Source organism: Silene latifolia, chromosome 1, assembly GCF_048544455.1.
Source record: "Silene latifolia isolate original U9 population chromosome 1, ASM4854445v1, whole genome shotgun sequence".
In the NCBI taxonomy this organism is placed as follows: Eukaryota; Viridiplantae; Streptophyta; class Magnoliopsida; order Caryophyllales; family Caryophyllaceae; genus Silene; species Silene latifolia.
This window is the reverse complement of record NC_133526.1, coordinates 141402094-141474182: the sequence shown is the minus strand read 5'-3', so window position 1 is coordinate 141474182 and position 72089 is coordinate 141402094. Positions and strand designations below refer to the sequence as shown.

Sequence of the window (72089 nt, the reverse complement as noted above, 5' to 3'; positions counted from 1 at the left end):
GAGCGATCCGATCTATCTCCCAATAACCGATCTACCACGGATCTCCCCAAGGAGAGGAAACTTGTCCCCAATACCCTCCTACCTCATCCCAAGTCAAACAAGGCAAGCTCCACCACCCCGAAATCCACCACCGCAACAACAAGAACAACAAACCCAAAATGAGAAGATAAAAGTGCCTCCCTACCCCTTTCCCTACCAACCATATAACCATCCAAATCTCTTCATCCTCCCCCGTGACGACTTTGTCACGGGAATTTTGCAAGATCTACACTACCGTCAATACGAGACCTCCGTGGACACTTACTATGCTCTTTACCCCCAATACCATGAGATGGCTCAAAAAGGACGGATTAGTGAGGAAGGAGCTTTCCCCTCATGGGCTCAAATGGAATTGCTCTTTCCCAACTCGGAGAAGGCTAATGAAGGGGCGAACGGTCGCCAAGGGGAAGAGAGTGGCAATTCTTGTGGTGGTGACACGGTGAAGCTTGAGAGTGAGGAAGACGAATTCATGGATCCAAGTTTGAGTGATGCTTCAAGAGATATTTGGGATAGCGATATAGAGGGAGATGATGCCGATGTCTAGAAGACTACTTCATCACTAGGTGGAGCGGGCAAGAGGCACCCACCTAAGTTCAAGTGAAGTTTTCTCATCTCTCCTCTTTATCTTTATTTTTCATGAAAAGAAGTTTGTGTCTTGTTACCTTGTATTTTATATAATTTTGATCATTGTTGGAGTAGTCCTAGCCCCATTAGAGGACTCACACCTCGGTACCATTGAGGTGTTCTCATTCTATTGTTCCCATTTTCAAAATCAAAAATGACAAATTAGTTTCATGCATAGCATAGTGTGTGCATGAACTATACCCATCCTTGGACATTAGCAATAGTGTTTCACTCGGTTTGGGGAAGTTAATGCATACACAACGGGAGGTAATCTAAATTATCCTCTCCGTCATAACAAAAACCATGCATCATGTAGTATAGCTTAGTGTAGATTGCATTTAGTATAGAAATCATGCATCATCTTTGCATAATTTCCATCATTTTGGCCATTGAGGACAATGCCCATATTAGTGTGGGGATGGGAATTCTAACATTTAACTCTTATTCAAAAACCCAAAAAAATTGAAAAATCAAAAAAAAAAAAAAATCATAAAAATTTGAAAATTGAAAACCCAAAAACATGTTGAAGTCTTGTATATATTGTCTTGTATATATTGTGTTTGTTCTATCCTTGTTCACATTGATTGACTACGCCACATCCGAGACATGAGGATATTGAAGACCGCATGGTATGATCTTTCCAATTTCCTTTTTCCTCTTTATGTTAATGACTATGTGGCTTTATTTTGATTGATGCGGTATAACAATGTGAATTTAGGACTTGCATTTAGTTTATATGTCATATTAGTTGATAGAATCACTTGCATTAGGATGTTTATATTAGTTGCATCATGGCATGTAGCTGCATGTTAGAAATGTTTTGAAAAGTGCCTATTTAGGAACTTTGACAAGAGCAACTAAGCCATTATAAATACTTGTTCAACTTAAGACTTTGCCTACTAGAATGGTTGTAAAACACCCTAGATAGTATCATACTAGTGTCTTTTGACCCATGACCCAAGGCCTAGTCAAGGGTTTGCATGTGAGTTACCTATCCAACCCCGTGATGCGATGTAGACTTGGTTAACTTGTCTAGGTGACCTTGTTTGACCTTGTGGTAAGGCAACCCAAAAATATTTTCTATCAATAAGCTTGAAGTGCTCATTTCAAAGAAATTTTGTCATGTGGAAGTAATGTAATGCCAAGGAAACCTCAAATGTTATGAATTGTTGAAAGTTGAGAAATTTAAGTTGTTTTGATGGAGGCGTACCACTTCGATGTGCTTTGGTGTGGGATCCATTGAATTGGGCCCCCATACGGTTGTGAATTCGGCCGCCCAGAGACAGAGTGACTATCACCCCGAAAAGCTATTGTCTAGAGGTTAACCGGTTGCCTAATAAGCGATTGGCGAAAGCAAAGGACACTAGTCCGGAAGGGACAAACCCCATCTTAAATTTTTGAAATGTGAAAGTGAAAAGAGGACAATTTTGAATACTTGTCATATCCACCCGTTGTGAATAAAGATTTGAGCATTTCATTCCCAAAAAGCCTTTTGTCAAGCCACTTGGTCGAGTTTGGGACGATCCATGACCTTTACTTTCGTAGAGAATTCGAGACTTGTCATGTCATATGCTACTAGCATCATAGGGATCATCATTCCACCACCATCCGATCGCTCTTGACGAAAGCATTTGGAAATTGAGGACGAAAGTAGTCTAGTTTAACACCATTTGGAGGTGATTTAGTGCCATCCTCTTAGACTTAGTAATTTGTTGAACTAGTATTTGTGAAGGATTACATGCTCTTAAATTTGTTCCTCTTTAGTGCCTCCGCAACTTGATAAGGGAGTGGCTATTCTTTTTGTAGATGCATCCATTATGTGATTTTTGTGTGCTTAATGTTTGGATGTGTCGCCATTTTGGCAAGACCCACCTTGCCTTGCAAGAAGGCATCCTACCTCATGGTTGTCTTGTTGTGAGTTGAAGGGGCGGAGTGAGACCCGCTAATTGTCTCATATCGGCTATATTATTAGGATAGGTTAGTATTGGTCCTAGTCTTTGTCACCTCTTTACTCGGGACGAGCAAAGGTTCGGTTTGGGGATATTTGATGTGACCATAATTGGCGCATATTTAGCCCCCGAATTAGCCTTGTTCCCATGCTTTTTAGTGCTTATTTGGGTCATTTCTTATCTTTAGTTCTTTGTTTTGCATATTCTTTGAGATTTTGATCCCTTGGTAGGAAAGGAGTAAGAATCTTGCATTTTCATGGCAAAACAAGACTAAAATGATCGAATTCAATGACCAAGCATCAAGGAGAGACAAGATTAGAAGGCCTTTGTACATATTATAGTAGAAGAGCAAAGTTGAGAAAGGATCCTTGAGTCCCCAAGGAAATCTCCAAGGAATTTATGAAGAAAAGGGAAGAAAAGAAGAAGATTTGTTGCTGACTGACAATCCGAGCGGATTGTCACCAATCCGTCCGTCCCGCAGCAGCACAATCCGAGCGGCTTTGCCTTAATCCGCTCGGATTCCCCCTCCACAATCCGCCCGGATTCCCCTGAATCCGCTCGGATTCCAACGCCAGAATCCGCCCGTCCCGACCCTATTCCGCCCGGATTCTAGCACAGCACGGATTGTCTTCTCCAAGCTACGAAGAAAGAAGCCCTTCTCTCGAAAAATACCGGCTCTTCCTTGCTCAATCTAAAAAGTGTAATTACTAGTTTAGCCCTTAGTTAACCCTAATGCATCGTCCCTAATTTCCACTATAAATACCTCATTAGTCTAATTAGAGGAGCATGTTCTTCTTATCAATAATTAGTGTAGTTAATATCAATCAAATCTCTCTTTAATATTGTAATCAAGTATTAATCAAGTTTTAATCCAAGTTTTAGTTCTTTAATCTCTCTTTTGTTCATCCTTTATTTTGGGTAATTGAAGATTATTTGGGTTATTATTGGGAGATTGACAACCTCTCAATCAAGCATTCAAGTACTTCTTTTATCTTTGCTTTATTATTGGAATCATTAGTAGGTATAATCTCTTAATCCCTTTTTAATTATTGTTAATTACTTTCATTTATTCATCATGTTTCATATTGTTGGTATGATTGACAACCTTGCTAGCATGAACAACATGATAATGAGTGAGTAGTCTCTTAGCTAGGGTTAATGGGTGATTAGGGGAAACCAAAATAGGGAATGATTCATGCTTAAATTAATATGCTTTCATGTTTTATTTGCTTGCTTGTTTTGATCTCAACTCATGCACATGTTATATTTGATGAAATGCTAAGCCTATGAATCCTTGCGTTTACTATCATCTTCTATCTTTTCAATGAGACTTGTAAGACATAACCCAACTCGAGTCTCATTAGACCATGCATGTTGTTGAGTAGGGAAGATTAAGTCGACTTGTAGGTGTTGTACAATCTAATCGATTCGGCTCCGGGACCCAAACTTTCCTAGGATTGTAAGATATAACCCAACTCAATCCATCACAACAATAATTGCTTGCTTATAATTTGAGAACATGTTTGTATGATCATATCCCATGATTCCCCTATGATCCCATGACACCCTAGTGCCTTTAATCAATTGTTTACACCCCTTTAATTCATCTTGCTTGTTTATTTTCATTGCTATTTTAGTTTAGTAACCTTCTACATCAACCCAATTTGTGACACCCCTTAGACACCACTAGTTGCAATAGAATTCTCATTTCAACACCCGTCCCTTGGGATCCGACCTTTACTTGCCTCTTTACTAATTTTAGAGTTGTTTGTGGAGCTATAAATTGTGTTTTGATTCGACCGTGACCAACGACCACATCTTAAATTGTGAACACCTAGCGGGATCGCATCAGCAAGCAATAAAGTAAAACAAGCAATGAATTAAGAGATGTAAACAATTGATAACAAGTAATAAAGGATACTAGGATGTCATGGGTTCATAGGGGATTCATGGGAGTTTGATCATACAAACATGTTTTCAATTATATAGCAAGCACTTATTGTTGTGATGGGATCGAGTTGGTGTATAAGCTTACAATCCCTAAGAAAGTTTGGGTCCCGGAGCCGAATCGATTAGATTTTACAACACCTAAAAGTCGACTTAATCTTTCTTATTTAACTATATGCATGGTCTAATGAGGCTTGAGTTGGTGTATAAGCTTACAAGCCCCATTGAAAATATAGGTGATGGGTAAAAATGCAAGGATTCATAGGCTCCCATTTCATCAAACATAACATGTGCATAAGTTAAAATCAAAACAAGCAAACAAATTAATTATGAAGACATATTAGATTAAGCATGAATCAATCCCCATGTTGGTTTCCCTTAATTCCTCATTAATCCTAACTAAAGAACTACTCACTCATTATCATGGGGAACATGTCATTAATGGTGTCAATCATCACAACAAGTATAAACATGATAAGAGAATGAGGAAATAAATAATAAAGAGTAAAGAGTAAAGAGATTATAACAAACTTAAGATGAATAAATTAGAAAGGAAAGAATAGTAGAAGAGAACTTGATTGATTGATGAAGAGTTGTCAATTCTCCAATAATAACCCAATAATCTTCAATTACCCAATAATAATAAACTTGAACAATAATTAAGGAAACATTAATGTGGAATGATTGAGATTCATTTATTCTAATCTAATCCTAATCTAATCTAAGAGGATTTCTATTGTGGGAACCCCCCCTCTCTTTGATTATGATAAATGGAGTATATATATAGTAGTACATCATTAGGTTAAGCAAGGGTAGATTAGTAAATAACATTATTAAGTGTTGAATAGAGAATTGCAAGTCCCGAAGGAAATGCGCGGCTCAAGCATCAAGTCCTAAGGAGATCCGTGCATCTTGGGTTGAGGCACGGTTTCTTCTGTAAAGAATCCGCCTGGATCACTAGGGAGATGCTCGGATCATAGCTCCCTAATCCGCTCGTCCCGGGAGCAAGAGGCTCGGATCATGGTGTTCTGAGACGCCCGGATCGTGCTCGATCCGCTCGGATCCCTGGGCAAAGTGCTTCTCTTTTTTAATGTCTAACAATCCGCTTGTTCTATGTCTGGCACACTCGTCTTGAGTCTGGCACGCTCGGATATGAGCTCGGGACGCGCAGATTGGCGGCCAGTTTGTCTATTTGAGCTCGGATTGTAAAATGGACGTCATTTCGTCATCCGGACTCCTATTGGAGTGATTCAAAAGCCTGGACCACTTGATTTTTCAATGTCGTTTCATCTGTCATAGTTTCAGAGCCAAACAAGAAACCCTTATTTTGGTTCCGAGCAATTTCTTCTTGTAATGGCTCCCTCTCGTCATCCTTGCTTTTAAGCCTATGATCCTTCTATATACTCTTTATTCCTACATCCTTGGTCATCATTCTTACCTGCTCTTCATACTAGTCCATCCAAGATCATCAACAAGTTTCTAAATATGCACGGGAGACGGGAATTCCGCCTCATTATCTTTCTTCCTATAAGATATATACAATGCAATAGGAGAGCAAAATAGGAAGGAATTGACGGATAAAATGGCCATGAAATGCTATATTAGTATGCAAAATAGGTTCAATTAGGGGACTAAATGTGTGCAATTAAGAGTCACATCAGAACACTTCAATCAAAAACTTTGTGATGGGAGGCCTAATCACAATTTTGGCCAATGAACTTTGCCCCGGGTTCAACTTTGATAGAATCTATGAAAAGCTCAAGGGGAGCACTTTGATAGATGAAGATGCTATCTTCAACCACCACCGTTGGTGTAGATACAATGAGGCCGGAAGTGTAGAGTGGTTCACCAAGGGATGCACACTACTTATTCTCATGGGGTGGAACATACCACCTACCGAGCCCCGCTTGAGCCGGTATTCACCAAGGCCAAGCTACCTCCTCCCCATTGAGGTCCACCATGACAACTTACCACCAAGAGAAGACGCACCTCATCGACCTCGCGATTTGCCAGAATGGGGTGACGCACCACCATCTCATGTACCCATTCCACCTTACCCAATACAACATGTACCATTCACTCCTCAAGATCCGAGAGCTCTATCCATGAGTGAGTTAATGAAGCTCATGCAAAATGTTGATCTTCGAGTGCACGATGGGAGGGTTGACAACTACTTGGCCCAATACCCCTCCTACTATAACATGGCTCAACAAGGGTACATCAACCCTAGAGACCCTCATCCATCTTGGGCTCAACCACATCTCGTGTTCCCTAACTATGGCAACCAATGAGGGAATTTTGGCAACCAAAGTAGGGGATTATTTAGCCAAGGAGGAGGCTATGACCAAGGAGGATCTAGCGGACGTGGAAACCGCAATGATGACGATGATGATGAGTAAGATGGCTAGAGATGCTTCACCACACCACCTTCATTTATATGATACTGTTTCCCTATCTCTCATGTATAGTTGCATTGTAATATATCTCATATGATTAGATTAGTTTGCATTATAATATATCTCACATGATTCATATAGTTAGTTGCATATAGACTTGAATTCATGCATAGTCACTAATGACCAAACCTATTCTTTTCTACACTAGAAATAGTGCTTAAATCGGTTTGGGGAGGTTTAATCATAGGTGACCATTGCTCAATAGAAAACATGCATCATCTAGTGTAGTTTAGATTGTATTCATTTGTTATATATGTCAGATAGAATTGCATTTAGTTAGAGCATGCATGCATTCATTCATATCATATCATTGCATTTGTACTTCAATTTCCATAAAACTTTAAAAATCCAAAAACATGTATTTCTTTTTCATTCCTACTCCTACATGTACATTGAGGACAATGTCCAAAATAAAGTGGGGGATGAGAATTTATATTCCAAAATACATAAAAATTGAAAAATTTCGAAAAAACTCAAAAATATGTTCTTTACTTTCATAAAAACAAAATCCATAAAAATTTGAAAATTTAAAAATTCCAAAAACATGTTCTTTCCTTTGTAGTGTAGAATTGTATATATTGTATACTCCCTCCGATCCAGACCAAAGGTAACACTTACTATAAACGGACGATCCACACCAAAGGTAACATTCCTTATTTGGCCCACAACATTACCAAATTATCCTTATACCCATTTGATATTTACACAAAATGCCATTACATACCCCACCTACCAACATACAATTAAACACAAAATTACATGGCCCACCTATTTTTTCCCTCTTTACCCTTACTTTTTCCACTTTTTCTTAAATACTCCATTTTTTCCCATGTTACCTTTGGTCTGGATCGGAGGGAGTATATTTGTTTGTTTGTTTGTCACTCTTATCACATTGGGTCGACTACGCCACATTCGAGGCACGAAGGAAATAGAAGACCGCATGGTATGATCTTTCCAAATCTCCTTCTAACTTTTTATATGTTAATGACAATGTGGCTATCTTTTGATTGATGCGGTATGAACCAATGTGTTGTTAAGAGTTTCCATCTAGATTACATGGCCTAGTAGTTGATAGAAGCATATGCATTAGAGTTGTATATATTTTAGTTGCTTCATGGCTGTAGTTGCATGGGCAGAAAATTTTGTGAAAATGCCTATTTGGGAAGCTTGACAAGTGTATATAAAGCCCTTGTAGATCATTTTTCTCCTTGAGACTTTGTTTGCTAGAATACCCTCAATACACCCGAGGATTTATCATACTAGTATTTTTTGACCCATGGACTAAGGCCTAGTCAAGAATACCTTGTGGTGTGATAACTCCTTGGCTACCGTTTATTCCAAGGTGACCTTTGAAGCCATGCAACCGTTCTTACACTTCTATCAATCATATTTTGTCAACAAAAGGGGAATAGGCACAAAAATCTCCAAATTGAGTTCAAGTACCGAAATCAAAATCAAAAAGTTTGCAAAATGCATCAACGAAAAGAGGAGTACAAAAATGAGAACTCCTATGCTTCAATAAAAGCACCCTCGTTACAAATTAGGGTGACTTTGAAAATGTTCAAAAAATGCAAAAAAATTGAAAATTGTCAAGTATCAAAATGCCAAACATCAAAGAAATGGCAAGAAATTGTTCTCAAAAATGTCAAATGCCACAAGAAATTGGGGGGAATAACAAAATCAAAAGCAAACTCCCATTATAAAAATCAAAAGCATATTGATCCCTTTATCCATTGATTCCGCTTTTGTGCATGGTGGAGAGGGGACGACCCTTCTTCTTGTCTAGGCAAGAAGGAGAATTCCGCGATCCTACAGTGTTTCTAACACCATAGGGAGCCTACTCTTGACAAAAGCATTTAGCGATTGAGGATAAAATTACCCTAGTTTGACACAACTTAGAGGTGATTTGTTGGTATTCATTTTAGACTTAGTAGCTTGGATAAACAATATCTATGATGGAGTGTGTACCCTTAAATTGCTTCCCTTTTAGATGATTTCCGCCACTTAGATAAGGAAAGTGGCTATTCTTTTGTAGATGCATCCCTTACTTGTTTTGTGTGCATAATGCTTGGAAGTATCGTCATTTTGGCAAGCCCCACCTTGCCTTGCAAGAAGGCATCTTACCTTATAGATGTCTTGTTATGAGTTGAAGGGGCTGAGTGAGACCTGCTAATTTTCTCACATCGGTTATATTATTATTATTATTATTATTATTATTATTATTATTATTATTATTATTATTATTATTATTATTATTATTATTATTATCATTATTATTATTATTATTATTATTATTATTATTATTATTATTATTATTATTATTATTATAGTTTAAATAAAGGTCTAGTTCTAGTCAACTCTTTACTCGGGACGAGTAAAGGTTCGGTTTGGGGATGTTTGATGTGACTCTTAATTGCGCACATTTAGTCCCCTAATTGAACCTATTTTGTGTTAGGTTCATATACCTATTATTAAACTCTTCTAATAGTGAACTAATTAATAAATTAATTCTAGTTCATTAAGATCTAGTGCATGCATAACTAAATAAGAGATTAAATAAGAAAAACAATGTCCCTTACATTGTTGAGTGGCTCGAAATAATGGGCACAAATAAGGTCACCTTCCTTATTTGTACTTCAGCTTAAATGTAATGGATGTCCTCCAAAATCTCAATGTAGAGATCCTCCTTTGATTGCACCCAAAACAAATCCCTTAAAATAATATACTAATTAACTAGATTAGTGTATTATTATACCTTAAAATAGATTATAATATTATCACTATTACTACACTAGTAATCTAATATTTTGATAATATTAGATTAACAAATTTATATTTCTAAAACCTTGTTTTAGAGAGAGGTAGAGGAGAGAATATAAGATGAATGCATGTAGAATGAATAAATAATGGAGTAGTATAAAATGAGAACAAATTCTCATTATAAGAGGAGGAAGAGGCCGGGTAGAAGAGGCCAAAAATACCAATGCATGGCATCTCCTTTTACCTTTTGTTCTTCTCCATATAGTAGATATGTAAGGCTACTTAGTATAGGCATGATTATTTAATTTTATCACATAAAATAATATCATCCATAATCCACTACAACCCCCTCTATTTCGGTCCATATGTATAAAATGGACTAGCATTTTATTTTTTCAATTTGTCATTTGTCACACAATATGTCACATATAGTACGTCACATGTTATTAATTAATTTAATGCATATTTATCAAATAAATATCATTTTATATATTAATTAAATTACATACAACAAATTGACTAGTGATTCTTGATCACATAAATAAAATGGGTCATATAATTATAATTCACAACATATTGTAATTATAATTAACCACTCCTTCTTATCTCAATTGTTTCACAAACAATAATCAATTTTAGTCATAAAGTATTTTAATTATTAAAATAAATCTTATTTAATCCAATTACAATAAGCTATAAATATTCTCTCTCACAAATGAATTGTTCAATTTTAAGGAATTGATCAACTTGTATCGTCATACAATTAATCAATTTGTCTATTAAGGGAATTGTCCTATAGGTGTGACCTTAAGGGATCAACTGATCACCACCGTCAAACGACAGTAATGTCAAACTCTAGTTAGCTAATCATTACTGATTAATGTTTATCAGTTGACTATATATATGAATCATCCCTTACGTATTCTTAATTTAAGATTTAAACATGTGATCGCACTGTTGCTGAGGACACATACTCCAACAATCTCCCACTTGTCCGAGACAAGTGTGCGTCACCAATTCTCTTGTCCTATTAAAATCTCCCACTTAATGCAAAGTGTCTCGCTGGTCGTACTTGCATTTGATCATATCTTGAGTGGTTTCCTCGATCTGGAGAGTAACTGTCGGACTGGAATTATCTACCGTAGATACCTTCTGAGCATGGCCACGCATTTTCAGTTCACTGCTCCTCGAGTGGCCTTGAGATTTGAAATAACCCTGAAAAGGGGGTGGACAATTCCTATTGCACTATTCCCTTCGTATAGCCACAGTTCATCATAACCCAAAATGTACTCATTTGACTTCAATTACGACAGTCGTAGAGTATAAATCAAAGCTATTCAGAAATTTGTGCCAACTTGGGCGAATAGTCTTTTGTCAAAAGAATTGATTCATAAGAATACTATAGTAGCTCTCGCCACGACCAGGCTTTATGAATTTCCAAAACTTTATAAGCGGTCACTACCCGACAGAGTGTCACATACAGTCTGTCTGTGTGATCGACTAGTCATCCTATATGACCCTATCCCACTTGAACTTGCCATCGATCGCATCACACTCTAGTCACTTTGAGACGTCACCTCCTTTAAGTAACTAGGGGCGAATACTATGTTAATCCAGTTCACTTCAATGGGGTTCAACATTGTCTCAAAAACCCATTTGGATATAACAAAGTAATGGATGAGTTTAAAGAAACTCAAACGATAAATGCGATTATCATATATGAATAGTCAATATACAATTACTACTTCATATCTTATAATCTATAGTGTACCTTTTACACTAGTTAAAATGCAATAAAAGCTTGGTAAGTGGATATGTCATGTATCCATTCATTCCAACTTTATGAATTGTTATTTCCTTCTATTCAATGTTATTTCTAATAACATGAATTTATCTAAGTATATGTCTAGTCTTCTTACTAGACTTGGGATCTTGCACTTGGAAGATGCTCCCACTGTTATCACATAACTTGTGATAAAGTCTTTTGTAGAGGGATTTACTTACACTCCCTACGTTGACCATCCCATCACAATTTATGTAGATTCTTTTTGTAGAACTTGCAATGGTTGAAACTAAAACATTTCTCTAGTCTCTTACTCCTAAGTCAATAAAATCAGCCTAGGATTTTGACAAATCCTTATAGGTTTGGAAACTAGAGTTTGTGTAACCCTTCAACAAACAACTTATTATATCATCCAAACATAAGAATGAATCCTCAATTCTTCTCAAGAATCTCAAGGATGTTATTTAAGGCTTTCATAAGAACATCATTCGAATTAACTCGTTATTGACTTATTATGCACTAAGCATATGATTCATCCTAGCATGTGGATGTAATGACATACATGATCGTTCTAATGGCGGAAACATTAGCAAACGATTTAATGTGATCAACAACTTAATAGGTTCAGTGAACGACTATGATTCTATCATAACAATTCCACTTTCATCAACATGAATAACCTACTCAACTTTGTTGATGTTAAACAGATATGAAAGATCTTATCATCATAAGACTCTCAACTCTATGTCAATAATCTCTCAAATTTAACACATAGATTCAAAAATCTAAAATACATCTCACCTTTTCTTAGTCTCCCAATCACTCTTTCACAGAAGAGAGCATTGGTACATTATTCTCAATAAGTAATAAGTTATCAACATATAAGACATGGGAAAATAATTCTGGCTCCCACTTAACTTCATGTGTAAACATGATTCTTCAACAATGTGAATGAAACCATTCTCAATCAACCATGAACGAGAAGTATAATACTTTGATACTTAAAGACCATTCTAGGATAGCTGAAGTAAGCTTTGCATAATATGTTAGGATTCTTAGATTTTTATCTAAGGTTTTGTGTTCCATACACATCCTTTTCTAAATTCCATTTTAGAAAAACGAATTTTTTAATATCATTTGCCATTCTTCATCAAAATGAAATGTGGCAATTCCTAACATAATTTATCTTGATTAATATCTTCATGTCAATCTATGCTCCTAGGTACTCTAAAGCTCTATTCACTTTAAGGAGGCCATCGCCTTAAAGTAAATCTACTCTTGAGTAACAATCTTTGGATTGTAATGCAACAAGGTCGATTTGGGATAAGGTCATAATACCATTACTTTTGAAAAGCAACATTTTAACAATGAGACATGTGTGCTATACTCCCACTAAGCTATACTCCCACTCTATTTTATTAGATTATAGTTCCATTACTTTCAAAAAGTAACACATTAACTATAAGACATGTTTGTGACGATCTATTCCCACTCTATCTCTTATAAATACATCTATCTGTTAGGATTCAATAATCTCATTAGTTTACATATTCATATATGAATTAATTTATTTGGTCATAAAATAAATATAAGATCTTATGCATGCAAACAAAAACAAAGTAGAGAAGAAATCGTCACTTCTTACATTTGTGTTTCGGATTTTTGGGCACCAACAAGATCTCCTTCTAGTTAGTTCTTAAGCTTTCCAACAATGGATGAACAAAGGTCCAAATTAGAATCTCTCCCAAAAGTATATACCCAAGGAATACCCTTAATAACCAATATTATTATGAACTAGTAATAATATTAGTCTTACTTAAAATTTGACACAAAAATATTAATTTTGTTCTCTCTTATTTCGGTCAAGAGAGAAGAGTTTTGTGAGGTTTTTATTTCTCTAAGTTTTTCACAAATTGTAGAGAGAATAAAATTAATTTTCTTACACTAGAAAATATTAGGTAAAGTAGAATGAATGATAGAGGAAAAACCCTCTATCTATTCCTCTTAGAAAACCGGTGGGGAGGGGGGAAGGGTGGCCAATGCATGAGCTTGTTTTTCTACCCAAGACAAACTAGGTATACATGGATACAAGTAAGGTTTAATCATTGTGTTTTCTTATTTAAATAAACAACACAATATAAACACTAATACTCCCTCCAATTTTCGGCACATATATAAAATGGGAGGTCCATTTTATTTTTTCATTTGTCAATTGTGACATATGTGACATGTTACTTGACATGTGAAATTGTAATATATTTTTAACATATTAAAAATAAACATACTCATAAAATATGTCATATACAAAATTCACTAGTAATTCGTAATTACTTGTACCAAAACGGTTTATCAATTATAAATCATAACGTCTTGTATTTATAATAAAATTATTCATTCAATTTCAATTGTTTCGTAAACAATAATTTTATCTAAGTAATAGAACAATTCGATTATTTAGACCGTATCTAATTTAATCGAATTACAATAAGACACGTTAACTTTGCTCACAAAATCATCCGTCAATTTTAAGCAATTTAATTAACTCGTATCGGCATACGATTAATTAAATAATCAATTAAGAGTATTTCCCTATAGGTATGACCTAAGGGGATCAACTGATCACCACCGTCGCACGACAGTAATGTCAAACTCTAGTCAGCCAGTCATTACCGATATGTGTGGACCAGTTGACTGTAAAATATTACATCCCACATGTATTCTTAAAAATGAGATTTAAACATGTGATCATTATGATCGACAGTTGTGATTACATTATTGTCGGAGGACACATATTCCAACACTATCTTCTTAAGAGATAGCTTTGTGAGTTACAAACATAAATGGTGAGGTATTAGATGTTTGTCTAGACTGACGTGTTAGCACATAAAAAGACCAGTTCTATCATGGCAGCTTGATTCATGTAATATGCGAGCACGATCCATGTCATTTGTTAAATAGACTCTCTATTTTAGGTATCTCTTGGTTGACCATTCGTTTTAAATAACGTGTCCGTTTTGAATTGTAAATTCCCTAAATTTAGTTCGATAACTCAAACTTACTCATGTCCATGTTATGTACAAACTTGAAGTCTTAAGCCTTCCCATAACTCGTATGGAGTCTTATAAATGGTGTAGCCAATTGGTTTATTAAATTTCCCTTTTTAGAGTTCAATTAACTCTTTTGACTTTATAACCTACTCAACTTTGTTGATGTTAAACAGATATGAAATATCTTATCATCATAAGACTCTCAACTCTATGCCAATAATCTCTCAAATTTAACACATAGATTCGGAAATCTAAAATACATCTCACCTTTTCTTAGTCTCCCAATCACTCTTTCACAGAAGAGAGCATTGGTATATTATTCTCAATAAGTAATATCTTATCAACATATAAGACATGGGAAAATAATTCTGGCTCCCACTTAACTTCATGTGTAAACATGATTCTTCAACAATGTGAATGAAACCATTCTCAATCAACCATGAACGAGAAGTATAATACTTTGATACTTAAAGACCATTCTAGGATAGCTGAAGTAAGCTTTGCATAATATGTTAGGATTCTTAGATCTTTATCTAAGGTTTTGTGTTCCATACACATCCTTTTCTAAATTCCATTTTAGAAAAACGAATTTTTTAATATCATTTGCCATTCTTCATCAAAATGAAATGTGGCAATTCCTAACATAATTTATCTTGATTAATATCTTCATGTCAATCTATGCTCCTAGGTACTCTAAAGCTCTATTCACTTTAAGGAGGCCATCGCCTTAAAGTAAATCTACTCTTGAGTAACAATCTTTGGATTGTAATGCAACAAGGTCGATTTGGGATAAGGTCATAATACCATTACTTTCGAAAAGCAACATTTTAACAATGAGACATGTGTGCTATACTCCCACTAAGCTATACTCCCACTCTATTTTATTAGATTATAGTTCCATTACTTTCAAAAAGTAACACATTAACTATAAGACATGTTTGTGACGATCTATTCCCACTCTATCTCTTATAAATACATCTATCTGTTAGGATTCAATAATCTCATTAGTTTACATATTCATATATGAATTAATTTATTTGGTCATAAAATAAATATAAGATCTTATGCATGCAAACAAAAACAAAGTAGAGAAGAAATCGTCACTTCTTACATTTGTGTTTCGGATTTTTGGGCACCAACAAGATCTCCTTCTAGTTAGTTCTTAAGCTTTCCAACAATGGATGAACAAAGGTCCAAATTAGAATCTCTCCCAAAAGTATATACCCAAGGAATACCCTTAATAACCAATATTATTATGAACTAGTAATAATATTAGTCTTACTTAAAATTTGACACAAAAATATTAATTTTGTTCTCTCTTATTTCGGTCAAGAGAGAAGAGTTTTGTGAGGTTTTTATTTCTCTAAGTTTTTCACAAATTGTAGAGAGAATAAAATTAATTTTCTTACACTAGAAAATATTAGGTAAAGTAGAATGAATGATAGAGGAAAAACCCTCTATCTATTCCTCTTAGAAAACCGGTGGGGAGGGGGGAAGGGTGGCCAATGCATGAGCTTGTTTTTCTACCCAAGACAAACTAGGTATACATGGATACAAGTAAGGTTTAATCATTGTGTTTTCTTATTTAAATAAACAACACAATATAAACACTAATACTCCCTCCAATTTTCGGCACATATATAAAATGGGAGGTCCATTTTATTTTTTCATTTGTCAATTGTGACATATGTGACATGTTACTTGACATGTGAAATTGTAATATATTTTTAACATATTAAAAATAAACATACTCATAAAATATGTCATATACAAAATTCACTAGTAATTCGTAATTACTTGTACCAAAACGGTTTATCAATTATAAATCATAACGTCTTGTATTTATAATAAAATTATTCATTCAATTTCAATTGTTTCGTAAACAATAATTTTATCTAAGTAATAGAACAATTCGATTATTTAGACCGTATCTAATTTAATCGAATTACAATAAGACACGTTAACTTTGCTCACAAAATCATCCGTCAATTTTAAGCAATTTAATTAACTCGTATCGGCATACGATTAATTAAATAATCAATTAAGAGTATTTCCCTATAGGTATGACCTAAGGGGATCAACTGATCACCACCGTCGCACGACAGTAATGTCAAACTCTAGTCAGCCAGTCATTACCGATATGTGTGGACCAGTTGACTGTAAAATATTACATCCCACATGTATTCTTAAAAATGAGATTTAAACATGTGATCATTATGATCGACAGTTGTGATTACATTATTGTCGGAGGACACATATTCCAACACTATCTTCTTAAGAGATAGCTTTGTGAGTTACAAACATAAATGGTGAGGTATTAGATGTTTGTCTAGACTGACGTGTTAGCACATAAAAAGACCAGTTCTATCATGGCAGCTTGATTCATGTAATATGCGAGCCTGATCCATGTCATTTGTTAAATAGACTCTCTATTTTAGGTATCTCCTGGGTTGACCATTCGTTTTAAATAACGTGTCCGTTTTGAATTGTAAATTCCCTAAATTTAGTTCGATAACTCAAACTTACTCATGTCCATGTTATGTACAAACTTGAAGTCTTAAGCCTTCCCATAACTCGTATGGAGTCATATAAATGGTGTAGCCAATTGGTTTATTAAATTTCCCTTTTTAGAGTTCAATTAACTCTTTTGACTTTATAACCTACTCAACTTTGTTGATGTTAAACAGATATGAAATATCTTATCATCATAAGACTCTCAACTCTATGCCAATAATCTCTCAAATTTAACACATAGATTCGGAAATCTAAAATACATCTCACCTTTTCTTAGTCTCCCAATCACTCTTTCACAGAAGAGAGCATTGGTATATTATTCTCAATAAGTAATATCTTATCAACATATAAGACATGGGAAAATAATTCTGGCTCCCACTTAACTTCATGTGTAAACATGATTCTTCAACAATGTGAATGAAACCATTCTCAATCAACACATGAACGAAAAGTATAATCCTTTGATACTTGCTTAAGACCATTCTAGGATAGCTTAAGTAAGCTTTGCATAATATGTTAGGATTCTTAGATATTTATCTAAGGTTTTGTGTTCCATACACATCCTTTTCTAAATTCCATTTTAGAAAAATGAATTTTTTAATATCATTTGCCATTCTTCATCAAAATGAAATGTGGCAATTCCTAACATAATTTATCTTGATTAACATCTTCATGTCAATCTATGCTCTTAGGTACTCTAAAGCTCTATTCACTTTAAGGAGGCCATCGCCTTAAAGTAAATCTACTCTTGAGTAACAATCTTTGGATTGTAATGCAACAAGGTCGATTTGGGATAAGGTCATAATACCATTTCTTTCGAAAAACAACATTTTAACAATAAGACATGTGTGCTATACTCCCACTAAGCTATACTCCCACTCTATTTTAATAGATTATAGTTCCATTATTTTCAAAAAGTAACACATTAACTATAAGACATGTTTGTGACGATCTACTCCCACTCTATCTCTTAGAAATACATCTATCTGTTAGGATTCAATAATCTCATTAGTTTACATATTCATATATGAATTAATTTATTTGGTCAGAAAATAAATACAAGATCTTATGCATGCAAACAAAAACAAATTAGAGAAGAAATCGTCACTTCTTACATTTGTGTTTCGGATTTTTGGGCACCAACAAGATCTCCTTCTTGTTAGTTCTTGAGCTTTCCAACAATGGATGAACAAAGGTCCAAATTAGAACCTATCCCAAAAGTATATATCCAAGGAATACCCTTAATAACCAATATTATTATGAAACTAGTAATAATATTAGTCTTACTTAAAATTTGACATAAAAATAATAATTTTGTTCTCTCTTATTTCGGTCAAGAGAGAAGAGTTTTGTGAGGTTTTTATTTCTCTATGTTTTTCACAAATTGTAGAGAGAATAAAATTTATTTTCTTACACTAGAAAATATTAGGTAAAGTAGAATGAATGATAGAGGAAAAACCCTCTATCTTTTCCACTTAGAAAACCGGTGGGGAGGGGGCAAGGGTGGCCAATGCATGAGCTTGTTTTCCTACCCAAGACAAACTAGGTATACATGGCTACAAGTAAGGTTTAATCATTGTGTTTTCTTATTTAAAATAAACAACACAATATAAACACTAATACTCCCTCCAATTTTCGGCACATATATAAAACGGGAGGTCCATTTTATTTTGTCATTTGGCAATTGTGACATATGTGACATGTTACTTGACATGTGAAATTGTAATGTATTTTTAACATATTAAAAATCAACATACTCATAAAATATGTCATATTTAAAATTCACTAGTAATTCGTAATTACTTGTACCAAAACGGTTTATCAATTATAAATCACAACGTCTTGTATTTATAATAAAATTATTCATTCAATTTCAATTGTTTCGTAAACAATAATTTTATCTAAGTAATAGAACAATTCGATTACTTAGACCGTATCTAATTTAATCGAATTACAATAAGACACGTTAACTTTACTCACAAAATCAACCGTCAATTTTATGCAATTTAATTAACTCGTATCGGCATACGATTAATTAAATAATCAATTAAGAGTATTTCCCTATAGGTATGACCTAAGGGGATCAACTGATCACCACCGTCGCACGACAGTAATGTCAAACTCTAGTCAGCCAATCATTACCGATATGTGTGGACCGGTTGACTGTAAAATATTACATCCCACATGTATTCTTAAAAATGAGATTTAAACATATGATCATTATGATCGATAGTTGTGATCGCATTATTGTCGGTGGAGACATATTCCAACACTATCTTCTTAAGAGATAGCTTTGTGAGTTACAAACATAAATGGTGAGGTATTAGAAGTTTGTCTAGACTGATGTGTTAGCAAATAAAAAGACCAGCTCTATCATGGCAGCTTGATTCATGTAATATGCGAGCCTGATCCATGTCATTTGTTAAATAGACTCTCTATTTTAGGTATCTCCTGGGTTGACCATTCGTTTTTAATAACATGTCCGTTTTGGATTGTAAATTCCCTAAATTGAGTTCGATAACTCAAACTGACTCATGTCCATGTTATGTACAAACTTGAAGTCTTAAGCCTTCCCATAACTCGTATGGAGTCTTATAAATGGTATAGCCAATTGGTTTATTAGATTTCCCTTTTTAGAGTTCAATTAACTCTATTGACTTTATAATCATTTAATCTTATGTCAAATAAGATGTGACATTAAGTCACAAAAACTTCATGACTTTTGAACTTAATTACAATGATCTCATCGTTGTAATTCTTTTGTGATTAAATTAAGTCAACACAATTTATGTTATTATATGTAAGATGTATAATGACATGTTTTTATAACGAAGAAGAAAAATTCCATAACCGAATGACTTGGGTTGAAAGCCAAGCCGTTAAAATTCATACAACCATTGTTTACGAAATGGAAATGAAACAAACTTCCTTATCCAACATGGAAATTAAAATAAGTTCTAAAAACAACAAGTCAAAATCCAACAATACTAAAAGAGACAATAAAATAAAAAGCCAAGCTTCCATAGGCATTCTTCTATGGGCGGCTACACTAGCATCCCTTGTTGAAGATCATCCTCAAGCTTGCTTATCCTTTCCCTTGTCTTTACTCACATGCCCTATATCACATTTAAAGGGGGTGAGAATCACAACTTGTATCTAAATACCAAAGTTAAGATTTTTATCAATAACATAATAGATTAGAGATTTTATTACCTACTGGAGTCACACGTCCGACTTTAACATCTCCAATATACTTAGGGCAATTTCGTTTCCAATGTCCCATGCCACAACAATAGTGGCACTTATCTTCGGTGGATGCACCCTTTTTCGGATTGGAAGAGTTATTCCCAATAACTTTCCCTTTGCCCTTGTTAAGTTTCTTACCCTTACTAGTACTCCGCTTGAATTTCCCTTTGCTTTTGTTGTTAATAGAAAGCACATCCTTTGATGAACTAACATCAAGACCCATGTCCCTCTCGGCTTGCACAGGCAATTTGTGCAACTCATGGAGAGAAGTCTTCATGTTTTGCATATTGTAGTTTACCCTAAACTGCACATATGCCTTCACTTTGTTCAAAGAATGCAGAACTCGGTCTATGACGAGTTGCTCGGGAATATTGACCCCTTGGGTCTTTAGAGTCTCAACAAGCTCAATCAATTTGAGCACATGAGGGCTCACCTTTTGGCCCTCTTTTATGTTGATCTCGAAAAATGCAGAGGCCGCCTCATATTGGATTATTCTCGGAGCTTGCGAAAACATGGTCACAAGCTTGGTATAGATCTCATAGGCCGTGCTCATTTTGATAGCACTCCTTTGAAGATCGGGATCCATAAGGAAAATCAAGACATTCTTGATTGGGGCCGACTCTTTTAGGTAAGCCTCATAGGCTTCCCTAACGGCGGAGGTTGACCTAGTAGTAGGTGCGATGGGAATGGCTTCGGTAAGGTAACGAAGCTTGTTATCACCTTCCACGGCCAAACGGAGTTGCGCATCCCAATCAGCGAAATTTGAACCATTCTTTTCAAGTTTGCATCGATCTATAAAGGATCGTAGCCAAGAAGCATTAGGGAGTGGTGGAGCGTTTGTGCTAGTTGATGCGGAGTCGCCATTGTTTACTAATCAAATTGACTACAAAAAGGAAAATGAAGGAATTTTAAACATTTATCGTTTTAACAAAACTCGTAAATATTTTAAAACAAGTTTTAAGAATTTATATAGTGACCTCTACCCAACTATTATAAATGATTCCGAGATCCAAATTCATATCAATTCGGGCACGGTGAGCCGATTCATCCCTAATCAATATAACTTGGTGGATTAACTCTTTAATCGATTCTACTTCTAGAACTCTCGGTCGAAAAAATTACTTTAATATTTATCTTAAGCCCGGAACACATGCGGCTACGGTCGCGAATACTTTTGTTGAGCTCAATCCAAATTTCGATGTAATAACAATTTACTACCACTTACCCAACGTAACAAGTTTAGTACCTCGGTGATCTAAGCCTACTTATGAAATTGGGATTCATGGTTCTACTATTTGGTAAGGCTAATTCTCAATTATTATTATTTAGTGAGAAGTCTTGTCAATTTATTATCTATCACGTTTTATGTGAACTAAAGCGGTGAACTACGATAATTATAATTGACACGGTCGATGACTCGATATTATATGCTTGTATTGTTATGGCGATTTGGTAATGCATGCAACATATTAAAAGAAATGCAAAGAAATAATAAATTCCTAGTATGGCCTTCCTAAAATAGAAAATCAAATAATCTATTACATATTCGGAAACCAACTCCTTTGGTCCTTGAATCTTCAAGTGGCACGCTTTCCAAGAACACCGTCTTTGTCGGAACACCTTTCCGAATGGCGCCGTCTTGAAGAAAATCCGGAATTACAAATAATAATAAAAATACATAGCTAGTCCTATTATACATTTGTAAAATGATAAACTAGTAAAAATAAAAGTGATACGAGATCACATTAAAATACAACCGAATCAATATTCCCTTTCATTACGGGTAATATCGATAAAAACTAAGGCCATACTAAGATAAAATAACATAATTCAAAATTATATAAATAAAAAGACATTCAAAAATTGAAATATGCACCATTATAATATGTGTCTATCATGCCAAATTATGTGCCAAATCGCCCTACTTAACTTACGTCGTTTATATAACCCGATTTTATGGAAATGCGTGATAATAACTTATTAAAATCACAAATCAATACTTCAATCAAATTTAAGCTCAAGTTAATTATCCTAACATACTTAGGTCTCAAAAATTAGTCATCACTCAATTTTTGACAATAATTCAACTTGATATAATTTTATGCTCATTTTGACCTTAAAATCATAACTATTATGAAATAAATCCAAATTAAATTACAATAATTTCAAATTTTGATTTTTAAATTTTTGAACATTCTGGAATATTTCCATGACACTCATAATGTCAAAAATCATGGTTAAAATTTTCGAATTTTATTTCGAGAAAATATAGTTGCAATTTATCGGTTTTATCAAATAAAACATCTAAAGTATTCAAAAATTAATCTAATCAATTTTACAACTTTATATATGATAAGTGGGATATAAGCGCAACCTAAAATAATTTTTCGCATGCCATGTAATTCGTTTTAGCTATTTATGCGAAAATAGCCACTATTTATGTCATTTTTATACTAAAAATTCATAAATCATGCTAAATGAATCAAGTTTATCTCATATTTTACACACAGTGAGTAAAAAATGCATGTGATAACATATTAAAATTTCATGGCCTATTTCGAAGATTAACTATATTTAACCATTTTACCTCCATTTAATTCATTTTTATCTCATAAAAATCATAAATCATGAAATATTAATCACATTAATACAAAATTTTGCATAAAATAAATAAAATATTCATGTGAGGTCATACTAAAAAATCACGACCAGTAATGAATTTTAACTATTTTTAGTAAATAAAAGTTCATTTTACTCATAAAAATGTAATTATTTCACCAAAAATCATTAAAATGAGCAATAAAATACCATAAATCATAACAATGACCTAAAACCATTTTAGGACCAGAATATATAACATGCATCAGGATTTCGTGATTTAATCTAATTAAGCACAAATTTTTAGTTTTAATTAAGTTACTAATAACTCGAAAAAACTATAACTCGATTATGCATGCAACATCCTATGCTCTGATACCAATTGTTAGTTTCATATACCTATTATTAGACTCTTCTAATAGTGAATTAATTAACAAATTAACTCTAGTTTATTAAGATCTAGTGAATGCATAACTAAATAAGAGATTAAATAAGAAAAACAATGTCCCTTACATTGTTGAGTGGCTCGAAATAATGGGCACAAATAATGTCACCTTCCTTATTTGTTCTTGAACTTAAATGTAATGGATGATCCTCCAAAATCTCAATGTAGAGATCCTCCTTTGATTGCACCCAAAACAAATCCCTTAAAATAATATACTAATTAACTAGATTAGTGTATTATTATACCTTAAAATAGATTCTAATATTACCACTATTACTACACTAGTAATCTAATATTTTGATAATATTAGAATAAATTTCTATTTCTAAAAGCTTGTTTTAGAGAGAGGTAGAGGAGAGAATATAAGATGAATGCATGTAGAATGAATGAATAATGGAGTAGTATAAAATGAAAACAAATTCTCATTATAAGAGGAGGAAGGGGGCGGGTAGAAGAGGCCAAAAATACCAATGCATGGTATCTCCTTTTATCTTTTGTTCTTCTCCATATAGTAGGTATGTAAGGCTACTTAGTATAAGCATGATTATTTAATTTTATCACATTAAATTATATCATCCATAATCCACTACAACCCCCTCCATTTCGGTCCATATGTATAAAATGGACTACCATTTTATTTTGTCAATTTGTCATTTATCACACAATATGTCACATGTAGTATGTTACATGTTATTAATTAATTTAATGCATATTTATCAAATAAATATCATTTTATATATTAATTAAATTACTTACAACAAATTGACTAGTGATTCTTGATCACATAAATAAAATGGGTCATATAATTATAATTCACAACCTATTGTAATTATAATTAACCACTCATTATTATCTCAATTGTTTCACAAACAATAATCAATTTTAGTAATAAAGTATTTTAATTACTAAAATAAATCTTATTTAATCCAATTACAATAAGATATAAATATTCTCTCTCACAAATGAATTGTTCAATTTTAAGGAATGATCAACTTGTATCGTCATACAATTAATCAATTTGTCTATTAAGGGAATTGTCCTATAGGTGTGACCTTAAGGGATCAACTGATCACCACCGTCAAACGACGGTAATGTCAAACTCTAGTTAGCCAATCATTACTGATTAATGTTGATCAGTTGACTATATATATGAATCATCCCTTACGCATTCTTAATTTAAGATTTAAAAATGTGATCGCACTATTGTTGAGGACACATACTCCAACATTTTGCATACTAATATAGCATTTCATAGCCATTTTATCCGTCAATTACTTCCTATTTAGCTTTCCTATTGCATTTTATATGTCTTGTAGGAAAGAAGATAATGAGGCGGAATCCCCGTCTCTCGTGCATACTCGGAAGCTTGTTGACGATCTTGGATGGAGTAGTATGAAGAGGAGGCAAGAATGATGACCAAGGATGTAGGAATAAAGAGTATATAGAAGGATCATAGGCTTAAAAGCAAGAAAAAGGGAAACTGCAGCTCCACCCGCTCGGGTCAAGGACAACCCGCTTGAGTTGTTCCTCAACCCGCTCGGGTCAATCTCAACCCGCTCGAGTTGAAGCTCAGGACGCGCAGTTTTCACTTGGGTCGAGCGGATTGTTTTACAGGAAGTTTTTCTTCGCAAGCTAGGATGCGCATGTCCCTCGGGACTTGCAAAGCTCTATCCAACACTTAAAAATATTATTACTAATCTACCCTTACTTAATCTAATGATGTACCACTATATATACTCTGTTTGTAATAATCAAGAGATTAAGCCCTCTTAGTGGAGGCAAACCTTCCTTAGATTAGATTAGGAGTAGATTAGAATAGATTAATCTCAATCATTCCACAAAATTACACATTAATCTTTCTTTAATTATTGTTCAAGTTTATTATTGGGTAATTGAAGATTATTGGGGAATTGACAACTCTTCATCAATCAATCAAGTTTTCTTCTATTATTCTTTCCTTTCCATTTGTTCATCTTAAGTTTGGTATAATTCCTTTACTCTTTACTCTTTATTGTTTATTTCCTCACTCTTTAGTCATGTTTATATTTGTTGTGATGATTGACACCATTGATAACATGTCTTCCATGATAATGAGTGAGTAGTTACTTAACTAGGACTAGTGGGGGATTAGGAGAACTATAACAGGGTAGATCCATACTTAATCTAATATGTTATCTTATGATTGCTTGCTTGTTGTAATGTCAACCTATGCACATGTTATGTTTAATGAAATGCTAGACTATGAAACCTTGCATTTTTTAACCCATCTCTTATCTATTCAACAAGACTTGTAAGATAAAACCCAACTCGAGTCTTGTTAGACCATGCATAGACGTGAATAGGAAGAAAGTAAGTCGACTTGTACGTGTTGTACACTCTAGACGACTCGGTTCCTCTACAAAATAATTGCTTCCAACTATGGAAACATGTTTGTATGATCACCACCATGAATCCCCTATGAAACCATGACATCCTAGTGTTTTTAATCGTTTTGTTTTATTGCTTGTTTACCTTCCATTGCTTTTATTAGTTTAGAATCATCAACCCATTTCAATTGTGACAACCTTAAGTGCAACTACAATTAGATTGAACAATTTGAGTACCCCCGTCCTTTGGGTTCGACCCCGACTTGCTTGCTATGCTAGTACGTAGTTGGGTATAAATGTGTTTGAGAGAGTACAACGATACGCTCCGTCATTTACTCTTCAATATAATTAGTTGTATCTTCCTTTCGTATCCCTAAAAAACCCAAAAATTCACCTCATACCGTTAATTGCCTAAAGAACTACACATTAGGCTTACCTCTTGATAATTCCAAATTCCCAAACTCGACCACTACCTACACATCGCGGCATAACTCGATCTCACTATACACCATTCGTTTTCATCCCCCTATAACGACCTTCCATCACATATATCCTTAACAAACACAATCCTAACCGTCTCCCTTCCTAAATCCTTACACCTCCCAATTTGCCACTATTCGCATCCCTCATCTCAATCTTTGCACTCTCCCGTTTCTTTAGACTTACATCACCCTTGCCCATATCCACTTACTTTTATATTACTCAACTCGCGACTATATCACTCACCACATCTCATAAAACATGTTCCCTGCCTCGATAAGCCCATTAATCTTCCCTTTCCTTTTCCACTATCCCTCACAACCACATATAACTCATGTCCTCCCTACCCAACACAAATCCCTCATAAGCCGGCATTCTCCACATCATAGCATCTGGTAACTTACGGATCAAGACCGCCACATATGTAAAATATTGCTTTAAGACCCAAAACATACTTGTGCACATAACCTACGGCTCAAAAATATGTAAGAACGTAGCCGTCGACTCAAAACAACTGCCCAAAGAGATACGCGGTCGAGTGCAAGACTTACTCGGTCGAGTAATGAGACTACTCGGCCGAGTTCACGACTCCATAAGCTGAATAGAATTATCAAGGGAAGATTACTCGTCCGAATATGGGTTACGCGGTCGAGTATGAAAGATACTCAGCCGAGTAGGGCCTACTCGATCGAGTACTGGCACGGTTCTCAGCAACGTCCAATTTTTGTAAAACAGTCATATCTCACTCGTTACTTGGTCATTTTAGGCATGTTACCTATTGTTAGAATCTTAAGAAGACAAGCTATCACCTCAAATTGAAATTACAGCAATATCATTTTTAGAACTCGATTTATGACCAAATAAAGACAGCCTTACCGAAATCAAACTCCATACAATTCACTTTTTCTTGCCTAAACAACTTAAACAATAACAAAGCGAACACATACTACTCAATACTTTTAAAAAAAGTATACTAGATGAGCTTTTATCATACCAACATCTTATGCACATGATTCTACTACCAAACAAACAAAACATACATTTTCTACTAACATGCCATACTATCATCTCCACTTTTCGCAACATATAAAGCCACTTAACCATCTCATCTCGAACCACAACATGCATATCATACTATAAGACATAAACACAAACACAATCATACACCGATAACCACGACACACCCCGTAGTGACCGGCTTGAACTTGTATGGGCAACATTGCAGTTTTGAGACGTCTCTCAAACCTTTGCGGTAGCTCCAAACAATTCCTAACCGGGTTCATTTTAATTCGACACCCTAAGTTCATTTGTTCATTGGTTTTAGGTTCTAGAATCGTCGCTCTAATACCACTTTGTAACACCCTCACATACCAAGGTGCCTTACCAAGACCACCCTAGCATGGGAGACTACTACCATCTCGGTTTCCCGAGGCTAGTATATCAAAGTTACCATTCGAAAACATTTAATTAAGTATAAAGTTAAAGTTAACGATTACAAGTTCCAAAACCAATTCAAAACAAAGGTTCACTAGTGCTCAAACAATTGAAACTAAAACAGTAAATCTCATTACAGCGGAAGCTAGACTCGAAGTGATGACTCCCCATCTCGTCCCAAAGCCAAAGACCATCATCACCTGTCACAATCTGCTCACCATCCCCGAATGGATCACCACAGATTTACAAAACAACAACGGGGTCAGTTTACTGCATAATCAAAATAAGACCAAGTACGATATGATAAACAGCTGATCACAATCCACCTCCAACTCCCAATCTCATCACGTAACTGACTACACACTAAAGTGTATAGCCCTGCTAGTGGGGGAACACAGCCGTACCCACCTGAGCCCCGCTCATCAACGAACGATAACCTTATTCATTAATGTGCACATCTCCTCATGTGGCGGGTTCCACATAGGGCGAAACTAGGGCGTGAAGCCACTCCCGCAAGTGACTCCACTCAGCGAAGGACGCACCTCGTGAACATCATCAACACCAACACTATACTCCAATCCACCAACAACAATCAATCACGATATCAATCGTACAAACAGTTACAACACATATCTTAAATCAATTAAACAGTAAACAGAGTAGGGAAACCCTACCTTCTCGCAATCTGTTATGCCGCAGCCAATCATACAAATGCACAACAAGTAACACATCATCACCTACAACAACGATAATTAACAATCAACAAGACATACGATGACCAAAACCATAAACCTCCAAATTAATCCAAACTAGGGTTTGCTAACTTATAAGAACAATAATAGATCGACAAGGATAAGACACTTACTACGGCGATTGACATGGAATAAGATGCTAGAACTCACAATCGATGACCTTTGTCTTGGAATTGATGAAGATGCTTAGAGGAGAATGAAACGTAGTTTAGGTTTTGGAAGAAATGATTTTAGAAACTGACAAACGACTTATATATAATCTCTAATCATTTTAATCAAAATCGCATAAATAACCCGTAACAGACCAGGCACTCGGCCGAGTACCTGACGTACTCGACCAAGTACGACCTACTCGACCAAGTACCAACATGCTCGGTCAAGTGTTGAAACACCAGAACCCAAACTCACGACACCAGAACACATACTTGGCCGAGTAAGCCCTACATGACCGAGTCCCCTAAGATCCGAAACCTGGGGTATTACAATGTGCAATTAGTCTGAAGGTTTTGATGAAGGCTAGAGATCAATTTCTTAGGCAAAAAGTAAGAGTAGCTTGGATGCAGCATGGGGCTGATAATACAACTTTTTTCCATGGCAGCATTAAAAGTAGAAGGGCAAAGAATAGGGTTTTTCAGGTAAGAGACATGAATGATCAAATGTGTTCCACCCCCAAGAAGATGGTAATACTCCGTAAATTTACGTATATTTTATAAGGTGTGAATAAATATTAATTATCGTCTCAAAAGAAAAATAAATAAATAAAAATAAAAAATATGGTTAGTTTGTTTGTCGGTTTTGACCGAGTAGGAGGAGGGAGGTATACTTGGTTTGGGTGTTATCTATACTACCTAGATATTTTAGTTATTTAATTAATATATGCAAGTTCGTAGAACCTTCCTACCACCTACCTTGCTATTATATATACTAAACGCATGCCTCACCATCACTTTTTATTCCACATCAAAAACACAAACCTATAACTTAAGAGAAAGAGAGTAATCTTTGTGAGACAACTTTAAGACGGAGTTTCCACTTCGCATTAAATTTAATTATGGCAAGTTATCTAATCGCTTTACATCAATTATTTACGTTTGACCAAGGTCTTGACCGCTGCCGTTGACTCAAACGTGATTGGCGTGGCCTGTTTGACAAATAGGTTGACCACTGTCGGTTGGCCGTGTATGGGGGTGCCGTTTGGGGGGTGATTTTGGGTGTTTATATGAGTAGTTTAAATTTTCATTTAATTAATAAGAGTAGTTTATATTTGTATAGAATCTAATTGTTGTTTAGGTGGTGAATTTGGGGAAGAAACTTTCTAGTAGCTTAATTGATTGAATTTTGAAGATTTGTTAAGGTTAAGGTATCTAGTCAACTATACGTACTTGTTAAATTAATTACTTGATGAATTTCTTATAAGATGGATTATTATTACATTGTTGTCGTAAGACGGATTATTATTGCATTGTTGTTGTAAGATAGTTTTCCACCATGAGTTATTATTTTAATTGTTGTCCTATGAGCATATTATATTTATGTTAGTATCATTGCTGGGTTTGTTCTCTATTTCATTGGCATCTTTGGAAGAGGTTGGTATTGTGATTATGATTATTGGTCGGCCAGGCACGGGGATGTGGAAGTATCGTGGACCTACACGATTGTGGTCGGCCAGGCACGATGATGTTGGAGTGACTGTGGACCTAAACGATGTTTGAGATGATTGGGTGAGCCGTGTGTCACGGCTATGAGGCGTGCGTTTTATGTTATTATCTTTTCTGTTGCAGGTTTTATTATATCTACTTTATTGTTGTTTAGTTATCCTACTCTAATGGTTGACGTGTGTTTGTTGTTGTGTCAAAATAAAATGATGCCTGTTTTAATTGATGGCGTCCTGTGGTGAACCATTTAATATTTCCGGTTAAATGGGGAGCAGATTAAATTACAGGTTAGATTTAGTAGATTGCTGATGGCTGGATGCTTGGGTTGGGACGCAAGATGACTTGTCACTGATAAGTAGTAATTTAGTGCCGTCTTACCATGCTTTTATCTTATATTTGACTCGATTTTGTGTACTTATATGACTAAATAGCTCATTTATTAGTTTTATTAGTTAAATTAGTATTTAATAATTTGATTCTATTTATCGCGAATAAATATATTTATAACTCGTTTTATTTATTAATTAGTAATTATTAATTTTAATTATAAATAATAGGAATAATGTCATATTTCGAGAATTAGTTACTGCTTTTATTTATTAAATATTTGTAGGTACCGAGCAAGTGAAAGCGGTTCAAGGCGGAGTCAAATGGTAAATAAATGAAGACGGGTCAAGGAAAGTCAAAGGAAATAAGGCGTTATAAAACAAGAAGGGAAGTCATCCATTTGACTTGCATCTCTCTCATGAATCGCCAACAATGCAAGTATACCATCTATGCTTCCTCAATTGTAGGGAACTCGAGTTGAACTCGAAACAGAATCCCGACTCCTGAACTCACCACACCTGCTCCTTTCGCAATCAGTCATCATCGTCACTCCAATTCTAACCTCCATAACCACCGTGACCAACATCAGACTACCATTTTTTTTGTTCGCCGAAAACCCGTCATCAACCTCACATACACCACCAGACTCACCACCTACATCATCACTACAACAAGCCACGATGTAGCCACTTGCAGAAACAAATCACTCCCGCCTTCAATTGAACAAGTGATGTGACCATTATTTGCGCACATTTGGTCCCCTAATTGAGCGTATTTTGCATACTATTATAGCATTTCATAGCCATTTTATCCGTCAAAACCTTCCTATTTTCTTTTCTATCGCATTCTATATGTTTTGTAGGAAAGAAGATAATAAGGCGGAAATTCCCGTCTTTCGTGCGTATTCGGAAGCTATTTGACGATATTTGATGGACTAGTATGAGGAGAAAGCAAGAACTAAAGACCAAGCCTACAAGAATAAAAATGGAAGTGACGGAAAGAGAAGAATAGAAGAGAAAACGAGAACTGCAGTCCAACCCGTGCGGATTCTCTGGAATCCGGCCGTCCCCAATGTACAGAATCCGTGCGTCTTCACCCCAATCCGCCCGTTTTCCCCTTCACCAATCCGCCCGTCCCGACATCAATCCGCCCGGATTCCAGCCCAGCACATTTTCGTCTTCTTCAAGCTTCGAAGAGAGAAGCCCTTCCTTCAAGAAATACCGGCTTCTCTCTGCTCAATCTAAAAAGTGTAATTACTAGTTTAGCCTTTAGTTAACCCTAATGCATCCACCTAATTTCCACTATAAATACCCCACTTGTAAATAACAAAAGGGGGACCTTTAATCAAGTTTTTATTAGGGGATCCTTTTATCAAGCTCTCTTATTAGAAATTCCTCTTAGATTAGATTAGGAGTAGATTAGAATAGATTACTCTTTAATCTTTCCACAAATTACACATTAATCTTTCCATAATTATTGTTCAAGTTTATTGTTCAAGTTTGTTACTTTTGGGTAATTGAAGATTATTGGGTTGTTATTGGAGGATTGACAACCCTTCATCAATCAATCAAGTTTCTTCTATTATTCTTTGCTTTATTATTTGGATCATCTCAAGTTTGGTATAATTCCTTTACTCTTTAATCTTTATTGTTCATTTCTTCATTCCATTATCATGTTTATACTTGTTGTTATGTTTGACACCATTAATGACATGTTTTCCATGATAATGAGTGAGTAGTCTCTTAGCTAGGATTAGTGGGTAATTAGGAGAAACAAATATGGGATTGATTAATGCTTAATCTAATATGTTTTCATAATCAAATTGCTTGCTTGTTGTGATGTCAACTTTATGCACATGTTATGTTTGATGAAATGCTAAGCCTATGAATCCTTGCATTTACAACCATCTCTTATCTACTCAACTTGACTTGTAAGATATAAACCAACTCGAGTCTTGTTAGACCATGCATAGAAGTAGAATAGGAGGAAAGTAAGTCGACTTGTAGGTGTTGTACAATCTAATCGATTCGGCTCCGGGACCCAACTCTTCCTATGAACCGTAAGACATAAACCAACTCGGTTACTCCACAACATTAATCGCTTGCAACTTTGTAAACATGTTTGTATGATCAACACCATGAATCCCCTATGACCCCATGATATCCTAGCACTTTTAATCATTTATTTACATTTCTTAGTTCATTGTTTATTTTACTTTATTGCTTGCATTAGTCTAGACACAACTACAAACCCAACTAAATTGTGACACTAGCATAAATTAAGATAGATAGACTTAGAACCCAAATCACACCGTCCCATGGATCGACCTCGACTTACCGCTAACTAGTTGTTTGTTGAGTATTATAAATGTGTTTGATTGGATGAGTGACGACATCAACCGGATCAAAATGGCGCCGTTGCCAGGGACGGTGCTATGTGATTAAGTTCTTACTTGTTTGTCTATTTTGATTTTGCTTTCACCTTGAGGAACTTGTTCCTCAAGGATTGTTCTTACCGTTTTTGTGTAGTTTCCATGCTTGTAGTTGTTTCCTTGTCTTAGCTATGATGGCTCAAGACTTTACATATGGAGTATGTGGTGGATCTTTTGAGTGTGATTATGGGTATGGGGAGTTTGAGAAGAAAGTCAACATAAACCTACCTTACTATTTGTACAATGAAAATCCTAACTACTACCCCAATTTTTCCTACCAAAATCACCACATCCAATATCCACAACAATCACCCACTCAATACCCACTTCATAATGAGCTTCAATTGCCACAATACAACCACTTTCACACTTACGCACAACAAGAAGATGAACCCATTCAAAATGTGATTCTCCAAATGATAGGAGATCAACAAAGCTTCTTCAAACACATGCTAGAGGAGAGCCAAAAGAGGGATAATGTCCTTCAAAGCATTGTTGCCCAAGGTGAGGAATTGGAGATTCAAATCACATATTTGAAAGAATCCCAAGCAATCACTCCCCACCGTTCTTTGAACATTGAGCATAAGTGCGAATTTGAAGTAGTAACTTTTGATATGGAAAGTGAGAAATGGGAAGAGCCAATCCCCTTGAGCTCTTGTGACTATGAAAGTGTTGTGTTCGATGAGGAAGACATGAGGTTAAGTAAGCCAAGTACTCTTAACCTTTGTGAGTATGAGGGTGTGTCCTTTGAAGTGAATATTGGGTTGTTGGAGAAAGAGTTAAATGAAGCCCCCATTTATGATTCATATGAAGATAGCAACAATGATGATGAACCTAATGGATGGACTCGTAATATCACCTTGCTTGAGGAGCCTATCCTTGAGACATTTGAGATACCCTATCATGAATAAGAACGTTCTTCCTTTATTCCTCATGAAGACCACTTGACACCTATCATGGAGCCAATGATCATTGAAGAGGATATGGTAGACCTTCTTCAAAAGGCCAAAGTATCATACAAGAGCTACTTGGTGAAAAAGCTCAAAGAGAAAATTGCTCGTGAGGCCACTTGTGAAGATTTGGCACCCACAATCTCAACTCCTATGGTATCCGATCATCAATGCCATGAAAGTTCTCCTTCTACCTTGGAAGGATTGAAAAATCAAAATGCTATCATCATCACCGAAATTGAAGAAGATGTTGGTAAGTGGAAGTCTACGGATGAAAACGAACCACACTTCATGCCTAGTGTTGACAAGAATCATGGGCTTGTTTATTTGAAGAATCGGGAAAGCTCTAATGCTAAGGACAAAGCGAGAAAAAGAACATTTTACAAGCTTCCTTGGCCAAATTTCATATTCAAATTGAGCAACCCATATTTATGCTTATTTGGGGCTTGTTCACAACCTTTTGATCTCTTATTGAGAGCCTTGAGCTCTATGGACAAGAATTTCTACAATTTGAACTAGTTTGGTGGAGTCCTATCTCAAACCACCATTTGTAAGATATTTCTTGGACCCTTTACTTTGTATAATATTGTACAATATTGCATTTGCATTTAATTTCTTGCATGAGAGTGGAGAGAGAGAGAGTCATCTTACATGTTTAATGAGCAAATTTCAGAAAAAGATAAGGAAAAAAGAGAAAATCGGTGAAAGGGTATGTTGTTGCACGAAAAAGAAAGAAAAAAGAAGGAAAGCAGCAGAAGACGCCCAGATTTAGAGGAAGACGCCCGTTTAGGGCCCACGTCAGAAAAGTGGTTAGCGCTGTAGAAGAGGACGAGCGGATTCAAGCAAAAAGGCCCGTCCTGGGACAATACGTCTGTTTTCTTCACGGGACGCCCGTCCCGTTTGTCACCTAAGAATGAGATTTTGCGCTGTAGCAGAAGACGGGCGGATTTAGCCCAAGACGCCCGTCCCGACCAAGCCGCACGTCCCAGACCCAAGACGCCTGTCTTTTCCCACCTATCAACCAAGAAAAATCGCTATGTTAGAATCCGCCCGGATTCAGGCAAAGACGCCCGTCTTCTTTTCTCACAATACGCCCGTCCCGAAGGAAATCCGCTCGGATTGCCCTGTTCTTTCGGATAAAATGGATATTACCCACCCTTATCCGTTCGGATTCCCTCTTTCTTCTATATAATCACCCCCTTTCTCCCTCATTTCCTCACCTTATCAAACCCTAAAACACTCATCTCAATCCTCAAAATCACACCCCTTCTCAAAAACACTCCCATCACCCACATCAAAATGGCACCATTGATGAACACCAAGGGAAAGGCCAAGAAATTGGTTGAATCCACCGGAAAGAAGCGCAAGGGATCAACCTCTTCAATGCCACGGGAGGTAGTGCTACCAAGGAGCACCCAACCCCTAATGAGGGGAGGAATTGAACAACTCGACTACTTCCAAGAGGTGCTATTTGAATCCGATGACCACCGCACGAACTTTGTCAAATTACTAGGTAAGAACTACGAACCCAGTCAATTCGTAGATACTAGGGTGTTGGAAATCCTTAAGATAAGGTACCCTACCGAGATGTTCTTTAATGGCCTTGGCATTGGGAAACTTTTCCATGCCCATGAGGAGACGTACCTTAGTCTCACCCTTGAATTCTTGAGTAGCCTTCGCATTGTGACAAATACCCACACCGATGTGGGCATGGAGTTTAGGTTGTGCAACCTAGACCATCATCTTTCACTTGAGGAATTTGCCTATGTTTTCGGTCTTGTAGTGCCCACCAACTATACCGAAAAACCCGATAATTTCGGTGTGGACCTTCTTTGGAAGGCTATCTCCGGGAGGGATTTTATCCACCCAAAGCATTGCCACACCTTCGCCATACAACATCCGGTGATTCGATTCACCGAGCGCTTTGTGGCCGGTACCATCAATGGGAGGTACGAACAAGATAGGTGTACTCTCATCGACTTAACTTTTCCTGAGTCCTATTTGAATGTTCGAGCGGTGAGGAGTTATAACTTCAATACGCCACTTGAGATACTTACTAGGTTCAATGATTTTGCCCAAGGAACCACCCAACTCAAGACCTTCGTGATGGGAGGTCTAATTACTATTTTGGCCCACCACCTTTGTCCCGGGTTCAATGCCCGTGGAACCTATACTCCTCTTAAGAGGAGGACTTTGATTGATGAGCACACCATCTTCAACAATCACCGATGGTGTAACTACACTCGATAAGGGAGTGTAGAGTGGCACACCAAAGGATGCACTTCAATGATCCTTGAAGGTTGGAAGATACCGGGCATTGACCCAAGATTGAGCCCATACTCGCCTCCACCAAGCTACCTCCTTAATATCCAAATTCTTGACAATCCCCCTCAAAGGGAAGAGCCGCACCACCAAATACCTCGTGGAGCACCGGGAAGGCCTATTCGCCCACCCTCCTACGTGCCTATCCCACCATACCCTACTCCCTATACCGAATTTGAGCCGGAAATCCCCAATACCCCGGGTATTAATGATTTGATGGCACTCATGAATAGAGTGGACCTCGGGGTGCATAACGGGAGGGTCGACAACTACTTGGCCCTTTACCCCCAATACTATAACATGGCTCAACAAGGGTATATTGACCCCGATGGTCCTAAAACCTCTTGGGCACAACCGGAACTCTTGTTCCCTAATCAAGGGAACCAAGCTTGGGGTCGCGATGGCGGAGGGCATTCTAGCCAAGGTGGAGGGTATTCGGTCAAGGGGGAGAATTTGACCAAGGAGGGTATTGGGGTCAAGCAAGCGGGTATGACCAAGCCGGGAGCTCTCATCATTATGGCTATGATCAAGATGAAGATGACGAGTGAAAGAGGCCTACCTCACCACCTCCATTTGTATGATACCCATCTGTCCCTCTCTCTTTTGTATATACATTTAGTGTAGTTTTCGCATGCATTTGTATTATATTACATATTGCATTTGCATTAGTTAGTTCATATAATATAGTTGCATTGTAATATAATTCATGTAGTTAGTTGCATATAGATTAGAATTCATGCATAGTTACTAATGGCCAAACCTATTCTTTTCTACACTAGAAATAGTGTTTAAATCGGTTTAGGGAGGTTTGATCATAAGTAACCATAGCTTACCAGAAAACATGCATCATATAATATAATTTAGATTGCATTCATTTGTTATATATGGCATATAGAATTGCATTTAGTTAGAGCATGCATTCATTCATATCATATTGCATTTGTACTTTATTTCAAAAACTCAAAAAATTCCAAAAACATGTATTTCCTTTTTATTCCTACTCCTACATGTACATTGAGGACAATGTCCAAAATAAAGTGGGGGATGATAATTTATATTTCCAAAATGCATAAAAATTGAAAAATTTCGAAAAATCACAAAAATATGTCTTTTATTTCATAAAAACGAAAAACCATAAAAAATTAAAAAATTTGAAAAACCAAAAACAAGTTCTTTTCTTTTGTAGTATAGTCTTGTATATATTGTGTTTGTTCTATCCTTGTTCACATTGATCGACTACGTCACATCCGAGACATGAGGATATTGAAAACCGCATGGTATGATCTTTCCAATCTCCTTTTTCCTCTTTATGTTAATGACTATGTGGCTTTATTTTGATTGATGCGGTATAACAATGTGAACTTAGGACTTGCATTTAGTTTATATGTCATATTAGTTGGTAGAATCACTTGTATTAGGATGTATATAATAGTTGCATCGTAGCATGTAGTTGCATTTGGATAAAAAGTTTTGAAAAGTGCCTAATTAGGAACTTTGACAAGAGCAACTAAGCCATTACAAATACTTTTTCAACTTAAGACTTTGCCTACTAAAATGGTTGTAAAACACCCTAGATAGTGTCATACTAGTGTCTTTTGACCCATGACCCAAAGCCTAGTCAAGGGTTTGCATGTGAGTCACCTATCCAACCCCGTGATGCGATGTGGACTTGGTTAACTTGTCTAGATGACCTTGATTGACCTTGTGGTAAGGCAACCCAAAAATACTTTCTATCAATAAGTTTGAAGTGCTCATTTCGAAAGTTTTGTCATATGGAAGTAATTTAATGCTAAGGAAACCTCAAATGTTATGAATTGTTGAATGTTGAGAAATTAAATAGTTTTGATGGAGGCGTACCACTTCGATGTGCTTTGGAGCGGGATCCATTGAATTAGGCCCCCACACGGTTGTGAATTCGGCCGCCCAGAGACAGAGTGACTATCACCCCGAAAAGCTATTGTCTAGAGGTTAACCGGTTGCCTAATAATCGATTGGCGAAAGCAAAGGACACTAGCCCGGAAGGGACAAACCCCACCTTAAATTTTGAAATGTGAAAGTTAAATGAGGTCAATTTTTGAATACTAGTCATATCCACCCGTTGTGTATAAAGATTTGAGCATTTCATTCCCAAAAAGCCTTTTTGTCAAGCCACTTTGTCGAGCTTGGGACGATCCATGACCTTTACTTTTGTAGAGAATTCGAGACTTGTCATGTCATATGGTACTAGCATCATAGGGATCATCATTCCACCACCATCCGATTGCCCTTGACGAAAGCATTTCGAAATTGAGGACGAAAGTAGTCTAGTTTGACACCATTTGGAGGTGATTTAATGCCATCCTCTTAGCCTTAGTAATTTGTTGAACTAGTATTTGTGAAAGACTACATGCTCTTAAATTTGTTCTTCTTTAGTGCCTCCGCCACTTGATGAGGAAGTGGCTATTCTTTTGTAGATGCATCCATTATTTGATTTTGCGTGCTTAATGTTTGGATGTGTCGCCATTTTGGCAAGATCCACCTTGCCTTGTAAGAAGGCATCCTACCTCATGGTTGTCTTGTTGTGAGTTGAAGGGGCGGAGTGAGACCCGCTAATTATCTCATATCGGTTATATTAGTAGGATAGTTTAAATAAAGGTCTAGTTTTTGTCACCTCTTTACTCGGGACGAGTAAAGGTTCGGTTTGGGGATATTTGATGTGACCATTATTTGCGCACATTTGGTCCCCTAATTGAGCCTATTTTGCATACTATTATTGCATTTCATGGCCATTTTATCCGTCAAAACCTTCCTATTTGCTTTTCTATCGCATTCTATATGTTTTGTAGGAAAGAAGATAATAAGGCGGAAATTCCCGTCTTTCGTGCGTATTCGGAAGCTATTTGACGATATTTGATGGACTAGTATGAGGAGGAAGCAAGAACTAAAGACCAAGCCTACAAGAATAAAAATGGAAGTGAAGGAAAGGGAAGAATAGAAGAGAAAACGAGAACTGCAGTCCAACCCGTGCGGATTCTCTGGAATCCGGCCGTCCCCAGTGTACAGAATCCGTGCATCTTCACCCCAATCCGCCCGTTTTCCCATTCATCAATCCGCCCGTCCCGACATCAATCCGCCCGGTTTCCAGCCCAGCACATTTTCGTCTTCTTCAAGCTTCGAAGAGAGAAGCCCTTCCTTCAAGAAATACCGGCTTCTCCCTGCTCAATCTAAAAAGTGTAATTACTAGTTTAACCCTTAGTTAACCCTAATGCATCCACCTAATTTCCACTATAAATACCCCACTTGTAAATAACAAAAGGGGGACCTTTAATCAAGTTTTTATTAGGGGATCCTTTTATCAAGCTCTCTTATTAGAAATTCCTCTTAGATTAGATTAGGAGTAGATTAGAATAGATTACTCTTTAATCTTTCCACAAATTACACATTAATCTTTCCATAATTATTGTTCAAGTTTATTGTTCAAGTTTGTTACTTTTGGGTAATTGAAGATTATTGGGTTATTATTGGAGGATTGACAACCCTTCATTAATCAATCAAGTTTCTTCTATTATTCTTTGCTTTATTATTTGGATCATCTCAAGTTTGGTATAATTCCTTTACTCTTTAATCTTTATTGTTCATTTTTTCATTCCATTATCATGTTTATACTTGTTATGTTTGACACCATTAATGACATGTTCTTCATGATAAGGAGTGAGTAGTCTCTTAGCTAGGATTAGTGGGTAATTAAGAGAAACAAACATGGGATTGATTAATGCTTAATCTAATATGTTTTCATAATCAAATTGCTTGCTTATTGTGATGTCAACTTTATGCACATGTTATGTTTGATGAAATGCTAAGCCTATGAATCCTTGCATTTACAACCATCTCTTATCTACTCAACTTGACTTGTAAGATATAAACCAACTCGAGTCTTGTTAGACCATGCATAGAAGTTGAATAGGAGGAAAGTAAGTCAACTTGTAGGTGTTGTACAATCTAATCGATTCGGCTCCGGGACCCAACTCTTCCTATGTTTGTATGATCAACACCATGAATCCCCTATGATCCCATGATATCCTAGCACTTTTAATCATTTATTTACATTTCTTAGTTCATTGTTTGTTTTACTTTATTGCTTGCATTAGTCTAGACACAACTACAAACCCAACTAAATTGTGACACTAGCATAAATTAAGATAGATAGACTTAGAACCCAAAGCACACCGTCCCATGGATCGACCTCGACTTACCGCTAACTAGTTGTTTGTTGAGTATTATAAATGTGTTTGATTGGATGAGTGACGACATCAACCGGATCAACAAGCAACAACAATAACTCAATTCAGTCCATGCCAGTACCCTGGCAGCCGACCCCTATACCAGCCCAGAACACACCCCTTTTCTCCTCCTTTTTGTGAAGTTTTTGGTGCCGGCCTTATCACCGGCAGCAGGGCAACCGGCATACAACATCATTTTAACAATCTCGCATTAAATACTTGTTCTCTACGCCGGTGCCCCGGCAGCCGACAGGCCGGCTCCCACACACACCCCAGAAATTCATCCCCCTTTCTTGATCTGCTCGCTGCCAGTGCCAACGCCGGCAGCCGGTTGACCGACAAAGTCCCGTTTTGCTGCATTTTACCTCTTTCCCCTTTTTACTTTTCTTCTTTTTTTTGTTTTATCTTTGAGCTTGTGTCGATTAGTTTTAGTAGGTTTGTTAGTAATATTATTATTAATATTATTAGATTATTAATATTATTATTATTATTATTATTATTATTATTATTATTATTATTATTATTATTATTATTATTATTATTATTATTATTATTATTATTATTATTATTATTATTATTATTATTATTATTATTATTATTAATTAGACTAGTAGTATAAGAGGCACATTAGATTACACCACTTGCAAAAACCTTACATTACACTAGAGGTGATCAAATGGCCAAAGCCCATTGGCCCGATCCGGCACAGCCTGCTTTTTTGAAGGGCTTGGGCCTTTTATTTTGGCCCAAAAAAGCACATGGGCCGGCCCAAAAAAACCCAATGTACTTTTGGGACGGGTTTGGGCCAAGCGTGTGGCCCAAATTTTGGCCCGGCCCGGCCCATATTTATTAATTAAGGAATATTTTTCTTATAAAATATGTTTAAGTAGCGTAAATTTTATATATAATTCCTTATAAACTCATGTATATATTTATTGAGATTTAAAAGAGATGTTTACGTAACATAAATCATTCTACTTCTCATTTGGCCCGGTCCCGCCCAACCCGCACATGTAGGCCATTTTTATCATCCTGCACGGCCCAAGCCCGCATAGGCCCGGCCCATGATCAGCTCTACATTACACCTTCAATAAAATTATAAATTTAATTAGAATAGCTTAGATTTATTTTCCTTTCTCAATATTGTAGAACCCTAATATTTCCTCTCATTTCTATTGAATAAAAGTTGTAATCTCTCTTTAATTATTAGTTTAATTATTCCTTTGTTTATGCAAGTTCTTCACTTTCTCAATAGTTTACATTTAATATTTGGGTTGTATTTGGAAGACAAGAAGAAATTCATCTTCCATTATTATCCAAGCTTGTTCCTTTCCTCTTTGTTGGTACAATTCTCATCTTTTGTTTACATTTACTTCATTAGTTTACATCTTTTATGTTGGTTAATTGTTATTCACTCAAAGTTACAATCTTTATCATGTTTACCATGCTTGTTTGTGTTTTGTTACAATTTGTTGTTAATTTCTCACCCATGAACATGAGTGAGTAGTCTAATCTAGGGCTTACGGGGATCTCGGGTCTATAATGTGTATGATTTTGGGTTATAATTATAAGGATTTGGGTGTTTTAATGGTTGTCACTTTCAAGCACATGAAGTGTTTGTAGAATTGCTCCTATGAAAGTTTGAGTATTTTCTCACATGTTTGGCTATCTTGGTGTCTATACTAGTGGATGAATAATCTTGGTGTATAGACTATTAAATGATCCTTGTGTATGTGTGTGACGAGATTTAGTTAATCACATGAAAGTGGGTTAATGAATTCTAGGTGTCCTAAGACATTAGGTATAATTCCTTGACTATTTGAATCACCCATTTCCCATATTTACCTTGTTTCATGCCAATAACCCAAGTGAACCCGAAAGCTCTAGTCTTTCTTTTATTAATTAAAAACAATTCCATTTAGCTTAAATTTTATACCTTGTTGCATCTTAGTTTACAATTAATCAACCTCTTATTTTTATTTGACTAAAATAGGACTTGAAACGACTAAGTATACACCCCCGCCATCTTTGTGTTTGACACCCTAATTATACTACTTAATTTGGGTTCTTTATAAATTGTTTTTTTAATGGGGAATTGACGACTAATCCCTACTATCAAAATGGCGCCGTTGTCGAAGATGGCGTTAGGTTATGCTTAGTTAGTTGAATTTTCTAACTTTAGTCTTTAGTTGTTGTTTGTGTAGTTTGTGTAGTTTGTGTGCTTCTTGAAGAGTGTGTGTGATTCTTGCCTTACCATAGTGTGTAAAAGCACAGGAGTCTTACGGTTTGTCAAGTTGTATGCCTAGGAGGAACCACCAAGCTTTGCTCTTTGACTCCGGTCCCGAAAGGCTCTTTAGAGCCTTAAGAAATAGGACCATAACAAGGGTTAGAACCTCTTCTCAAGCAACCATAAACCAAGCAAATCCACCCATCCAACCTCTCATTGAAAACACAACTCGACAACAACCAAACAACACAATTGAGCCTCCAATAGAAAAACCATTTCACGACTTCCAACTTCCAAATAGTCCACCCCAAACACCACCCCCTCATATACCAAATCCACCACCACCAATGGCTTTACGAGACCACAATGATGCTTGTGACCCAATTAATTTCGGCACCTTGACTCCCAACAACTTTGAGATGCACCCCGCCATGCTAAAAAATGATGTTGTTCCCATTCTCTTTGACGGGTAAGGCGGACCGATAGTTGAATGTTCACCCTCCGGACACATTCACAACTTGGGACGCTTTAGCCAAGACATTCATGGCCAAGTACTATCCATCATTCAAGACCGCCATGCTTCGAAATGAAATCCACACTTTCCAACAAGAGGATGGAGAATCCTAGTGTTGGACCATATAGATATATGATTAAGTTTTGATAATGACAAGTTTGTGCTTCGTGTTATATATACTCTTGCCCGTAATCGTTTGTTTACTCTTAAATAGATTGACTTCAGTTTACAAGTTTAACAAGTAATGTTATAGCAACTTTGGCTTTAATATTGAAGATTTATGAAGCATCGTTCAAGTAATGTTATAGCAGCTTGAGTTATAACATTGAAGATTCTTAAAGCATCATAGTAACTGTAACAAGTTTCAAATATGATGATCACTCAAGCAAAAGGCTCGATCAAGTCTATAACAAGCTCAAGATGAAGAGCTTATGATCAAGATGAAGAGATGATCCTACATTGAAGATCTCCAGGAAGATTAGATAGCGTAGGTCATCGTCTTATAACGGTATAAAGAAATGATTTTGGTAAGTAAAGTTATAACTGTTATGGTTATAACATTACAGACCAGACTCAATGTTATAGGTGATTTAGCTATAACATTGAGTTGCAGTAATGAAAACGCACTACTTGAGTTTCAAATTGTTTTGAAAATAGTTTTTCAAATCTTATCTTTATATTCTTTAAATGAAAAACCTATTTTATAGCAGATTAAAGTTTGCAATTGAATTGGGTTATGAATAGATAATTACCCTTTAGTTAGGCCGACTTTGTGTGACAACTTATGGGTTGTTACTTGATGGCTAATTAGGGTATTGTACTTACTCATATCTAAACCCTAATTTGTTTAACCTAATATCTTACTAGGGTTTCACGTTTGATGTAGTAGGCTTATGGGTCGTCTCCTACTCGTGTAAACTCCTTGTGCAAGTAAAGATTAGGGTAAATCTAAATAAGATTATTATTAAAGATATTTTATATCTTTATGGTTATTTAGATTTATTCCATATCTTCTACTAAGATATTGCTACGTTAAATAATAAGATTGGATCTCCTTCTTACTATATACTTCACACGTGATCTATATAGTATCTAGGGTTTACAGTAAAAATATTAAATAAATATTTGTTAGATATATTTTATCTCTTTATATTTATTTTATAACTTTTACATAAAATATTGTTGGATTAAAATAGGAAAAAGATATATCTTATTCATTCCTTAACCTACACGTGATCCTCTCCATATCTAGGGTTTAGGTAAAGATCTTAGATAAAATATTTGTTAAAGATATTTTAACTCTTTATATTTATTCCATATCTTTTACTAAGATATTATTAGAATAAATAAATGGATTAAGATCTTTTTCTTGCTTTGATAAGAATCATGTTAAATCAAAATAATATTTGTTAGTGATTTCTTATCTCCATATATTATTTTTATTTTATTCTTTCCTATCTTACAAGATTTTATGAGTTGTAAATGATTAAATAAGATTTAACCTAATTTCTTCGTTGTGCAACAATCCACACGGCATCTAGGGTTTCTTAGAAGAAAACCTAGATCTCCTCTCTACTATAAATACTACACATGGTAATTCATTTAAAACTACTTTTCAATATTCAAACAAAACATCATTTGCAAACATTTTTAATTTTATTCTTTTTGCAAGTTAAAATTGTTTTTGAAAAGTCGTGTGCTATCTTATATTGCAATTATTTCTAAGTATCGTCATAAGATAATAGCACTTAAATATTGTTTCTTACTCGTTCATAATGTGAACACTAGAAGAACAATCAAGCAGTTTCTTAGTAACTTAAGATAGTCAAAACCGAATATCTAGTGATATTCAAATTGAGTTATAGCTAGAGTTAGCTATACGAGTGGGTTGATAATTTTGTAATCTGGAGAAAATTACTAAAATTATTAATCGAGAATAGTGGACGTAGGCTTCGACGTGTGAAGCTGAACCACTTTAAAATCATGTGTCTTTGCAGTTTTCCTTTTCGTTCATTTCATTAAGTTCATAATCACTTAGTTAATTAGTTAAAGTTTAAACAATAAACTTTAAGTAATTAATTGCATTGATATAAAATAAAAAGTGGGCATAAGTTTTTAAAACACAATTCCCCCCGAGTATTTCGACTGTGATAGACTCTTCAATTGGTATCAGAGCCTCGTGCTCTTGATTGCCTAACCGCAAAGCGGCTAGATCCGTCTATCTTTTTATTTTATTTTTATTCCGTTGCCTTACACGTGTGAAATGGATTCCAAGTATCTTAAGTGTTCTATCTTTGATGGGAAGAATTATGAACTTTGGAAAACATGATGACACACTACATAAAAGGACATGATTGGAAGTGCTGGACGATTATCAAGAATGGACCAAATAAAATTTTGGTCGCATCTTCGGAAGGTACTACCTATGAGAAAAAGGAAGAAGACTATATTGAGGCTGATTACAAGAAGGCAGAGAAAAATTCAAAAGCGATAAGCCTGTTACAAAATGACATGACATCGACCGAATTCGATCATTTTTCTTCGTGCACTTCGGCCAAGGAAATATGGGATGGTCTTGAGTTGGCCTATGAAGGAACGTCGGCTGTTAGAAAATATCGTATTGACTTGCTGATTCAAAAATATGAACTTTTTAAAATGGAAAAGAATGAATCACTCGATAGCATGTCAACACGATTTTCTACCATAGTCAATGAGCTCAAAAAACTTGGTAAAACTTTTAACTCCGAGGATATTTCTAGAAAAGTACTTAAGAGTCTAACAAAGAAATGGCATCCCAAGGTCACGGTTATGGAAGAAGTCAGAGATCTCATTTCTCTTCCTTATGCAGAACTTATTGGTGCTCTCATGGCTCATGAACTCGTCCTGGATGACGATGAGGCCGAGTCTAATAATAATAAGAGCATGGCTCTACAAGCTTCTGCTAAGGAAGAAGAAGATACAGAAATAGAGGACAAAACAGTTTTGTTTGCCAAACGATATAATAAACGAATTTTCAGAAATAAGTAAGAAAAATCATTCAACAACTACAATAAGTCCTATAATAAAAAAACTTCTGAGTCAAAGAATACGTTTGCTAATAGAGGATCCTTCAAGTGTGGAGAATCCAGTCATATGATTAAAGATTGTCCCACATGGGATAAAATTAAAGACAAGGCAAAACGTGAGAAGACTAAGAAGGAATTCAAGCAAGTGATGATAGCATCGTGCTGGGGAGATCTCGACACTGAGGACGACGAAGTTTCATAAGAAGAAGAAGTTGCTAACCTATGTCTAAGCAACGTAAGTCTTGACTCAGACAATGATAAAGATAGCGTGGACTCCTATTGCTGCTTTCTAGGAGATTCCGACTCAGAAGAAGAAGAAGAGGTAAGCTATCTTGAACTTAAAAAAGGTGTTAAGAAATTGCCTAGGAATGCGTTATTTGAATACTTTGAGAAATCTCTTGATAAGTGTCACGAACAAGAGATGGAATTGAAAGACTTGAAAGAACAAATCCTCGATATTACTGAAGAAAATCATCTCCTTAAAACAAAGGCCAAAAAGCTCAAATATAAAGTTACAGCTAATATAGCTACAACTTTAGATGTGACAAATGCTGAGAAAAAGGCTCTTGAGTCTAAAGTTATAGCTAATGAAGCTATAACCTCAGACCTAAAACTCAACATTAAGCATCTTCAAGCCAAAGTTATAGCTAGTGAAGCTATAACCTTGGAATTGAGGAAAGTCAAAGAGCTTCTTGAGTCAAAGGCTACGGCTAGAGAAGCCGTGATCCCAGATCAAAAGAAGGAGATTGAATCTCTAACTCAGCAATTAAAGGAATCTAAAACCGTTCTATCAAATACTAAAAGAACGCATGCCGAGACGGTACGAGTTCTTAATGATAGATTCCAGAACTTCCGTGACAATTATGAAGAGAATCATCCTCCCAAGATCATAGAGTCAGACCATTTCAAATGCAACGAAGAGATAAAATCTTTAAAAGATTTACTCTTGCATGCCAGAAAGGTTCACGATAAATGGGAAGGTAGCACACGTGTCCTAAATTTCTTAACTGAGCAATCGGATAACAACATGAAGATGGGATTCGGGCACGAGTGCTATGGTCGTAGAGATCACTTTAAATGCAAATCAACCCCTTCCGAACGAGATTTCAGAAGGAGAAAATATACAAATTTACCAGAATATTTGATTTGTAATTATTGTGGTCATACTGGTCATATTCAAGAAAACTGTGTCAAGTATGCTCAGGATTTAAGAAAAGGAATCAACTTTGTTAAAGCATCTGACACTATTTTCGAGGATAATGATTGTACCACATCAGAACCAAGTACAAGTAAAGAACGAAATAATGATTACCGTTGGTTCTATGATATGAGCATTGATTTTAAGAAGGCCACCAAATCAGAACAAACACCCAAATCTAAAGGGCCCTTCAAAACCAAAGCTCCCCCAAAACAACCTAAAAGACCACGATATAAGAAACCTAGAACTCAACCCAAGACAGTTCCTAGACAAACCTATTCACCTCCAAAACGTAAAGTTACTAAAATGGTTTGGGTTAGAAAGGATATGGTCTTTAGAGTAACTAACGTCAAAGGACCCAACTTAGCTTGGGTACCTAAAAACTGTCGCTAATCATTTTTCCAGATTGTAGTGAAAGAAAATAACTTATGGTACCTTGATAGTGGATGTTCAAGGCACATGATTGGAGATGTAAATTTATTTCTGTAACACCCCCATTTATTAAGGAGCCTTTAGCTAGACATTCCCAAATAAATAGGACTGTTACCATCTCGGTTTCCCGAGGTAGTGAATAACAAAGTCCAACTCACCAAAGTACTTTAATAAAAACTTTAATGATTACATATGTCTTACAATTTTTAATCAACTAGAACTTAATGTAAAAATAAATACAACTCGCAGCGGAAATTAAATAAGTGATATAACTACATTTTTTATCTAAACTCCTGCAGGTCCGAAAGCTCACACGCCCAAGCTCCCCATATCCAGCTAACTCAAAGCCTACTATTTAAATCTGCTCCCCATTTAACCGGAAATATTAAATGGTTCACCACAGGATGCCATCAATTAAAGCAGACATCAATTTTATTATGACACAGAAGCAAACACATCAACCAATGGTTGAGTAGGAATAACCAACAACAAGTCAAAGTAAAATGATATGATATATAATACAAATACGACTGAGCTCATCACCCGAAACACCCATTCATCCTGCCAATCCCTGGCCCGGGGTATCCATCATTTCAACCGAAGTTGAAGTATTCACCATCCCAACCGAAGTTGAGGTATCCACCATCCCAACCGAAGTTGAGGTATCCAACACAAAGATATATAGCAATAACAATACAATAACAATAACCCATCTCAACACGAGGTTGAGGTATCCACCCAAAGATATGTAATACTAACAATAACCATAACTCATCTCAGACCGAATCTGAGGTATCCAATAAACAATATAAATAAACCAATAACAAAAATATAATTCCATAACTTATAATTCACATTCGACAATTCATCCAAGGACAATTAACCATACAGTTCCCACAATTCCTCTTATAAATTAAATATCAAGACAAGTTGAGTAGTTATCCTACCTCGAAAGCATGCACTCCAATTACGCAATCCAATTAGTAGAAATCCAATATAAGCTTCTCAACAATACCGTCACCTAATCATAAATAATTATAATTCAATCCAATTACTTATTTATTTATTTATTTATTCTTCTTATTATATAAATTATTTAAAGGTCTATGATAACCAAAACCCGATTCAAATATAAACCCGAGTCACCCAATTAAAAACCCGACTTTTATAATTAAACCCAACACCCACTATAACCCACGTACTACACGTCACTCTACATCCACATATACTTACAAATACTTCTTGGCAGCCTACAACCTCGACTACCACCGAGAGACACCACCACAGCCGCCCCATCACTTACCTAGCCAGCCACCCCCAAACACCCAGTAGCAACACCCAACCGGCTCCCTTTCACGCCTAGCAACACTACAACAAACGCCACCAATAACCGAAAACCCGACTTTTACAAACTTCATGTTTAAAACTACTACTAACGACCACTACCACCACTACTACAGGCCACCACGACCTCCACCAACCAACACCACCAGAAACCCATCCACGCCCACCATTCCTCGCCCTAACTACCACCCACGACTCAATAGCTACAACAAACACCAACACCAACTCGCCCAAACCCATGTAAACAACCCTCCATACCACGACCACCACGCAGCAACCACGAGCCACCCAACCTACGTACCTCCTCCCTACACCACGGCCCATCCAACCATCCCCTAACCACCATCATAACCACCACCAGCAAACCTCAAAAATATGCCCTAAACAGTCCCACAAAACCCGACACAAACAACCTTATACAAACACTCTCCCCCATACACTAGCCCACGACCACCAGTGGCCACAACCATGGTCTCCCTTGACCCACGGTGGTCCCACCACTAGCCACGAACCATCACAGCAGACCACGACCCTCCAGAAACAACCCATGACTCATATAAAGGATAATTCGCTGCAACCACCACCATCCGGCATCCACCGTACCAACCACCGCCTTAGACCACCCCATTACCACCAGTAGGACCGCCCACCGCCGACCAAACCAACCACCCAAACCCCAGGTCACGTTGACAACCACACACGACCCCAACCCCGTCTTTCTCACCAACGACCTACCTTATTTAGACGGCCAAACCACCACCCACGGTGGTCAACAGTGGTCAAGGTTGGTCTTATTTGAATCATGACGGTCAAGGGCAACTACTAAGGTCCACGACACTGTTCACGGTGGTCCATATGGTGTATAAACGTTAACTTAAATTATTAAGACGATATAAACATGACTTGTGACGATCTTACCTTTTATCGCTTGCTTTATTTGCTCTTTCCGTCTCTTAAACTCCTTCTCTTATTTTTATGATTTATTTCTCAGATTTCAGGTGGTATTTATAGTGTAAGATTAGAGAGAAATCGAGGTCAATTAGGAAACTATTATAATTTACCTTATTCTAATCAGTATAGGAATTACCATTACTATTATATTATTATTATTATCATATATTATTAATCTTACCGTAACTAGGATTTCCTCGTATAATATTTACTAATTTATTATTGCCATAACTTTATTATTATTAATATAATTATTATTAGCTTTATATAATTTTATTTCCATATTATATTATTATTAATTTCCGATACAAATCCCGATCACACTCATACTAGATGAACCATAAAATTCGGCCCAAGTAACAATGGCACACGGCCCAATGCTAAATATTAGCTAAACCCAATTCTCGACTTGGATACTTAATTTATTATTTAATTAACGTCTTATTATAATTACTATTAGAAATGTCTTTAATCAATTATTAAATTCCATTAATTACTTTCATAAATTATTATCAAAATACGGAGTATTACAGTCTTCCCCCCTTAAAATGAACTTCGTCCAGAAGTTTGCCGACAACTACTACCACAGCATACATAGACATTCTCATAACTAAGCATCATCCAACACAATTATGCAATTTACGATTATCACTCATGCCAATCTTATAACAAGGTATCACAATAATAACTTAAAACACTCGTAGTATTACATTCCTTCCCCCTAAAAATAAACTTCGTCCCCGAAGTTCGAAATAACAAACAATCGGAACAACCAAATCCTTGCTGGAATGCCACAAAATCAAGAACACACACCGTAATACAAGTCAACTATTATTTCAAACACAATTCCAAGTAATGATTAAATGAATAACAAAATCATTAATTTTCTTTCAAATAGCAAACCACATCATATAGGATATTCGAAGTTATCTTTATTTAAACTCCAATTTATTACTTTAGCTATCAACAAATACATTACCAAGATAAATAATAATCTATAACAAAATACGCATAATTAATTAGTTAATCTTTTCTTAATAATGATATCTAACTTAAACATCGATGCAATTATAGCTAACAGATATATAGGCTTAGGCAAACATGTTCCGCATATCACTAGACATGTCAATCTACTTCACATAATTGACAACATCTTAGTATCAAACTGCAAAAGACAAGAAAAAGGACTTACATTTTTCTCAAGGCTAAGAAAACATGTTGTTACTTCTAAAAATCATAGATAAATAATAACGTAATTACATCTTGAGAACTTATACTTTTTAGAAAATATAGAGAGTTAATAAACCATGAGAAAAAAAATCAAGTCAAAAACTCATAAGGTCAATTTATAATGCATTTTACAAACTACTTGGTCGAAACAGAAATTTCACAGCAACTCGTCAGAAACTTAGGTCAACTTGTAAAAATCACTATTAATTGTCAAAAATTTACCTTACAACGTAACTTATCAATATAGAAACATATACGAATCTTTTAAACAATGGAGTTGGAATTAGACTAAATCGACATGCAGTGTTTAAATGGCAAATTTTACAAAAACATGTCGCGAAAACATCACTGCACAGGAAAATTCTGACCACTGTACACTAAAATATTTATTTCTCCTAAACCCTATATTATTTGAACATGAGACCAGTGTCATATAAAAGCTAACTCGCAAAGGTATTACACATAAAATTTCCGTACAAGGATTTAAAACAGGCAGTAAATGGCAGCCAAAACAATCAACAGTAAAATTTCGAGAAATCAACCAAAATCACATTCTTCACAATTTCATGCAATTCCTTCAACACTTCACATATTAATCATACTCACACCTCCCACATACATGTCAACATACGTTTCCCATATCAACATACTCATAACAATACTTAAAAGAAATCATGTCATATCTCCTCACTGTAAAAGCAAAGTTACGTCTACGTAATCGCAATCATTAATGAAACAACATTCAAACAAGGCAACAATAACTTCTAAGACAAACTAAACATTATTCATTTTAATTTACCCCACACTCTCAAGTATTCTCTGATGGTTCCCGGTTCAAAACTGAGAGGGCCATGGTTCGAATTAAGGCGCGCTTCTTAACCGCACTAAGAGGGGCACCTAACAGTTTCTACCCGGGGGTTCATTTTATTTAGACACATCCTAAGTTCATTATTATTCATTGGTTAGGCCTGAGCATCGTTTTGCTCTTATACCACTTTGTAACACCCCCATTTATTAAGGAGCCTTTAGCTAGACATTCCCAAATAAATAGGACTGTTACCATCTCGGTTTCCAGAGGTAGTGAATAACAAAGTCCAACTCACCAAAGTACTTTAATAAAAACTTTAATGTTTACATATGTCTTACAATTTTTAATCAACTAGAACTTAATGTAAAAATAAATACAACTCGCAGCGGAAATTAAATAAGTGATATAACTACATTTTTGATCTAGACTCCTGCAGGTCCGAAAGCTCACACGCCCAAGCTCCCCATATCCAGCTAACTCAAAACCTGCTATTTAAATCTGCTCTCCATTTAATCGGAAATGTTAAATGGTTCACCACAGGATGCCATCAATTAAAGCAGGCATCAATTTTATTTTGACACAGAAGCAAACACGTCAACCAATGGTTGAGTAGGAATAACCAACAACAAGTCAAAGTAAAATGATATGATATATAATACAAATACGACTGAGCTCATCACCCGAAACACCCATTCATCCCGCCAATCCCTGGCCCGGGGTATCCATCATTTCAACCGAAGTTGAAGTATTCACCGTCCCAACCGAAGTTGAGGTATCCACCATCCCAACCGAAGTTGAGGTATCCACCATCCCAACCGAAGTTGATGTATCCAACACAAAGATATATAGCAATAACAATTTAATAACAATAACCCATATCAACACGAGGCTGAGGTATCCACCCAATGATATGTAATACTAACAATAACCATAACTCGTCTCAGACCGAATCTGAGGTATCCAATAAACAATATAAATAAACCAATAACCAAAATATAATTCCATAACTTATAATTCACATTCGACAATTCATCCAAGGACAATTAACCACACAGTTCCCACAATTCCTCTTATAAATTAATCATCAAGACAAGTTGAGTAGTTATCCTACCTCGAAAGCAAGCACTCCAATTACGCAATCCAATTAGTAGAAATTCAATATAAGCTTCTCAACAATACTGTCACCTAATCATAAATAATTATAATTCAATCCAATTACTTATTTATTTATTTATTTATTTATTCTTCTTATTATATAAATTATTTAAAGGTCTATGATAACCAAAACCCGATTCAAATATAAACCCGAGTCACCCAATTAAAAACCCGACTTTTATAATTAAACCCAACACCCACTATAACCCACGTACTACACGTCACTCTACACCCACATATACTTACAAATACTTCTCGGCAACCTACAACCTCGACTACCACCGAGAGACACCACCACAGCCGCCCCATCACTTACCTAGCCAGCCACCCCCAAACACCCAGTAGCAACACCCAACCGGCTCCCTTTCACGCCTAGCAACACAACAACAAACGCCACCAATAACCGAAAACCCGACTTTTACAAACTTCATGTTTAAAACTACTACTAACGACCACTACCACCACTACTACAGGCCACCACGACCTCCACCAACCAGCACCACCAAAAACCCATCCACGCCCACCATTCCTCGCCCTAACTACCACCCACGACTCAACAGCTACAACAAACACCAACACCAACTCGCCCAAACCCATGTAAACAACCCTCCATACCACGACCACCACGCAGCAACCACGAGCCACTCAACCTACGTACCTCCTCCCTACACCACGGCCCATCCAACCATCCCCTAACCACCATCATAACCACCACCAGCCACCCTCAAAAACACGCTCTAAACAGTCCCATAAAACCTGACACAAACAACCCTATACAAACACTCTCCCCCTTACACCACCCCACGACCACCAGTGGCCACCACCGTGGTATCCCTTGACCCACGGTGGTCCCACCACTGGCCACGACCCATCACAGCAGACCACGACCCTCCAGAAACAACCCACGACTCATATAAAAGATAATTCGCTGCAACCACCACCATCCGGCATCCACCGTACCAACCACCACCTTAGACCACCCCATTAACACTACTAGGACCGCCCACCGCTGACCTAACCAACCACCCAAACCCCAGGTCACGTTGACAACCACACACGACACCAACCCCGTCTTTCTCACCCACGACCTCCCTTATTTAGACGCCCAAACCACCACCCACGATGGTCAACAGTGGTCAAGGTTGGTCTTATTTGAATCATGACGGTCAAGGGCAACTACTAAGGTCCACGACACTGTTCACGGTGGTCCATACGGTGTATAAACGTTAACTTAAATTATTAAGACGATATAAACATGAGTTGTGACGATCTTACCTTTTATCGCTTGCTTTATTTGCTCTTTTCGTCTCTTAAACTATTTCTCTTATTTTTATGATTTATTTCTCAGATTTCAGGTGGTATTTATAGTGTAAGATTAGAGAGAAATTGAGGTCAATTAGGAAACTATTATAATTTACCTTATTCTAACTAGTATAGGAATTACCATTACTATTATATTATTATTATTATTATTATTATCATATATTATTAATCTTATCGTAACTAGGATTTCCTCGTATAATATTTACTAATTTATTGTTGCCATAACTTTATTATTATTATTATTATTATTATTATTATTATTATTATAATTATTATTAGCTTTATATAATTTTATTTCCATATTATATTATTATTATTTTCCGATACAAATCCCGATCACACTCATACTAGATTAACCATAAAATTCGGCCAAGTAACAATGGCACACGGCCCAATGCTAAATATTAGCTAAACCCAATTCTCGACTATGATACTTAATTTATTATTTAATTAACGTCTTATTATAATTACTATTAGAAATGTCTTTAATCAATTATTAAATTATATAAATTACTTTCATAAATTATTATCAAAATACGGAGTATTACAATTTCTTTCACTTAAGCCTTTGATGGAGGTAAGGTCACATTTGGCGATAACAACAAGGATAAGATCATCGGTGTTGGTAAAGTTGGAATATCTTCTTCTCACGCTACTAGTGATGTGTATCTGGTTAGTGGTCTCAAGCACAATTTACTGAGCATCTCTCAATTATGCGACAAAGGAAATAAAGTTGTCTTTCATTCAGATTCTTGTCGAATAATAATTGAAGGAACAAGCAGTGTTGTGCTTGAAGGACATCGTAGAAGGAATGTTTATATGATTGATCTAAATAATATTCCTACTAATTCATTCACATGCATGAAAGTAATGAAAGATGATCTTCCAGAATTGGATGAGGAAGATAAATAAATCCAGGGCACAAATGATGAACAAGGAAGCCCTTCGAATGACAAATGAAAGAGAACTGAGAGTTTAGTTGATGATATTAAAACCTCTTCTCAATCCAAGCAACTTGTAACACCCCCATACTCCAAGTGCCTTACCAGGACCACTCAGGTATAAGGATGCTACCATCTCGGTTACCCGAGGCATGATAATCATAAGACAATGAAGAAACATACTTTATTAAATAAGTTTTAGCGATTACATAACAAAACCAACCGTAAGCAAAATACAACTGTTCTCCAACTATAAACCAACTGAAAGGAACGGTCCTAACAAACACAGCGGAAGACTAAAGACTCAGATATGTGATGACTCCATCCCCAGCTAGATCCCACGCGTATCCAAGACATATCTGCCAAGCAACTGCTCACCACCCCCGAATGGATCACCACAGTTTTTAAAACATTTAAACGGGGTCAGTACTAATCACACAATTAACATGTATAACAATAATAAGATAAACAGACAGCTGAACTGTCACACACACACACACACCACCAACCAATTCCCAACATCTCAATACTGACTGTCCACTGGACCAGCCCTGCCAGTGGGGGACCGCAGCCGTTCCCACCTAAGCCCCGCTCATCATACCGAGCGATAACCCTGTCCATTAATGTGCACATCCCCTTCCGTGGCGGGTTCCACGAAGGGCGAAACTAGGGCGTGAAGTCACTCCCGCAAGTGACCCCACTCAGCCGAGAACGCATCTCGAGAACCATCAACAAACACAACCACAATCACAACACAGTCATTATATCAAACAACCAAATACAACACATCACCAATATCCCATTATGGGACTAATACTGAGTAGGAAATCCTACCTGTAATGCAACACAAACATCAGACGATCTAGCAGCTGTCTCAAAACCTTTCCTCTACGAACCCTTCTCCTATACACATAATCACATAATCACTACCAACACAACAAATCATAAAAACCCCCAATCCCAAAATTAGGGTTTAAACAAAGTCAACCAAACGCCATAAAATTGGTATGTAGGACTTACCCTTGACGCAAGGAACTCAACGGTATACACAACGACAAGAACTAACCGTCTGAACTCCGGGAATTGCTAAGAATGCGATTAGGAAGATGAACTTGTTGCTTTCTCTCTTAAACAGGGATTTAGGTTTTGTAAAGGTAGTTTAGAATAATGACGACGGAACTTAAATACCTTAATCGCATAATTAACAAAACCCGAGAAAACTCCCCGTAAAACCGGACACTCGATCGAGTACCCAAGGTACTCGATCGAGTACCCCCTTACTCGATCGAGTGCCCCAGCTACTCGATCGAGTACCCAACGGGTCAGAAACTATTTTAAAACGCAACTCACCCTTACTCGACAGAGTAAGGCCTACTCGATAGAGTACCCAAAGACTTATAAATACGGAGTATTACAGTCTTCCCTCCTTAAAAGAACTTCGTCCCCGAAGTTCAACCCATACATAAAAAACAACCATACTGACTCGACCAAGACACAACAACTTAGCTAAGGACTCAAGAACTCGACCGAACATAGAACATGAACTCTTAACCCCCATTCTACTAACTATGTTTACTTCCACCACATGATCACTATATCGTATCTACCACATATATATCTCTCACGACACCAACTCCATACATAATCAACTACCATCCTCTAATGCTGCTAGCTCCATAATATCATCAACTATCAAACCCAATACCAAGACACTCATAGACATCAAACGGAATGTTACATTCTACCACCCTTAAAAGGAACTTCGTCCTCGAAGTTTACTCACACTCGTAACCTCATCATCCAACTGTCAACACTAGCGAAATATTCTCACACTCCTAAACATCATGCTACTACATGCACGGTCATGACCTTTAATAAAATCACCCACAACACGAATCGATCTTTTATTCTACATCAAGACTCAACTTCCGAATATATTACCATATGTACAACCATCAAAATCTGTTTTATCGCATCCTACTCCTCTTAAGACAAATGTTACGTCCTCGTAACTCACTAATACCAAACCTTATCAATACCTCATTACCCTCTTTACCACCACATGTCAAAGATAACCGTTTATAAACCAAACACTCACTATTCTTATATCCAAGGCTCCCGTACATAAACATTTGTCATTCCTCAACTCATTCGGCATAGCACCTAACCTATACCATAAACTCGTAGCAAATCACCATACCCCCTCTTCATTATTACTGCCAAACAACATACTTCTCTATGTAAGGCACTTATCTCCCAGAAGCATAACTCACGATCCGCACTCGTTACGTACACGCACACTAGATCCTCAAGTTCTTTCTTTCATTACCGCAAAACTCATACACAACTTAACATGACACTAATTCCCCCAACACCCTACACTCATTGTCTCAACAAAAGATAATGAACTACCTGCCGCTTTCAGATCATTACAACACATGTTCCGCGAATCATTTTCCATTACCATGTCTCATCTGAAAACAAGATCAAAATTATCAGAACAACCTCTCACAACCGTGTCCCATCAACAGAATATCATTATACCATGACAACAACGAAAACATATTCAACTCTATTTCATATCATACTCTACCTCATTCCCAACTTAACCTGGTAAAGAAAACATCAATAAGCAAGACAACTGTCTACATGTTCAACTAAAACTCACAAAGAACAACAAAGAAACAAAACAACAATCTATGTATAATGGTATGCACTTCCAAAACTCGTATCATAATCATCCCGCCTACTCCACCACAACCGGTGACGGCATCACAACACCGCCACCAACAGCCACACCGTAGTGCGAAAATACCCGCATCACAACACTAAATATCGTGCCCGGATCACCACCCGAGGCACCACAACCACATCGATAGACATCACAACTATATACAATTCCATAAATACTGACTCGGAAATAACCTTTCGGACAAGAAAACTTACTCAAATCCACTTTACTCAATCACAACGCAACATATTATATGAATAAACAGATAAGCATCTCATGAACATCATCTCTACCATTTCACGGAATACACATGTGTTATTAATACACATAAAATTATAACTAGCTAGCCATGTCAATTAATCAAATTATTACCTTTTTGGATATCATTCAATTAAATTACCGTGTCCAACATATATATTACAAAACATTCATAAAACAACTTTATAATTATCACACCATACCACTTCTTGTGAGGTCAGAACCTCACACAAACATTTACACATATAATAGACCCGTAATCACAACCAACTAGTCAATCCTGACCACGTAAGTTACCACTCGATAAAGGTTACCTGTCGCCCGAGTTTAACTCATATGCCCCTCATAACATATTCCCCCATTCGCACAACCATCACTTCCTGCCAAATATAACCATACCTTTACTATTCAACTATTAGCATCCGCCTCATCTAACCACATTTTATACCCTCTCACAATCATACACAACAATCAGGTCCCTACCAAATCAGCCTCTTTAGAATTGCTACCTTTCTAATATACCATCACTCTTAACCACTAGTGATAACACCACAATGCCACCACTGCTCGTATATCAAACCTCTTACACTCATATCAAAATAACATGGTTTTTCTCCTATTTTTGGTTAACATTCCAAATAACGAACATCAAACCCATCCACAAAATTACCTCAACATTATTCCCAATACTATCTTATTTGTATTGTCATCCAACTCTCCACCAAATATCTCGTATCGTGCCAATACTCCACCAACTTCTTACTCCCTTAATTCCTCGAAACTCATTATCAATCATGATGTCCTGAAACTCCTATATAACCTTCAGCTAACATCCTCGTGATACTATCACACATTTCGATGATTCCTTACCTTTATATCACATAACTCCGGTGAACATTTTCCTCAGCTTACTTTTATCCTTCTTTTCTCTTTACACTCAATAATACAAATTAATAGTTCAACTCCTTATTCCCTCTAGCTAACTCTTTAGAAATCCAGTTACCCTTTCGTTGCTCCAAAACTCAAATTAAATTATTTTCTACCGACATCATCTCACTCTTTCTTACCATGGATCTTCTCTTATTATACTATCACTCACACTTGCCACTAATCTATCCATAGAATCAACGTTTAATGTTCAAACATTTGCATCTCCCTTTGTACGTCTCTAGAAATCAGAATTCATTTAATACCGTTAATTACCCAAGGAAATCACACAGTAGTTTCGTCTCTTGATAACACAAATTTCCAAACTCAGTCATTATCTGCAAATCCACGTCGCGACATGTCCAATTAAGTTCGCTATATACCACTCTCCTCAATTCCTCTAAAACGACCTTTCATTACATATATTCTTACCCAACACTATTTCTAACCATCTCCCTTCATAATTTATTATACATTTCAGGTTGCTACTATCCACATCCTTTCTTTCAATCTTTTCATTCTCACGTTCCTTAAACTTACATCATGCCTTGCCCACATTCACTTACATTTTCATTACTCAACATACAATCATGTCACTCATCTCGTCTCACACAACATGCTCTATGCCTCACTTAAGTCTTACCAATCACAACAGATATGAATCATGTCCTCCCCACCGAACTCATACTCATCATAGGTGCCACTCTTTACACCACAAGATTGGGTAACTTACGCGTCAACACCAACATACATGTAAAACAATGCATAAAGAAGTAAAATAACCACTTTGAATTAAACATAATATGCAACGAAGTCAAAAGATAAGCATATGACCCAAAACAAGGGTCACTAGATCGAGTACAGGCCACTCGATCGAGTAAGGGACTTACTCGATCGAGTAGGTGAAGATCAGAAGCACGTAAAACAAATCACCAGGGCTACTCGATCGAGTAACTAACGTACTCGATCGAGTGCCCCCTTACTCGATCGAGTACCAAGGCTACTCGATCGAGTACCCCAATTCTCAAGACTTTGTCCAGGCCAGAAACAGTCATAACTCACTCATTTCTTGGTCGTTTTGGGCGTGTGACCTATCGTTAGAATCGTAAAAGAACAAGCTATCACCTCCAATTAGAATCACATCAAAATCATTTATGTATCTCAAGTTATAACAGTTTAAAGACAACCTCTTTATAATCGAAAAACACAACTACTTGACTTTACTTCCAAACAACTTAAACAACAACCAAGCAAACAAAACCAGTCCAAAACTCATAAAACCAGTATTCATAATCATATGTTACTATTTTCAAAAGCCAAGCAACAACATTCATCATGCACATAGGTTATTTAACTTGTCAATCACGATTTTCCCACATGCTTTTATTCTATCACTTTTCGCAAACAAAATCACAAATACACGACATCAAGTCCCCTATTCACATGTTACTAGCATAACAACATCATAAAATAACTTCCATTATATAACATGCTTAATCAGGAACCATGTTATCACACCACGATGATTCATATTTTCCCACTAATTCATCCATCATACCACATATTTACCCACCATATTCGTTCAACATATTCACCCAGCACATGTTCAATTCACACTCCCAACCTTCTATACTTTTACTCAACACGACAGCAACAACATGTATACTTACACATCGCTTTATATATATATATATATATATATAGACAAAACACTTTTCCTTACATAATTATAACATGCCAAATTACACGTATCAATCACTATACTTTCATGCTTTACAATCAACTAACATATAATTCACGTCATCATCATCAATTCATGCAACATACTACTACATAGATACACACAACACACAATATGCACATAACGATCCCGACACATATCCCATGGTGACCGGTTCAAAATTGTAGGGCGAGTTCACGACTTTAGGACGTCTCCCAAGTCTTTGCATTAGCTCCTACAACCTTTACCCCGGGTTCATTTTAATTGACTCCCTATATTCATTGGATTTATTGGTTACAGGTTTCAGGATCGTCGCTCTGATACCATTTGTAACACCCCCATACTCCAAGTGCCTTACCAGGACCACTCAGGTATAAGGATGCTACCATCTCGGTTACCCGAGGCATGATAATCATAAGACAATGAAGAAACATACTTTATTAAATAAGTTTTAGCGATTACATAACAAAACCAACCGTAAGCAAAATACAACTGTTCTCCAACTATAAACCAACTGAAAGGAACGGTCCTAACAAACACAGCGGAAGACTAAAGACTCAGATATGTGATGACTCCATCCCCAGCTAGATCCCACGCGTATCCAAGACATACCTGCCAAGCAACTGCTCACCACCCCCGAATGGATCACCACAGGTTTTAAAACATTTAAACGGGGTCAGTACTAATCACACAATTAACATGTATAACAATAATAAGATAAACAGACAGCTGAACTGTCACACACACACACACACCACCAACCAATTCCCAACATCTCAATACTGACTGTCCACTGGACCAGCCCTGCCAGTGGGGGACCGCAGCCGTTCCCACCTAAGCCCCGCTCATCTTACCGAGCGATAACCCTGTCCATTAATGTGCACATCCCCTTCCGTGGCGGGTTCCACGAAGGGCGAAACTAGGGCGTGAAGTCACTCCCGCAAGTGACCCCACTCAGCCGAGAACGCATCTCGAGAACCATCAACAAACACAACCACAATCACAACACAGTCATTATATCAAACAACCAAATACAACACATCACCAATATCCCATTATGGGACTAATACTGAGTAGGAAATCCTACCTGGAATGCAACACAAACATCAGACGATCTAGCAGCTGTCTCAAAACCTTTCCTCTACGAACCCTTCTCCTATACACATAATCACATAATCACTACCAACACAACAAATCATAAAAACCCCCAATCCCAAAATTAGGGTTTAAACAAAGTCAACCAAACGCCATAAAATTGGTATGTAGGACTTACCCTTGACGCAAGGAACTCAACGGTATACACAACGACAAGAACTGACCGTCTGAACTCCGGGAATTGCTAAGAATGCGATTAGGAAGATGAACTTGTTGCTTTCTCTCTTAAACAAGGATTTAGGTTTTGTAAAGGTAGTTTAGAATAATGACGACGGAACTTAAATACCTTAATCGCATAATTAACAAAACCCGAGAAAACTCCCCGTAAAACCGGACACTCGATCGAGTACCCAAGGTACTCGATCGAGTACCCCCTTACTCGATCGAGTGCCCCAGCTACTCGATCGAGTACCCAACAGGTCAGAAACTATTTTAAAACGCAACTCACCCTTACTCGACAGAGTAAGGCCTACTCGATAGAGTACCCAAAGACTTATAAATACGGAGTATTACACAACTAGAGAATAAAGTTATAGCTGATGATGCTATAACATTAACTCCAAGCCAGCAAACTAGATCCAATGTTATACCCGATTCTGTTATAACCCCAGGATTGAATTCGGGGGGAACAAGGCTTGAACCCCAATCATTCGAAGAAGGTGAGACTAGTTCAGATGAAGATGTGCCTCATGTTTCTAAGAAATGGAGATATAAGGACTCTCATCCAATGGAAACCATCCTAGGAAGTCTGAATGAAGGTGTTCGAACTCGTAGAAGACTTAACAACTTTTGCTCGTTCTTCTTCTTTCTCTCAACCATTGAGCCAACAAATATCAAAGAAGCACTTGCAGAACCAGATTGGATCGTTGCTATGCAAGAAGAGCTTTAACAGTTCGAACGGAACAAAGTTTGGCATTTGGTTCCAAGACCTAAAGATCGAACGGTTATTGGTACAAGATGGGTTTTTAGAAACAAGTTGGACGATACAGGAGTTATAGTACGAAATAAAGCAAGATTGGTTGTACAAGGGTATAATCAACAAGAATGAATTGACTATGATGAGACTTTCGCTCCTGTAGCCAGACTTGAGGCTATTAGATTATTAATAGCATTTGCTCCTCATAAAAGAATTAAACTTTATCAAATGGACGTTAAGACAGCATTTCTTAACGGTTATTTGAATGAGGAGGTTTTCGTCCAACAACCTCCAGGATTTCTTGATAGCAAGTTTCAAAACCATGTTTTCAAATTAGATAAAGCCCTATATTGTTTGAAACAAGCTCTGAGGTCATGGTACGACAGACTGTCAAAATATCTTCTTGAAAGTGGTTTTGAAAGAGGATCAGTTGACAAAACCCTATTTCTGAAAACTGAGGATTCCGATTTATTAGTTGTTCAAATTTACATTGATGATATTATTTTTGGTTCAACTAATGATCGTTTATGTAAGTATTTTTCAGAATTAATGACCTCAGAATTCGAGATGAGCATGATGGGAGAACTCAAGTTCTTCCTTGGACTCCAAATTCAACAAACTCCTGAAGGAATTATGATACACCAACAGAAATACTTCAAGGAGCTAATCAAGAAATTCGGTATGGAAAATTCTAATTCTAAGCCAACTCCTATGGGTACGGATAAGAAGTTGACTTTGGATGAAAATGGTAAGTGTGTCGATGAGACGACTTATCGAGGTATGATTGGCTCACTTCTTTATTTAACTGCAAGTCGTCCTGATATTATGTTTAGTGTATGCGTATGTGCTCGATTTCAATCGTACCCTAAAGAATCGCATATGATTGCAGTTAAAAGAATCTTGAAGTATTTAATTGGTACATCTAAATTATATCTATGGTATCCTCTTGAGTGTAATTTCGATCTCATAGGGTATTCAGATGCAGATTATGCAGGTTGTTCACTTGACAAAAAAAGTACTTCCGGCATAGCCACGTTTGTTGGACCATGTATTATCACGTGGGGGTCAAAAAATCAAAATTCCGTTGCGTTATCTACTGCTGAAGCCGAATACATTGCCGCTGGGCTGGTATGTTCTCAACTTTTATGGCTTAAGCAACAATTATGTGATTACGGTGTTAATGTTGGGTGTATACCTATTTTATGTGATAACACGAGTGCCATAATTATATCTAAGAACCCTGCACTGCACTCACGAACTAAGCATATAGACATTAGACACCAATTTCTACGTGATCATGTAGATAACGGCAACATAAGACTTGAATTTTGTAGTACAAAAAAACAATGGGCTGACATTTTTACCAAAGCATTGGCTAGAGAACGTTTTGAGATTTTACGGTTGAAATTGGTTTAATTGGTGGCAACTAAACTTGTCACAAATATTTTATTTCCCATATGACTGACTAGATTTGACGAGATTGTATGTCTATGTCCGTTTTTTCGTTGCAAGTTTAATTGTGTTAAATGTTATATTATATTACGAGAATATTCCGTCTGCTCATCGTGTATATTTTATGTTTTATTACAAACTATAAAGTCGGTAACAAATTATTCTTTTATATCCTTCTTACCGAAATTCTATCTTTTGCCAAATTTCATCTTATCTTATCTCACAAAAAGATTCACCCTAACCACTTATATTATTTTTTGGTAAGTAAATAATAAAAAAAATAAAACTTATTTACCTAATCCTACACGCCGCTTTCACCTTTCCTAATCTTACACAAACACCTTTTACCATAATTCATATTTATACACCCCATAAATACCCCACCTCATACCGTCACAATCAAAACACAACACCCAAAAAATCTTCTCTTAAATTTTTCTACACTCAACCTCCAAAATCAAATCATCATTATGACTCCTCCCTCAACTCGTCTTCACTCACCCTCAACTCGGTCCACAACTCGGACCGGGTCCTCCAAACCACAATGCAACAAAACTTTTGTCCCTAACAAAAATCCCTCACCTCATTCAAACCATAAGCCTACCAACCCCGATCATAACCGGGTTGATCCTAACTTATAAGGGAAAAGACGAAAGCTAAATAAGGGTAAGAGAAGGTTGTCGGGTTTGAGGCTTCGGTGGAGGAAACCGAGGTTGTGGTCAATCAAGAAGTTCATCAAAGAGCAATGTTCCGAGAGCATATGCCGAATGCAACATCATCGGGTCTTGATAATGTAAGACTTACCGCGGATAAAAAAACCCGAGTCAACAATGTTGTGAGGTATGGTACTCATGGTGGTCAGTCTTACTTCGAAAAATGGTATGGAAAAATCGAAGGTTTGCAATTTTTCAAGGATTTCTTGACCTTTCAAGAATGGAAGAAGGTCAACTCCTTTGTTGGTCCGATTTATCCAATAGAGGTTATCCAGTTTTACTCCTTGGTCTCCATGAGAAATAATGTGTTGCATGCAATGGTAAATGAATCCGAAGTCAAAATTTCCCTCACCGATTTTTGTACTCTGTTTTCGGTCCCTGATGATGGGATCGAAATAAACCCGAGTGCGGAATGGGGAGATGTGAAGGAGGAAGAAAAGCTAAAAATTAAGAAGTCTTTCGATATTGATGCTACGGGGTCTAGTAACATGCTTGCGGGGTCGTTCACTCCTAAATTGAAGTTCTTTCTAAATTTTCTTTGGAACACGGTTGTCCCGAGGAGGGGTGGTCGTGATAAATTGTCAAGTTATGAAATGGTGTTGGTGTCAAAGTGGCTCGAATGATCTAAGGTTAGTCTTCCTCGTCTAGTTTTTTATCGGATTATACAAACTAGTATTTCCGTCACCGAGGAGAAATTGTATACTACTTTAGACTTGCCTTATGGGATGTGGGTCTCTCGGCTTTTAGAACAAAAAGGGGTTGTCGGGTCTTCTAGCTATGGTGTCATGGTCAAAAATGAGATGTGTGACACATATTAAGCTTATGAAAATTGGAGCAATTGGACCCGATTTAGTATTTTTGGCAAAGGGTAATGTGGTGGAGAAATCATCGGATGTGGTGTCGGTTGTGGAGCAAAAATTGGACTCGTTTATGGCGAGTATTTGTGAAAAATTAGATGCTTAAAATAAGTTGTTTGCGGAGTTGGTCTCGGGTTTGGGTCAAGACAAGAATGGGGCTTCAGGTTCGAAGGGTTCGGATCATGTCGAGGTCTTGTCTTATTTGCATGGTTTGGAAGCTCGGGTTGATGCTATGGCTAAGGATGCGGCTAGGGCGGCTAAGGAGTGTGTCCGTCATTCCAGGTCATTGGCTAATTTAGCTAGTCAAGGAGGGGCGATATGGCGCGAAGGAAAGGCTATGCATGAGGATATGCGGGTTATTTACGAGGCTACTAAAGCCTTTTCCTTGAAGGTGCTTAATTTTGAGACGTTCCTCACGGCACAAGCTAACCATGTCCACTCTTGCTTTGATCGTCTTGACTCTCTTGAGTTTAGGACCCGTCCCGGTTATGTGAACCCCAATGTCGTGAAACGCGACTATCCTTAAACCCGCCACCATCCTTTCCTTGCCTTTCTTTTTATTAGACTTTATGTTTTTGGATAATTGTCTAATTCGGCCCATTTTGGCTTACTCTTTTATTCGGCCCATTAGACTTTATAACTTGTTATTTCATTTGGCCTATTGGCAATTAGACTACTTTGGTTTGTAGTAGACTTATTTTATACTTGGCATGCTTATCGTAGATTACTTTCTCGTTTTATAATCTTTCTTTGCATGATTAATACGTGTCTCAATCTATATTATTCTAGTTGTTTTATGTCTTTTCTCGTCTTTTCGATGATGTCAAGAGGGGGAAGAAAATGATCGTGACTTAAGTATTTGCCTAAGCTTGCTCCTTGTCAGAACCTTTAATCTCTTAAGGTCCTTAGATGCTATACTTTGTATATAAGTGAATCGTTCAAGTAATGTTATAGCAGCTTGAGTTATAACATTGAAGATTCTTAAAGCGTTATAGTAACTGTAACAAGTTTCAAGTATGATGATCACTCAAGCAAAAGGCTCGATCAAGTCTATAACAAGCTCAAGATAAAGAGCTTATGATCAAGATGAAGAGATGATCCTACATTGAAGATCTCCAGGAAAATTAGATAGCGTAGGTCATCTTCTTATAACAGTATTTAAAGAAATGATTTTGGTAAGTAAAGTTATAACTGTTATGGTTATAACATTACAGACCAGGCTCAATGTTATAGGTGATTTAGCTATAACATTGAGTTCCAGTAATGAAAACGCACGACTTGAGTTTCAAATTGTTTTGAAAATAGTTTTTTAAATCTTATCTTTATATTCTTTAAATGAAAAACCTATTTTATAGTAGATTGAAGTTTATACTTGAATTGGGTTATGAATAGATAATAACCCTTTAGTTAGACTGACTTTGTGTGATAACTTATGGGTTCTTACTTGGTGGCTAACTAAGGTTTTGTACTTACTCATATCTAAACCCTAATTTGTTTAACCTAATATCTTACTAGGGTTTCACGTTAGATGTAGTAGTCTTATGGGCCGTCTCCTACTCGTGTAAACTCCTTGTGCAAGTAAAGATTAGGGTAAATCTAAATAAGATTATTATTAAAGATATTTTATATCTTTATGGTTATTTAGATTTATTCCATATCTTCTACTAAGATATTGCTAGGTTAAATAATAAGATTGGATTTCCTACTTACTATATACTTCACACGTGATCTATATAGTATCTAGGGTTTATGTTAAAAATCTTAAATAAATATTTGTTAGAGATATTTTATCTCCATATATTTATTTTATATCTTTTACCTAAAATATTGTTGGATTAAAATAGGAAAAAGATATATCTTATTCCTTCCTTAACCTACACGAGATCCTCTCCATATCTAGGGTTTAGGTAAAGATCTTAGATAAAATATTTGTTAAAGATATTTTAACTCTTTATATTTATTACATATCTTTTACTAAGATATTATTAGAATAAATAAATGGATTAAGATCTTTTTCTTGCTTGGATAAGAATCATGTTAAATCAAAATAATATTTGTTAGAGATTTCTTATCTCCATATATTATTTTTATTTTGTTCTTTCCTATCTTCTAAGATTTTATGAGTTGTAAATGATTAAATAAGATTTAACCTAATTTCTTCCTTGTGCAACAATCCACACGGCATCTAGGATTTCTTAGAAGAAAACCTAGATCTCCTCTCTACTATAAATACTACACATGATAATTCATTTAAAACTACTTTTCAATATTCGAACAAAACATCCTTTGCAAAAGTTTTTAATTTTATTCTTTTTGCAAATTAAAATTGTTTTTGAAAAGTCGTGTGCTATCTTATATTGCAATTATTTCTAAGTATCGTCATAAGATAATAGCGCTTAAATATTGTTTCTTACTCGTTCATATTGTGAACACTAGAAGAACAATCAAGCACTTTCTTAGTAACTTAAGATAGTCAAAACCGAATATCTAGTGATATTCAAATTGAGTTATAGCTAGAGTTAGCTACACGAGTGGATTGATAATTTTGTAATCCGGAGAAAGGTACTAAAATTATTAATCGAGAATAGTGGACGTAGGCTTCGACGTGTGAAGCTGAACCACTTCAAAATCGTGTGTCTTTGGAGTTTTCCTTTTCGTTCATTTCATTACGTTCATAATCACTTAGTTAATTAGTTAAAGTTTAAACAATAAACTTTAAGTAATTAATTGCATTGATATAAAATAAAAAGTGGGCAAAAGTTTTAAATACTCAATTCACCCCCCCCCCCCCCCCCTCTCGAGTATTTCGACTGTGATAGACTCTTAACCTTGGGTGAAGCATGGGATAGATATCAAGACCTTATCGCTAGTTGCCCTCACTATGAGATTCCGGATTGGTATGTCACCCAAACCTTCTTCCAAAACTTGTTGCCAAGAACAAAAGAAATGGTGAATGCCTCCGCGGGAGGGGGATTCGATCATTTGGGTGATGAAGAGGGCACGACTCTAATCAAGAAAATGGTGGACTCCAAGGCAAATTATGGCACAAGAGTGAATATCTTGAGAAGAAGTAAGAACCCTTTCGAATTTTTAGTGAGTGTGGAGACTAATGCTAAGCTTGATATGCTCAATAAAAAACTTGAAGAGTTGAGTAAGAAGAAGCAAGTTAACCAAGTAAGCCAAGCTACCACATCTAATGGACCATCCATGGAAAAAGTAATGCAAAGATCAACTTGTGAGTCATGTGGAGGGATGAGTCACACCTATGAAGTTTGTGCAAATAACCATCACAAAAACTTTGATGAGAACAATGTGCAAGAGGTGAATGCTTTCCAAGCATTTAAAAACTTCTCCCACCGTCCACATAGGCCCTCTGTCAACAACAACCAAGGATCCAACCAAAGCTTTGCCAACCAACCTCAAGCATACCAAGATTATGGAAGTAACTAAGGGAACCAAGGTAATCAAAACTTTTACCAAGGAAACCAAGCCAACCAAGGGTTTGGTCAAGGATTCAATCAATGGAACAACAACAATTGGAACAATCAAGGATACAACAATAATTAAAGGTACAACCAAGGGCAAAATCACGGATTTAACCAAGGGTACCAAGGGAACAACCAAAACTCCAACTTTAGAGATCAAGGATATTGCTTTCTCTTCCAATTTCCAACCAACCTTTCAACAAAGAGCCACCACCCCAAGCAAGTAATACCATGGGAGGTGATAAATATGACAAATTGGTGAAGTTGATAGGGGATTTGGCAAGTAATACCCAACAACAAATCAAGAGTCTTGAAGCTAAAGTGGCTTCCCAATCTCTCATGAGTTCTCAAAAACCACCGGGTGTATTTCTAAGACAAGGGCAAAATCCAAGGAACCCTATGAAGAGAAAGTAAGTTAATGCTATCATGGTTGGAGTTGAAGAGGAAAGAGAAGAGTCATTTGGTTTGCCAAGTCAAGAGGAGTTATCATATACTACTTCCTTTTCCATGGCTATGGAAACATTCCAAGAAGTTGACCATGAGCCCGAAAAAGAGAACATGGGAGGCTATGTGCTTGAGCAAATAATGACAATTCATGGTACAAGCTTGGATATTGAAGTCGACCCGGATAAGGGAGAGATGGTTATGACTACACCAACCACTATGAGTAAAGAATTTGTGCTTGAAGAAATTGTGGAAGCACCAAATGTGAGGGTGGAAGTTGAGAGGAGCCCGGAAAAAGAAGAGATGATCATAGTGGAAGAACACTCTTTGGACAATCAAGGAGGAGCAAATGACACTTCAAGGTATGACAAATTTATGGACTTGGTAATAAAAATGAAGAGCTCCAATCCACCTTTGGTGGAGATGCCTCATTACTCCGAATTCCTTGAAGAAGTCATTTCTAGAAGAGTGGACATGAGTGGCCATGAGCTTGATACCTCAAGTGAGGAGTACAATGTGTTCAAGTCTAAAGAAATCCCCATCAAACTTGATGACCCTGGGAGTTTCTCAATTCCATGTACCGTTGGTGACCAAAAGGTGGATAGTGCTTTGTGTGACTTAGGAGCAAGTGTGAGTGTCACGCCACTTGCCCTTGTAAAGAGGTTGAATGTTTCAAGCTTAGCCCGCACTTCCATTACAATTAAGCTTGCCGACGGGACAATCAAATCTCCGAATGGGATTATCAAGGATATCATGGTTCAAATTGGCAAGCTTTCAATTCCTACTGATTTTGTTATGTTGGACATCCCTATGGGAAGATGCTCTCGTATCATTCTTGGTAGGCCATTCTTGGCCACAAGAGGAGCTACCATAGATGTCAAAGAGGGACTATTGTCATTCAAAGTTGGGGAGGAAAAAGTTGAATTCACGCTACCACATGCTTCAAAGAAAATCGTGGTTCAAAACATGTATGCCGTGGAAACTTTAGAACTCCATGAGAATGAAGATGAGAACATGGAACTCTTGATTGATCATGAGCCGATAGTTGATGATAAGTCCCCGGCTAAGTTCCTTGAAGAAGAAGTGAATGTTAAAGATAAGTGTGAGGAAAAGGGCAAGACTTGGGAAATGGAAGTCGATGAATTTGAACTTGCCATATTTGGGGAGTTGAGGAGCGGTGAGAAAAACTATGATGTTCATGGTTATGACACAAGCTTGGATGAAATCGAAAATCTTCACTTGGGAAATGATTCTATACATATGGAGGATCAAGAAAGGAAGGACAAAAATGACAACATCATGAACCTCAATGTTGAGATGCTTGATGACCTCCTAGCCTAAGAGACCCCAAAGAAGATTGATGCAATGTCGATGATTGATGATGACAAAAGTGAGAAGGAGTTGAACATTGAGGTTGGAGATGCTCACCTCGATATCCTCCCTCCCGGGTTTGTTCCATGCACCGATTTTCCCCCAAAGAAAGTGCCCAAATCCGAAAAGAAGAAATCAAAAAGATGGAGGAAGAGATCGAAAGGAAAGAGGGTATGTGACCCTAGTGTTGACAAAGAGACTAAGGAAAAGCTTGAAGAAGAAATGAACCGAAAATGGCAAGAGGTTCAAGATGCCATGAGTAAGTTGCATGATTTGATGATGAAGACCAAGGGTTCGTGTGTTGTTGATTTTTATGTTGAAGGTGGAAGGTTGGTGGGATCTCGGGATATTGATCCCGGTTGAATGAAGTCTTTGAATGAAGAGGTTTGGTGGAGTTACTTAAGAACCACCGCAATGTATATATTCTCTTTCTCTTTAATTAAGTTTTTACCGCATTTCGCATTTAGTGACATGATTCGAAAAGGAGC

At 36.5% G+C, this 72089-nt stretch overlaps 1 long non-coding RNA gene across 1 annotated transcript; it reads left to right on the top strand.

The window, feature by feature from the left end:
- The first annotated feature begins 29407 nt into the window (after positions 1–29407).
- On the top strand, positions 29408–31895 carry LOC141605527 (uncharacterized). The gene is made up of 2 exons (XR_012526384.1): positions 29408–30161; positions 30709–31895. It is a non-coding gene; the product is annotated as an uncharacterized LOC141605527 (long non-coding RNA).
- The last annotated feature ends 40194 nt before the right edge of the window (positions 31896–72089 follow it).